Source organism: Lepisosteus platostomus, chromosome 7, assembly GCF_059453375.1.
Source record: "Lepisosteus platostomus isolate fLepPlt1 chromosome 7, fLepPlt1.hap1, whole genome shotgun sequence".
Taxonomy (NCBI): Eukaryota; Metazoa; Chordata; class Actinopteri; order Semionotiformes; family Lepisosteidae; genus Lepisosteus; species Lepisosteus platostomus.
This window is the reverse complement of record NC_142617.1, coordinates 43,414,369-43,484,242: the sequence shown is the minus strand read 5'-3', so window position 1 is coordinate 43,484,242 and position 69,874 is coordinate 43,414,369. Positions and strand designations below refer to the sequence as shown.

The following is a 69,874-nucleotide window of genomic DNA, read 5'->3' as shown; positions in this document are numbered from 1 at the left end:
ATCAACAGCAGAAAGCATTCTGACCGTGAGCCGTGTAACCGGCGAGGGCTGTCATGCGAGAGCGTCCCATTCCCCTTTTTATAACGGTGCGCCCCGAATCCTCGCGCTCCTGAAGTCCACGCTTGCGCTACGTCACAGAAGTGTGGACTTGGAGGAAGGGCTCAGGCCATAGTGAGCCTGCTGGCTACCTGTGGGACAGTGCAGTGACTGAACTCTGTTATTTCTCCCAAGAATCTTGGTGTCAGAAGGGTGACGATCTGGGGAAACGACTTCTCTGTGCCTCTTTTAGTCTCATCACCTCCTTCATTTCACTGACAAGCTAACATCCCACACAAGCAGCTTGACTGTTGCTCTACAAGCAGACGCAGAAAGAAAAATCATATCTAGCTGTTTGCTTGTTAGTTTCATCATTCATCAGCTTATACAAATAACCTATTGGTTTACCATTATTTATTATTTTATACCATTTATTTAGTGGTTCTTTCATTTCTGTTTCCACTTACGTTCTCATAAAGAAAGTCAAAAAGAAAACCGTGAGAGCGGGTGAGGGCGCCGGGTCATGTGAGTGGGAGTGGGAGTGGAGAGTTTGAAGAAGCAGGGCAGTGTGCTGGTGAGGCAGATGCATGATTACAGCAGTTTCACTTTAGTGTGTGGAGCCCCCCTCCTCTCGGCCTACCTTTATCTATCTATGTTTAGCAGGTGAGGTCATACCTGCTCAATCTAACGCCCCACCTAGTCAAGACTTCCAGGCAGTAGGCGGAGTCCTTCCAGTAAGCTACGTGCTCCGTTCAGATCCCTGGCCGCGCTCCAGCTGCACCTGTCAGACGAGTCTGTTGCCGCGGAGACCGCGCCGGGCGGGTGAAGGTGCTGCTGCCCTGCCGGTCCACAGCCTGCGCTCTGTCGCTAGGAGCACAGCATGGCCGGCACTGCAACGACACTGCTCCGTCTGCAGGCAGGCAGGCAGGCAGGGCTGTTATTCGAGACTGAGCTCCCTCCTTCATGCTCTGTGAACCTGGGAATGTAGGAGAGTCGGTGCTGGGGTGCAGTGTCACATTCTGGAAGCCAGAGAAAAAGCGACACCAGCAGCCATCACTCCTGGCTCCCCCTTACTCCAACTCCTGATTTAATTAAACCCATCTTGAATTATTCATCAGAGCCCTCTATCTGGCCCTGTCCTGCCCCTCTTTGGTTCCTCTGCTCTCTTTTCTTCATCTCATTTAATCAAAGCTGCTGAGCGCCTTGCAGTGTGTCTGACACTTGGCCTTCACTACCTAGTCAAGGTTTTTGAAGCTCTTTAGGACAGGCAGAAGAACGAGTCACCTGGTCTAAAGCTAGCCAGTCCATGCTGCCTGCAGGGCCCCTGTGATCCACTCTGGGGTCCCCAGAAAATCCAAGATCAGTTGTCACCCAAGACCAGTTGTACGCAGCAGTCTTTTAGAGACTGTAAAGCTTTGATAACAATATATTGTGGAACTGTGCACCTGCCTTTCTGCTTGTAGCACCTTGTTATTAACTGTAATAGTATCGATAACTGTGCACGTACAGGGGTGTTTCAGTAAGTAAGGTAACAAGGTCCCATGGTAATGTAATTATATGCTCATGGCCACATCCCTAGCCAGTGATAAGACAATAATGATAACGTCTCCAAACCTGTTCAGGCATGTGTCCACAGTGACAGCAAGGCACTGAATCCATTGGAGCTGAAATCCATACGGACCTCCTGGAGAACAGACTTCAGCGCCTGCTGCATGTCTGCGTTGGTTCACAGGACCGAAGTGCTGGAGATCTCTGGGTCAGGTCAGGAATGATCCAGCTCCCCTCACAAGGAGGCACAAGTGGTTGGCAGCACACAACCCTAGAGTGGAGGTTTGGGCTGTCTTTGATGTGACCAGTCCAGACAGCAATGGTGGGCTATCAGCATTTGACCACGGCTGCACAAGGCCAGCGCTCTTCAAACTGACGCTTGTGTGGGCTCCCAACAAAACTGTTACCATGCCCCCGTCTGCTCTAACCTGCTGGGGTAACTCTCTGTCTGCCCCAGGAGCTCCTGCTGCCTTATCTATCTAAGTACCCCTCATGTGTTCACATGGGACTTTCCTACTGGAGGGTATGAGTTAAACCAGGGCTGTTCCACCATCAATGTCCAGCAGTAGAAAGGATTGGAAGGGTCTCAAGCTGAGTAGCCTTAACTTGAACTCTTGCTTTGACAATTAAACCCCCTTGTGTTCTGTAGACCCTTGCTGTTTATCTTTGTCAAAAAGTCAGGGGGGACAGAAGGAGGCTGAAGCCCCTTCTGCAGCAGGGCTGGAGCTGTGGGCTCCGCAGCAGCGTGATCAGTGGCTTCTGGACACTGGAGAAGCTGGCTGGCAGGGGCAGCTGGAGTGACACCTCCTCTGAGGTAATGGGCTCTTGTGGCTTCTTCCGGCTCTGCGGTGCTCCGTGTCTGACACTCAGCCATGCTGTTACATAAGCTCCTCCACTCCAGCTCCTGTAAACTCATCCAAAAACACACACGGGCCAACACTGGGCGGGGGATCTTCCTGCCAGGAGTGCAGGAGGGTATGGAGATTGGAGGCTTATGAAACATTTAAACAATGTTGTAAGAATGTCAACAGTTCTTTTTGCATGAGTGTGGGTTGGTTTTTTGAAGCTACAGTAAAGTATTTACCCAGCTGTCTTCTCTCTCCCCTAGCTGAGACTGCCGTAATTAGTCAGGGGAGCCTGGTTTTTCCCATGGCTGTAGTAGCTGGAGATCTTTGGATCGCTTGGCTGCTGGAAGCAAGCCCAGCGACCGGCCGAACGTCTCCCCCTTCACCCCTCTTCTGTCCTTTCCTTCTGTCCCCCTCCCCAGCACCTCTGCACAGAGGAGACATTTTTTATTTTCCTCTGTCTCTATGGGTCCGTCAGAAACAAGTCTGGTAAAACAAAACCCAGACATCAGGAGCTTGTATTTGTGCCATGGACCCGCCACAGGAGCTGAAGCGTCCTTTTGATCCGGGGCTCAGCCGAACTGAACTATTGGTCACAGTTAACAGGCCCTGTCGGTAAATCCGACGGAATTGAGATCTTGCTGCCTTTCACCTGACGAGCAGAAAGCATCCCGATGTGTTAGTGTGCAATGATTCTCTGAGGACAGCCTCATCGCCCTCCTGTATTCCTCTCCACTGTTTGTACTCTGGGCAGAGGCATTGCCATTGTTCCAGGTGCTCCCATCCTGCATCCAGTTCACCTGCACTTGAAATCCAATCCTTCCTTGGAACAACATGTTAACGCAACAGTCTGACTAGTCCATGATTTCGTGGAATGTGTTTTCTGTGTGCCGAAACTATGTTAGAGGAAAATACTGAATTAGAAAGAGATCATGTTTAATCATCCTTTTACAACCGCCTGTTGTAGGTTTGCCTTACAGGACTGACTAAAGGACTGTCAGTGCATCCCTACACACAATCCTGATCCTAACCCCAAACTCTGAGGCACTGGCTCAAAGACCTGCCTCTACTCCTGACCTGACCTCTGACCCCTTGACTTCCACACCCAGGAGTGTACGTTCTTGTGGAGCAGCATAGACTCAACTGCACATGGACAATTTCAGTTGAATTGCAGTGTGACCATCTAGACTGCAGCACACACTCAAATCATGTGCAGATTTACAGGCTGTGCAGGTAAATGGTGAGATTGTGTGTCGCCCAGGTATTTTGTATGTGATGCAAGCCACAATGTTTATAAGCCAGAGTTCCCCTTTGAAAGTCGATAGTCATTGAATATCTTGGAGAGAGAGGAGGATGAAAACTAACAAATGACATCATGCAGGTCAAGGGAATGCTGGCAGAGGACAGAGGGGTGCTGCAGAATTGCACTGTAGGTTTGCTATGCAGCCCAGGGATAAACACCATGTGACCCATTGAAAGCTGAGAAATTCCTCACTGTTTTTTTCCAGCTGAGCACACTCCAGGCTGTGCAGCCTTGAACACTTGGAGGTCAGATCCTTTCCCTTGACTGGGAAAGCAGTGTTCCAGGACTGGTTTCCAAAGGAATAGAATAATGATAGAAAAAGTGAAGTGAAAAACAGGAATCTGGAACGTCTGATGTTTTTAATAGGCTGGTTCATCAGAGTCATGTCTGCATGTGCCCCTTGAGGGGTTTCATGGCCTTGAGCTATTGTGTCTCTCTCTGTTTGATTTGGCAAGAGCCACCATGGCCTTGATAAGTTAATACACCTTCAGTAGAAAAGCATTAAAAACGGCACTGTCTTTGTTTCAGACACAAGAGAATGTCACAACACAGTCTTTGTCCGATAGCCCTGCCTAATCATTAATAGCCCCCGTGAGATGGGTCAGGTCATGCTGGAAAAGTATTCTGCCGTAGCAGCAAAGTCACAGCTACTCCCAGCTGAATCTCCCAGGTCCTTCCCACTACCCAGGAAAAAAGATGAAAGCTATAAGCAAGACAAAACCACTGCCTACTTTCATGATATATAGAAGTAACTGTAGCAAATGTACTCATAATTAACATGTTTGTTGTAATCTAAATAGGGCATTTCTCCCTCCTGAAGTTTACTTCTCTAAACAGCTCTCAGAACAGTGAATTCTAGCAGCATTAAGCAGCCTTATAAAAGCGGGAAGTGGTAATTATGCTTAAAACAGTCCATGTGAAGTATGGAAGGATGTAATACAATGTAATCGTTCTGTTTTACCAAGGTATGCTGTGCGGAGGTAAAAGATGGGACTAAAGATGCTTTCTGGATAACATACTGTGCTTTGTGCTGTCATCGTTGCACAGTAAACAGAAACTTATCTGTAAGAATATTTCCCCTTTCTGACTGCAGAGAGTTTTGCGAACAAACAACACCATTCTCTCCAATACTTTCTCTTTTATTAAAAAAACAGCTTAGTTTTGTACAAAAGGTACATATACATTTCAAAACATCTTAAGATTTTCTTACATAACAAACGTATTTCTTGAAAAAATATTACCAGTCCAGCTGAATAAAACTTAAATCATTCTGTTGTTAAAAACTTGATTTACAAACATCTTTACTTATAAAATACACTGATAAAGAGGTATATACAGACATAAGGAATCGTGCTTCAGGAAGAAAAGATGGATACATTTACAAATTTCCCTACTTCATCTCGCCAAATAGGTAAAACCAAAGTGCTTTGTATCGTATAACTTTCCAATCTGGAAGTACCTGTGCCTTGGGCCAGGGAGGGAGTATGGTGTTTTTGAGGGGCTCTCTGTGGCTTTTCCTCTCAGAGCCTGGGAATGTGCTTCTTACAGTCCCAGCTAGCAAAGCCAGCTTTGCCTCTGCTAGCCCTCGCCTCCAGGACAGGCTGCAGCGCAGGTGAAAAACACCTGGACTGACGGGCTTGTCATCACTCCAGTCTAGAGTGGCGAGGAGGATGTGAATCAAAGTCATCGGTCAAAATATTGAGACAAAGCTTCAGAAAAACACCAGTACTGAGCTCTCTGGGCCATAAGACACAGGTGGGAGGAGGGATAACAAGCCCATCACCAGCACTCTCAACCGTGAAAATAACGAGAAAGCATGTTAAATAAGCACAGAGCAAGAGTAAAAAATAAAATTCACCAAGAATACAATATCATTTTCGGTTCATACAACCTACTTTAGCCAAAATGTTGGCTTACGTTTTTAGAGACGCCCCCACAATGAAAGGCGTTCACGCTTGGTGGCCCTGCAGATGGGCCGGATGTTTTTAACCAAATGTCAGGATTGCCAGTCCTTCACGTCTCTCAGACTTGCCCCCGGCTCGAACCGTGGACAGGTGCCCTAACCAGAGGCCACCAGTCTCCGCAGGATTTCCGCCGCCTTCCACCTTTCCTCTTCCCATGGCGTTCCCAAAAACCTCACATTCCCAGGCCCACTTCCCCCACCTTCCAGCCGCTGGAGTTCTTCCCGAACTTGTAAACTAGCCGCCGGCCGTCCACCCTCTCCAGGATCTCCCTCTTGTAGTAGTACCTGCAGAGGCAGACAGAGGGACAGAGAGCCGGTCAGCGCCACGCTCTGCAGGACAGCTGAGTGTCCCGACAGGCCCGCCTGCCTGCAGGCTCAGGGGTTTCTCCCTGGCGTTCCTGCTGCGCAGTCAGGGATCCTGTAGCTTTTCTGCTGCTGCACTGTCTATAGGTTCCAAAATCCTGCCCTGGTACTAAAAACATGGTGATGCACCGACTTTAAATTTTGTGGAATCATACAAGTAACTGTGCCAAGATGAAGACTGTGAAAAAGGAGCTGCTTTCTCAGGCCTGGGAATCCCCGGGGGGGCTGCAGACAGTTCCCCGTCTCTCTGCTCACCTCATGGCGCGGCTCAGCTTCTCGTACGTCATGCTGCTGTTCTTCTTCTTCTGCCCCCAGAGCTGCGCCACCGCCTCCGACTTGAGGAACTTGAAGACGCCCTCCCGCCGGTCCTCCCACTTCATCAGCCCGTTGTTCAGCTCCGGGTGGATCAGGATGTCCCGGATGAACTCCCACAGGTGCGTGCCGCGGGGCGCTGCGGGGAGACAGCACAGCCGCGGTCAGGCCCGGTCCCCACTCCCCCCCCACTGCCACCCAGCCCGTCCCTGCCGCTGGTAGGCTCTCGGTGCTCCAGAGCGAGGTGCTGCCAGTGCAGCTGTGCCAAGCTGCTCTGAGGAATACCAACAAGTCCTAAGAGGCTCAGCTGGCTGCTTCTTGCCCAGCACTTGTTCCACCAAGGGGAACGGAGCCCAACTACCCTGGATTGTACTGTTGTGGACTCCTTTGCCTTGTGAAGGTGCTCAACTCACCATGTTTGCTCTTCTTGGTGTCCATGCAGTCCTCAGCACCTCTGCTCAGCTTCCTGGGCCTCCCCCTTCCTCTCTTGCCAGGCTTGAGCTCCGCCCTGCCGGGCTCCTGGTAACTGTCTGTTAAGGGGAGAGCAGAAAGTCAGGACACAGGCACGGAGCTCTGTAATGGTGGTGCACAGCAGGAATCGAGCAACGAGACCCCAGCAAAACTGACCAAAGCCACAGAACTGCCTGCCAGCACATGCATTGCCCTGTGTGCTGTCCAGGAAGAGGAGGATGTGTTTGTGTCTTTTTCGCATGTTACAGGTGTCTCAGAGGCCAGGTGAGAGGACAGCGACTCACCTGTGGCACTGGGGAGCCTCATCTCGGAGAAGTCCAGCTCGGAGTCACTTCCACCGGAGTCTGGGGAGCTGGGGAAGTTCTGCATCCCTGCAGCACAGAAAAAGAGCACTTTTCAAAACACTGAGACCTTAAATCTGTATGTGTCATAGCTGAAACTGAAGGACTTTTCTAATTGAATGCCACAGCTTTTACTGGCAAAGCCATTCTATACGTTTTGGAATAAATCTATTTTAGGGGGCACCCGCACTGCTCCAGTCTGCAGCTATCCAAAGGCCACTAGGGGACTTCAGCTTCCTGAGTGAGTACTGAAGGAAGCAAACATTGACAGCCCCACACTAGACGAGATGTTGGTTTCCTTTCTCCCTGAACAGACCATTCGACACTCGCCTGCGCTGGAGCTGTCCAGGCTGTCCGGGGACGTGGGTCCAGACTCGTACCCGAGGTCGCTCCAGGACGGCAGCTCACCCATCATCTTCAGCTCACTCTGCACATCCCGGGAGGTTGGTTTGCTGAAGTCAGTGCCGCAGCCTGCAAAAACATAGCAGATAAGCTCTGTGAGCACAGAGGGACATGCAGCCAACACTCCCAGTGTCTGAGATCCCACCCGGATCCAGCGTATTCTAGTGTCCGCAAGGGACTCTGAGCTCTACTCAAAGTTACACTGTAGGCAAGAGCTTTGAAAACTGCGGAACAGGAGGCACTTCTTTACACAAAGGGTTGTGGGGATGTGGAGCAAGCAGCCCTGCCACACTGTCAAAGCCGATACCCTGGTTTCTTTTAGAAAACAGATTGACGAGAGCAGATGGGCTGAATGTCTCCTCTTGTGAGGAGTTTGTGTTCAACTGTTTGTGTTCAGTTGGTAGTCAACACTATTTCCAAGGCTGTGGGTCTCACTGGCTTGGTTTATAACAGCAATGAACTGTGGTCCATTTGCCTTTGACTATAAACAAACAAGGAGCGCCCTGAAAAGTTCTCCTAGTGACAGTTAACCTTGGCTTTATCTTTCAGTGTGACTGCAGTCAGAACTAAGACGTCTGGCTTGTCTCTGAACGGGTGATCGATTGACCAGAACAAAGTCCTCTCGTACCGGGTCCTGGAGCCACAACAACTGTAGGCAGGAGGTTGTAGGTGTCTTCGGCAAAGATTTCCGGGAGGTCAGTGAAGAGGGTGTTCAGAATGTCATTGGTGATGTCATCAACACCTGAAACAGCAGAAAGGCAGCGGTCAGAGACGGTCCCTCTTACTACAGAGCCTCTGCTGAGTCAGACACGCCCCACTCAAGCACTTTGTTTTGCTGGTGTGTGAGGCAGGCTGTCTTGTTGAGGTGATTGTTTCAAACCCGAAAGAAAAGACGTTTTGAGTAAAATTAGTCTGTTTTTTTTATAAAAAAGGTTTATTTCCCTGGAGCCGGGCTCCCTGTGGAGAGTTGCCCAGTTTGCACTGTGCTGTTCATGTGGACTTGAAAGGTCTCTGAGCTCTCTCTGATCCCTGAGGACACTTACTGTTTTTTGCCTTCAGGTCCTGCAGGCTGTGGTACAGTCGGTCCCCCAGTGGCCCAAACATGGAAAGCATCGTGTCCCGGGACATCTGGCACAGCACGGACCCCTCCAGGGTGCAGTAGGCCATGTTCAGGGTGCTGGCGTCGAACTTGGTCTCCTCCACATGGTAGCTGATCCACTCCAGCACGTTCTGCTTGCTCCAGAACTGCGGGTCAGTGTTGTACCACTTGCAGGGGCCTGAAAACCAAGCGCAGACAGGCCTCAGACTCCCTGTCTGAGCAGCTCGTGACCAGACACCTTCCCCCGAGCTCCGCAGCGATTTAAAACACTGGAAACACGGAGCGCTGTTATTTTCTTGTGCTATCAAACTGTCTTTAACAAAACAGCAGTACAGACTATTGCTGGACACAAACTACTTAGTAGTGAGATGCTGTGACATTGACAGAACACAAAGTAAAAAACTCATCATACATCACTGAGAGAACTATACCTTGTATGAAATTTAAAAACGAGTTAGGAAATGAACATTTCCAGAGCTCCGAAATCCATGTGTGTGGGCTTTAAATTCAGGTCAACAATTATTGGGGGGGATTAATTAATCGGGAAGATTCGATGAGCTTATGATGGCTCTGGGCGACACTTTGAACAGGAATGCTGTGTCACCAGCCTTGTGCGCGCCATCCCTAACGGCTCTGCACTCGGCTTTCCGGGCTCGATTCCAGGTGTCTTTTCCTGCTAATAAATCCCGCCCTCGTCCCCCCGTGGAGACTCAGGCGCGTTAATAGCTGCGCTTTATGGTTTCGATGAAAGGCAATTTACTGGCACGCGCTTATCGGGAGCCATTAACCTAGTTACTCAAGCTAACAGTCGCTGTGAGCAATCACGGTGGTCACGCTACCTGTGCGCTAATCACGTCTGCAAATAATGTTTGGGGTGCTAAATGTTGTTAAGAAAACAGTGTTTTTTTTCTCTCCCGCTCTTTGATTTTATCGCCAGGCGCCACTGTGATAAGCCTGTTGTTCAGTCTCTGTTGGCGTAGCCGTGTTTGGTGTCTTCACCCTGTCTTACCCAGGAGCTCTGCGGGCAGCTGCGCGCTGGTCAGCAGCTGCAGGGAGTCCTTGCTGTCGCCGAGGGACAGGCTGCCCGCGGGCTGCCCGGGGTCCGAGATCTGATACATGGCGTGGTTGGCTTTGGTGAGGATGCTGCTGAGCTCGCAAGTCGCCGACATCAGTTCTTCCTTCTGCAGTGCAGCCAGTAAGAAAATCAGTTATTACAAGAATTCATACTTCATACAGTCACCGTCTCCACACCAAAGCATTTACAATAACCACACACTAGGCGGCTGAAGTACTGTTAATACCACTTTACAACCGCTATTAATTTATTACTCCAGATATTAAAATTCGCTATCAAATTCAGCCTCAAGTTTGTTTTTTCCTTGACAGGGCTCCTTGACAGGCTTAAAGTTTCTGCTTAAAAATACACCGATTATAAATCTGTAAATCGTCTGAAAATTATGCTCGTGCCCTTTGATTAATTGTTTTTAATCAATTGATGTTGGCACTACAGAGCGGACGGAACGGGAATACGGTGAATTAATCTTTTATTTCGAGAAACGCATCCAGACACTGCAATGGGACTGAGATGTCCCGGAATCTCTGATGACACGGTGCATTTAGCAGCTAAAGGAATCGCCCAGGCAGACACTGCATCGTCTCCCATAGCTACTGACTTCGAACTTCATAAACCCGTCGCGTAATTATTTTAGATTGTTTACAAGGTTCTGCTTTCTGGCGCAGCGACACGGACAGTTCTAATTTACATTCTCATTCTCGGAATTCACGAGGATTACATGTGTCATGTATTTCATGACTATTATCAGATCACATTTACATTTCACATGTACTGTGAGATTATTATCTGATTTTGGGGGAAAAAAACGTTTGCAGACTACAACAATATATAACTAGTTATAAAGAGTTAATACGCGATAATTCCGCAATATTTGTCTATCCTACGTTGTAAATTTCACATAAAAGAGCTGCGATTTTTAATACCTTTGCCTGCGTAATTTTACTTACTATAATGGTGCTTTGTAGAGCTTACTCAATGTTGTTTAATTTTATAGGCAAGGCAAAACTGCTGGCTTGATTCATCTCTCCTCAAGGTAAAATCTTATTTTTTTAATATGTTATCTGGAGTAATTTACAATAAGCAGCCTGAAACTTTGTTTGCCAGATTTCCTTTCTGAATCCAATATCCTAGCAGTTTGAATCCCTCTAGGATCACGAGAAAGCTCAGTTCTGCTTTTTGTGCAAAAGCGGACACACAGCTGCTGTACTGGAGCATGAGCTGACTCGCATTTACACACACGCACAAGCAGCAGGCATTGGCATGGCAGAGGAAAAGAAACACTTCTCCATACCTGTTGAAACAGGACCAGGCGCCGGACACTAGATCAAACAGAGGGAGGTTAAAAAGCCGTTGAAGAGCGAGAGAAATAATCCAGTACAGGTGATCCCTGTGGCGGTGTTACTCCCAGATCGCTGCTTTGTTCACGGCCCTGAGTGCACCTGTTTCACCAATACCTGCGAGCTGCCAGCCTCGCTCGCTTTATAGCTCTTGCTGAGGGGGGTGGAGCTCCAGGTGAGCGGGGAATTCCACACCGGGCTGCTCTCCGCTGGAGAGAAGAGACATTTGCATGAAGAACAGGTGCCTGAATAGCTGTGCAGCCACACCTCCTGCACACCACAGGAAAGAAAGGGCAGGGGTAGGATTCAGGGTCTGATATCCCCCCCCTCCCTAGTCTGTAAAGATCTCCTCTCCCGCCAGAGACAGTGCCGAGTGCGGCCAGGGGACACGCATCTGGAAACAAAGCGGATCTGGTCCATTTCCTCTGCCAGGTTCCCACCCGGCCGCAGCAGCGCTTTCTCTTAATTATTATCCCGGCTGGCCTCTCCGTGTCAAGGCCCTCTGAGCTGCCTTCACCAGTTATTTCATTTCTGAGCCAGCTGCTTTCGCTGTCCTTTCTCACCTCCGCCAGCCCTCTACCACCTCTCTTGCCTCCTGCAGTTAAACTTCACAAGATGATGTCACCCTGTCAATAGAGAATGTTGATCAAGGTCCACCGGTCTGGCTGCTGTGCTGCACTGCGCTCCAGTAAGGGGGCCGTTAAAGGACTTTGATTCAGGGTGTGAAAGATGCACAACACATTGAGCACAGGGGGGATTTGGGGCTCAGACATACTGTACTTCTACTGTAAAGCAGAAATACATTTCTTATTTGTTTGCATTTGCCTTAGAAAAGCAATAACGAGACAGAAAACTGGAAGGGATGCTCTATCATTTGAGGCGTTCCTGAGAAGCAGATTCCATCAGCTGGTTCTCTTCTTTCACAGTGCAGATTTGTGTTCGAAGTGCCACTATGAAATGCCCAGCACAGCCCCAGGACATCAGTAGAGCAGGAAGGTGGTGGACATTGCCGACTAGCACTGAGGGAGTGTGTGTGTTTAATTTTAGTGCTGCCAAGGGGCTCTTTCTAACTGGTACGTAAATTCCTTATTATTTCCGGAGCGAATGTTGTTGTGGCTGAGGAGTGCATATGTCAGCTGTAATAGCAGTGTCAAATATTAATTAGCCCTAGTTTCTTTTCGCCTGCAGTGATTTGGAACGCACCAGTGTCTTCCAGTTTGATTCCCAACACAGAGTCTGCTGAGATCTTGTAAATGTTTATTCTAGTCTAATATGATACAAACACAGGAAAGATCTGCAATACACAGTGAATCACAGCCACAACAAACACCAAGCTTGGCCAGGCTTGAGAAACCAGAACACCACGAGAACCAGTCAGCACAACCTACTGGGGCACGTTTCCTTCGGGGCTTGGTTCTGAAGAATACACATCAGCCAGTCATATCTAAAAGGTATTTCTGAGTTCGCTGTCAGGGAATGGTAAAAATTTCCTTTGGCCGATGGGGCGAAGGCACAGAATCCTGAGGTGCAGTAAAAGTTGGGACACAACCGGCTAGTCTAGTCAGTACAGCGCAGTAACCAGAGAAACTCCAGGGGTTTTGTAAGCAGATTCCTAGTCAATGCATCTGATGTTTAACCAGCATTCAACCCTGAAGACCCCCTGGGAACAAGAGGGTCCATTGTGTGCATTGCGGGGGCAGCAGACAAAAAGACAAGTTTTTCCAGTTTCCGCAACACTGACTCAATGAGCCTGAACAATAAACAAGCAGCACTGGCTACAAACAAGCAGAGCTGGCTGCTCCGGCAGGCTACAGTACTCACCTTGCACTGCGTCTCCCCTGTCCCGACATGAGGAGACTGCAGGAGCGCGCTGATCTGGGCAGTGCAGGTCCTAGGAGGGACATGGGTGCTTGTGTGTGTATGTGTGGGAACAAACGTCTCATCATCACATTTTCACTTTTTTATAATTGTTTACAAATGAGTAATGTATTTGTGCTTTAAAGGTGAAGTTTGTTTTAGACCAGAATTATCATCAGTGTTGTTGAAGCCTGCTTTTTGCGAGCATTCACGATTAATCAAACAGCCAGCCACACAAGATAAAGAATGAATTTGTCTGATTCATGTATCCAGATTGCCTTACATTTAAACAGCTGGGGATTTTGCTGGAGCCGCCCGCCTGTGTCAATGACCTCACTCAAGGTGCAGAGGCAAGGTCCCACCTGGGGGTTGAAACCCATGGCCCTGCAGTTGGAAAACTCAGACCCCTGACCCTCCTCCATGCTTCAGCCTAAATATGGGCCCAATAGAGTAGTCACCTGTCTTGGGTTTGTCACCCCAAATCACAATCTCCCTGACATCACCAGTTAGTCCGACATCTGCCAGCGATGAAACCAGCCCCTCAGGAAGACTGTCCGTGAGAGGAGCGAGTGCAGAGCTCCTCTGATACTCACGCACACACTCAGTCTCCAGCACAGCGCCGCTGTGCCACAGCGGACATGACCACGGCAGTACTGTCCAACAGCCTGTTTTACAAAAATAGGCTGTTTGTGTAAGACGTTTGGTAGCCAGTACTGAGGGTTAGGGTTAAGCCTTGGCTTCAATTCCTGGGGTGCTCTCTGTGTGGAGTTTCTATGTTCTCCCTGTGTTTATGTTGTTTTTTTTACCCTGTGTTCACTTGGGTTTCCTCTGTGTGCTCTAGTTTCCTCCCACAGTCCAAAGACATGCTGGTAGGTTATTTAGTTTCTATTTAGTTTTGGCCCCGCTGTGAGTGTGAGCACGTGTGTGTTTGTGTCTGTCTGCCCTTTGATGGACTGGCGTCCTGTCCCGTCCTTCGGTTTCCCCACAACCCTGAAAGAGATGAAGAGGTTGGAAAAAAGAGGGATGGAGGAAAGTGGGTCTTCCATTCCAAATCCTCCTTGGCTTTCAAAAAGCGGAGGTATGGGTATTGGACCTCAGGGAAGGATTGGTAAGGTGCAGGAGTGCAGAGTGAGCTCATGGTAACACAGTGACATCGCTAGCCAGCCTGTCAGCCATTACAGCGATAACAAACAGTACGTTTTGTGTAGGATACAATGAAAACTGCAATTAAAAACCCATGCATTAAAATTATTATTAAACCTGAAGTAAATGTATAACAAAGCAAGAAATGAATACAATTATGATATGATCATATTAAATATCGTATCATTTTAAAACATTAAGCTTTGGTGAGTGACATAGCTGTCTCACAATGCGGTCACTTAAATTCAGAAAGATTCCAAATAAGGCACAGTCTAGATGGCATTATAGCTCAGGTTTCAGCTATAATTAAGGAACAATATAACTTGCCCGATTGCATTGTAGAGATAATCCTGTCTTTGTGACGTAAATTCTTAGAAGGTTTGCTTGAGACTTACAATAAACAGCACTTAGATTTTCTCATAAGACAAGAATGAGGTAACAGGTGTGTCGTGATCTTTGACCGGATTTGTGCTGCTATCTGGTGTTTGTAAGTAGTCCTGCAGCCATACTGAGGCGATGCATTGAGTTTGCACTTGAGCTAGCCCGGGGTAGATGTGCGGGTGTCTCGTTCTTCCATCTCTGCAGGCTGCACCCCAGTCTGCAGGGTTCAAGAGAAATGTCCTTGAGCAGTCCAGAATGGGTTTTGCAGACTGGTGCTCTTTGGTCTGTGTTCTGTGGAAGTTTGACATATTACAGTGAGCAGTTTGGTCTGTTTTCTGAGTGTGTATAAGTCTGTGTGTGGGGCCACAATGTGAGAATGTGCCCCTCGTGAAGACAGGAACTGCAGACAAACAGATAAATGCCCTTTTTATAATACAAACAGCATCTGCTTTTAAACCTTGAAAGTGTCAGAAATATCGGTTTCCGTGCCGGGAGCTGAGGTCAGTTCCAGGCTGAAAGGCAGTGTTTTGTCTGTAGCGCCTTCTTCAGGTGTGAGAGAGACAGCATGTACAAGGCATGAGGGAGCATGGGAAGATGGGCTTCCCCTCCTCACCCCTCATCACGCCCTGACAGTGGTGGATGGACTTTTCTGAGCAAACAGGCTCTTGCTGGGAATCTGGTTGGGCTGCAGCCCGTTTCTTTGGTTATGTTCACTTTACCTGGGCATTGTTCCCCTTTAATTGTTTTCAGACCATAAACATGTTGATTGCCTCTTATTTATTATGCAGAATGTAGCAATAATGGAACAGAGGGATGAAAGCTTCAGGTCATTCAAGCAGACTGTTGATTGCTAGCTGGTGCTACTTTGACTTTTGCTGATTAGACAAACTGATTAGACTTCTGTTTTACGATAACCAAATTGATCAGTAACTGCTGTAACCCTGTGGCTCCAGAGTTAAAGATGCATGTTCATGGAAGTTAGAGAAGGGGTCCCCAGTCTAAGCCTTGGGGACCCCCATGCCTGCTGGTGTCTGTTCCTCCTGAGCTCTCAGTACATCAGTGAACTGGTAATGGGGTTCATGCGAGCTTCTTAATTGTTTTTAGCTCATCATGTTGGAGGTTGTTCATCAAGTACTGCGTTTCATTCACTTGCAAGATCTCCAGCTTCTGAATAGATTTTTTTCTGCAAAGGTTCCGATCAAGAGACATGTTAATTCAGTTAATGATTCAATGAAGTAACGATCTTAGTGGGAGCAAACAGTAGACAGTGTGGGGATCCCAAGATCTGGTGTGGAGTACCTGAGTTAGGGAGCAAACACCCCAGGGACCCCTCTCACTCAGCACTGGGTTCATCACTGTTCCAGTAAGTGTTTTTATTAACTACAGAAGAAACTTTACCAACAAGAGAAGGCCGTTTTTATGATCTTATGTTTTGTAGTTCCTCAAAATTCTGTTCATGAAGAAGCTTATTTGGGTATGTGATTGATTTCTGTTAATTAGTACTGAGTGCTGCAGTGCAGAGCTGATTCCATAACCCTGGCGGTGCTCTTATAAGAAGATAGCATTCAGGCTGGAGCCCTAAAGCCTTTACAGACTCGTTACTCTGCTCAAACACTCTCCTCACCAGGATCCAGGCTTGTCTGGTCGTGTGACTGGAGCCATACCTCCTGCCCTGGCTTTTCTGACAACTGACTCTTCCATTCACTCTTTTTCTCCCAGATCCAGCTTTAGGGTCCCCTCACCCACACCACTCCGAGATGTCACAACCCTCCTGTTTCACACATAGCTCTATTGTCACAAGGCAGCAATTAGGAGCCCTGGAATGCGGTGCTGCCAGTTTGTATGCTAGAGGTTTTTTTGGCCCCTCTGGCATTTAGGAGATGAGACAACGCAGGGGAAATTTCCACGGTGTCATCAGCTACTCCTTTCTCTGCATAGCAAGCTGGGTTGGGCTAAGTTTCCATTACAAGCCTGGTAAAATGGGGGGAATCAGAGGACCTTCACACAGGTCAGAGGACCTAGACACTGGCCAAAGGGCCTGCAGACAGGTCAGAGGGCCTTCACACAGGTGAGAGGACCTGTACATGGGTCAGAGGACCAGCACACAGGTGAGAGGACCTGTACATGGGTCAGAGGACCAGCACACAGGTCAGAAGAGCAGCACACAGGTGAGAGGGCCTGCACACCGGTCAGAGGGCCTGCACTTGGGTCAAAGGACCAGCACACAGGTCAGAATAGCAGCACACAGGTGAGAGGACCTGGACACTGGTCAGAGGCCTGCGCACAGGGCAGAGGTGATCTCTCATGATCTGCACTGACACCTTCTGATTTTCTAATATGGATAGAGTTCTCTGGTGTCTGAAGCAATGTGTTCATCTTAATTGTTTTTATTCTGACATTTTCTGCTGGACTGTATACGCTGCCTGTATCCTCACTGTGAATTAGGACACTACAGCACACAGCGCCATCATCTGGTTCACTTTCAAATAGGAGCTAGGGCCAGATGATAATCTGCTGGAAATGGCTGGGGCTGAACTGCAAAGAGCTCGGCAGTCCATTCAGATGGCACAGTCCGGGCAGGATCTGCCCAGTCCTGCATACCCCGTCTGTGTTCTTCAGGCTTGTTTTCCTCGTCGGATCACCAGCAGCAAGTAGTAGGCGTGTTGTGAACCCTCAGGAATGACCAATAAAGCAAGGAGGCCTGAGAGGAAAACAACTGGAGGCCCCTGGCTAGTGACAGGACATTCCTGGGAGTTTTCAGCTCTTGTTTTCTCTCCCTTCCCTCATGCCCTTCACTCAAAGGGTCAGCAAGGGGTTTATTGCCAGTCTGTCTCCCCTCAGTGAGTTTTTAAGCCCACTCTGTTAAAGTTTAACTCTCTGGTGCCCTGGGTGAGTCACCACTGGGCAGGTGCCACTCAGTTTCAGGATAAAGACTGAAGACATTGCCGGCTCTGTAAAACATTACATTACATTCTGTCAATGTTTGGCCGAGGAGACTCCCAGTGGGGTCCGGAGCAAGAAGGTGTTTTCATGGGCTTGGCATCGGTGAGTGCCAGGCCTGCCAGTCACCCAGAGCCTGGAACAGCTGTGGACAAACAGGAGCAGCCCAGCAAGTTCCCACTGTTAGCAGTTGGACTGCCCTGGAGTATTTCCAGCTCACTGAGTTCCAGGGATTGATGTCAGAAATTTAAGCAGGTTTGTGGGGCTTGTGGTCACACAGTGCACAGGGTGTGTTTTTAAATGTTTTTACATAGATTCCCTCTCTTCCACCTTCTAGTGCCAGAACAAAAGCTCAATCTCAGAGAGGCGTTTACTTCTTTCAAAATCTATCAGGTTTAAAAACTGTAGGTAAAGAGCACACTTTGTATGTTTAATGAAATGGATAATGAATTCAATTAGGTAACTTGGACTTTGGAGGGTTTGAAAAGTCAGTAGCGGGGCTTTGGTAGTTCTGTGTTTTTTTTTTGTAGACAGAACAACTTGTGGGAGTTTTTCACTGAAGCACAGACATCTTGACAGTGAACTTTCTGGGTAGAGTCCCAGTCCAGGAGAGAGACAGGGTGACTCAGCTCTATAACTAAACTAAACCTTTTTGTCTTCACACCGAGGGGACCAGCAGAGACACCAGTAAAACTAAAGGATGAGGACTCTATTCTCAGGAAACTAGTGAGTTCTAAGGAAATGCACAAAATGGTGCAGTTTATGAATTAGGAGATCCCTTAACTGCACAGTACTATACTATGTTATCACTACACAATCCAGACAGGATGAATGAAAGTGACTCTTCTGCTCTTCCAGTGTAATGAAACCTGCACCAGCGCAATAACAAGTACCGAAGCAGTGGAAACAGAGCAGCGGCAGGTGGCTGAGGTCTGTTCTTATCTGATGCTGCCTGTGGTTTTGCGGACAGGGAGATTTGATCTGATAGGATTACCTGGGAACAGGTCAGGCAGTGTGCACAATTCAGGACACACCGGTTTGGTTATCACATTCATCTCTTCACCTTTTCTCTGCTGGCGTCTCAAGGAGTGTCAGGACGCTGTCCAATACACCCTAGTGGCTGGCCTGGCCCCGTGTGGCAGTCTGTCTTCTCCCCGGGTGTCTGGTGGATTTGTTCAACTCACTGCGTCCTGTTGAAATCACTTGTGTAGCAATTGCCCTGCAAAAAGAAAACCAGTTTTACACAGTTAGCAGAAATGGCGTTTGAACCTCCCGGGATGATCCCTGAAGCTTTGCCCCCGGCTCGAGAAGTCTCAGCTTGGAGCCAGACGAGGGTGGCAGTCAGGGGGGGCAGGAGACTCAGGGCATCACTGTGCTCTGTGGTAAAAGCAGAGCAGGGCCTTGATGGGAACAGCATGGAGAAGAAGTGTGGGGAGGCGGGACACAAACATGGGAGAGCATCCCCCAGGCACTGTAGGACTATACCGGGATGCAGGGCGGGTCAAACAATCGGACCACATTCTTCTGTGTGTTCTCGGCAGTCGCCACTCCCCTCCTCCTCTTGACACGGCAATTCCACATAATCTCCTGTGCATTAAGCGTAGCTCTCAGCTGCTCTTTTCCCCTTGGTGCTGCGAGGAATTATGAGATAATTTTATTTCCTTGTGGCATATTCTGGAAACGGTCTGAAAATAGCTGGCACGTCCTGCTGAGTGAGTAAGCAAACGTAAAAAAGAGCAATCAGGCCATCCCTCCTCCCTCAGACTGTAGTTCCAATGCTGTGCCTTTTAGTCGTGGCTTTCATGAGTATGACCAAAGCTATGAGCATTAAGATAATAAATGATAACTAGCTGTTACACATCACAGAATAGAAGAAAATGGAGGGAAGAATATGTGGTATTTAAATAATAGGAGAGGCAGAGTTTCTACTAACAAAAATCCATAATTTGCAGTAATATCTATAATAATAGTGTCTAACAGACAGTAATCTTTAACATTCGCTGTGAACCCCGGGGGTGTCTTTGTGCAGAGCTCTCTGTGTGTCCCAGGTGTGGGACAGGCTTTGTCACCCCGCCGTCTGTGAGGCCAGCCAGTGCTTTCCTGAAGATGCTCTTCCTGGTTCACCTCCTGCACGTTCTTGACCCTCTGGTCCGAATGCAAACAGAACTAGTGACGGCTTCATGCACGTTGATTGCTCTGACATCACCCAGTAGAGGAGTGTGTCTAACGCTTGCTGAAAGCAGTTAATATTTAAATATCTCAGTCTGACCTTGTTTTACGGAATAAATTATGGCTTACATGATTATGTGTCATACACAGACCCAACGCTGCTATAAATAGGAGTTTATAGCACTAAGCCATCTCGCCACCCAATCTCACACCCACGTATTTTCCACAGTGAGCAAAGTGCCCTCTCTGTGGCCAGGTTATGTGATCTGTATGCCCACAGCGGAAGCTGAAGAACCCTGTGTAGTAACTGTAGGGACAGTGGCACAGTGAAGTGACTATTTAACCAAATACAGACTGTTCTACTGTTCTGGGACTATAGCTCCTATTGTAACAGGACTGTTCTATGCTACTGGGACTGTAGCTCCTATTAATAACAAGACTGTTCTACTGCACTGGGATTGTAGTTCCCATTGTAACAGGACTGCTCTTATGTACTGTGACTGTAGCCCCTATTGTAATAGAGATGTTCCAAGTAACACTGATTAGGCTACTAATTGTGGATAACTATGATTTGTTAAAATCTATATTAATTAATAAACCGATGTCATTTAGACCACGTGCGGTGCTGAATCTCAGTAATTGAAGTGGTTTAAAATAAATTCTGATCAGATCAACAGAAGAATTCTGTATGACATGCAAACAAAGTTACCGCATTGCCACCTTGTGGTCACTCGGCCTGAGTCAGGTGTCTTTGAAGTGACCCTATTTCAGCCAACACATGCTCCCTGCAGTAATCCGTTTATACCACTAAGGGGCAGTGCTGCACTTTGATATTTCAGAAGGGGCAGGGAGATTTATTTCAATTCCAAATGAGCCGGAGTTTCTGCTGAAGTTTTGACACATGCACAAGCGGACAGAACATGTGTTTTCCTGGAATGTTTTATTTGCACTCTCCCCACAAGAGCCATTTTGTTTTTTGATGAAAAACAGCCCGGTGCTGAAGCAGGCTTAGGTGGAGATGAGAGAGTCCCATCAGTGGGAAGAAGAGGTCTGATTATCAATGTGGTTTTGATGTGATAGAAAAAAAAACATTTAAGTCAACGCAGGCATAATTCAGTGCTTGTGAATTGGAGTAGGGTGCCTGCTGTGTGTCCATGTGGCATTCTGAGCTTGCGACCTGGGCCGGGGGTGGCTGGAGACCCACTTAGCATCCTGACTGCCTGCGAGCTGCAATAGCTCTAGTCAGCCAGCGAGGAGAGGAGGAAACCGACTCGGACAGGAACCTCTATTATTAACAAAACAGAACAGGCATGCGTCCAGTCTTTAAAAATAGAGCAGGCTCTGGAATACGATAAGGAGTGCGGCCTTCCTGACGAGCTTGTGTGCCCTGTCTGATAACGGCTCGCTCCGCCAGACTGGAGCGGGCTGCGTCGGGCTGGGCTGAGTAGGAGGAAGTGTCCCCCCGCGCAGCAGGGTGAGAGTCCGGCCAGGCACCTGGGGGAGCTGTGAGTTTTCACTAGAGGAGTAGGAGACAGCACACCTACATAATCACAGGCCAGGCATCTGAGAGCAAGGGTGGAGTAGGAGTAGGAGTGGGGTCTGGGGGGTATTTGTAAGGGGAGAGTGGCAGTGGGGTCTGGGGGGTATTTGTAGGGCAGAGTGGCAGTGGAGTTGGGGGATATTTGTAAGGGGAGAGTGGCAGTGGGGTCTGGGGGGTGTTTGTAAGGGGAGAGTGGCAGTGGAGTTGGGGGGTATTTGTAAGGGCGGAGTAGGAGTGGGGTTTGGTGGGTATTTGTAAGGGGAGAGGGAGTGGGATCTGGTGGGTAGGTGTTGTAAGGGGAGAGTGGGAGAGGGGTCTGGTGCGTATTTGTAAGGAGACAGTAGGAGTGGGGTCTGGGGGGTATTTGTAAGGGGAGAGGGAGTGGGGTCTGGTGGGTAGGTGTTGTAAGGGGAGAGTGGGAGAGGGGTCTGGTGCGTATTTGTAAGGAGACAGTAGGAGTGGGGTCTGGGGGGTATTTGTAAGGGGAGAGGGAGTGGGGTCTAGTGGGTAGGTGTTGTAAGTGGAGAGTGGGAGTGGGGTCTATTGGGTAGGTGTTGTAAGTGGAGAGTGGGAGTGGGGTCTGGTGGGTATTTGTGAGGGCAGAGGGTGGGTACAGATAGGGATGATAGGGACTCACCCTGGGTCCTGGGTCCAGAAATTGATTCCCCTCGCCCTGTCACCTTGTGATTCCTGGGGAGGCCCAGTGCTTTATCCTGGTACTCAGAGCTCAATCACCCTTGGCATCAGCCCCACAGCACAGGGGCAAACTCCAGAGTGTCCCAGACAGATCCCTGTCCGATAATTCCCAAACCCCTGTCCTAATGGATCCTTCTGGACTTTGTTCTGACTGCATTCTCTAGTACTTAATTGAACTGATTATTGACATATTTAGATCTTTCCCATTGTCTTCAGCTATCAAATAGATTGATGCCACTGTATTAGTGAAAACAGTTTTCATGCAACCACCCAAAGGTTTTGGTAAGGTAATGGCTTTATGAGTCCTGTATCTGCGAGAGTCTGGGGACTTCCTTTTCCTGTCGTCAATATCTAAACAGCAGTCATGTCAAGTGCAGCAGGTAAGAGCAGTGACTGCACTCAGGCTAATCATTGCTCACACCCCCGCAGACACTACCCTCTGCTTCAGGGAGAAATCGTTGTTTACAAAGTGGGAAGTTTCAGGAATTTGCTTCTTATCAAGTCAATAAACTCCTGATGGGCTCCTTGGCCTGACTGTCTTTCACAATCCAGGCCGGCAGCAGTGAGACTTTGGAACACAAGTTAGTGAGTAAACACACTGATCTGAGTCCCACACAAGGGGCACCTCAAGGCGGGTTTCAAAGACAAGGCAAGCCAAAAGAAGAGATGAGCAGTAAGAGGGGTTATACAGGATACCTTGTGGGAAAGAAAGGGCTCCAAGAGGAAAACTGAACACTGATATAAAATGCCCTTACGTATAGCGATATTGTGTCAGAATGTGACGGGGTGAGCCCACTCACACCAGGAGGATTTCCTTTCCACAGCAGGTTCAAGCTCTGTGCTCCACTGAAGTCCCTTTTACGGCGTCTTCAGCGGTCACGGCTGCAGAGTACTTCAGCACTGACACTGTGCCAAATCGCCTTTTTTGGTGCCTCCACCAAAATGTTCCCGTGTAAGGCAGGGGGTGGAGGGGTAGCTGCTGTGACCCCACACCCTCCCGACCTCATTAGCTACCCCCGAGTGGAGCAGACCAGTGATCAGAAACAGACGAGGGAGTAATTGTGTAACTGGAAATCTGGAGCACCTGACGAAACGCTCCAATGAGCTGCGCAGCTGAAGCAGGAGGCCCTGTGCTGTGGGGGCACTGCGGCTCTTACTGCCCTTTCTGCCGGATCTCTGTGAGATACATGGCGGCCAGTATCCTTGGCTGTCCCCAGCCCCCTGTGCTTTCGGTCTGTGCTCTTTCCATTACACTGCAGTTTCTCAATGGTGCTTAAGCATTGCTCACATTTTCACAACAGTTAATATAAACATCAGAAATGCAGGGCACCAACTCAATTGTGTATTGTCAAGTGAACATGCAGCTAGATGGACTGTGAAGTTGCCTTGCCTGGACATGCTTTCACAAGGTACCTTGTCGTTTTTTTCTGGGCTGTGCCCTCTCGACATACAAACAATGGTGGAAATTCTTGCACTACATGCCTAGTAAAGAATGACGTTATCCCGAAAGACTCTAAATTAAGCTTCCATTCAGCAGTGAACACACTCCTGTTGCCAGCTGGGGGCGTTGCTCCACTTTGTAAACAAATACAGTAAAGTAAAATATTGATAGACAAAAGTACCTTCATGTACAGTGAGACAGTGAGGAAATGTGACGCATAATTACATGTCTGTTCATGCTCATGGCAGATGCCATAGAGGATCTGCTTATGTCTGTCTAGCCTCCAACTCTCACTCTCTCAGATCTGCTAGCTTTGCCAGGCCTGTGCAATGCTGACATTGTGCTGTGACTTTGCTGAGCTTTCACAGTTCTTTTGTGCTTTGCTCTGCTCTTGCTATGGTACAGCACAACATGGTACACTTTGAATAAACTCTGAGCTAAAAGAAGTACTTCTACTCACTCCAAGTGGCTGCCTCCATGACAGACTTTTTGCTACCACATGCTTTAGCTATTGAAACTGTGAGTGGGTATCTGCTCTGCTGTAACAAGCCCACTGCCAAGACAGTGAAATTGGACTGATTCCTCATCAGCTCTTCGCACCTCGGCCCCCACAGTGGGTTCCTCTGCAGCCAAGCTCTGCTCTTTCCCAGATTAACTCGGCGATCAGCGATCTCTCTTTTCACGCCTCAGCACCCTATCTCTCTCACTCGCTGCACTTTCAGGGAGCTTATCTCAGCCTAGCGTTCCTGTTATCTCTCCTGTTAGCTCTCCCCAGTGGGCACTGGAAAGACTAGCCGGGCCTGTTCCATGCCCTCAGTATGGCCTTGTGACTGGAGCCCTTCGCCTCTGCAGTGAGCTGTTCTTTACAGGAGATATATTAGTGAAGGCGAACTTAAAGCTTCCCAGTTATTTTGGCCAGTCCTGTTTCTAGAAATCACCCCCGTCACTGTGATGTACCCTCCCAGTCCCTCGGCTCGCCGCAGAAGCTCTTGTATCCATGCAAGTAGAATGAGGAAGTGAAGACTCCTGCCCTGTCTGCTGCTGAGCCACTCATTTCTGACAGATCAAAAGATCTGCAATGATGCACGAGGTTTAGCGCCACCTGGGGGAGAGGTGCTTTCCCTGCTGCTGTCGTCAGGTGTGGCTGAGTACCTAGGTGCAGCCATGTGTAATCCCTGGCCTGACCCCTGTGTTGGTGCTGGGGCTATTGAGCTTTGTCACCTGGAGAATCCTGGTCATGTGTGGTGACCCAGGCTGGATCTGCGTCGCTCGACAGCTCCAAAGACCTGGTGCTCTAGCACAGGAAGCCGCACAGTGCTGCCGCTGCTGCAAGCGTCATGCCTCCCTGACAGAGGAAACACCTGCAGACCTGAATCGGGTGCTAGCATGAGGCGCCCCCAGCCGGCGCTGAGGAGACCTCCCTGCTACTCTGACGTGAATGCACAAGGCAGGCGCTGGGCTCAGGCTTCAGGCCCTGCCTGGGCCCCTGGGACAGCCAGTGAAGGGAAAAGGAAATCCCATTATAGCGGCTGGCCAGAGGCTGACAGCAGATAAGGCCTGGGTCCTAACCCTTTGTGAAGTCTGGGAGCTTCCAGCTTCTGTGCACTTTATTCCCGCCTGTAGCACTAACACACCCCTCTCTGCCTACAAGCCTGTTAGGCATTTAAAGTGACCGCAGACTAATAAAGAGCTCTAGCTTATCACTCATTTGCATACATATGTTTCTGTTGATTCCTTCAGTCCCTAGAAACTAGGCTTTCCAATATGCAATATAATTAAAAACATTTGTCACGTCATTAACATGCTTTTTCCTTCTGCACTATAGAGTGGGTTCCTGTCTCATTCATAGCCTTGTAAAGAGCTCAAAAGGCAGCACCAATGATTCTTATTCTGATGGGATTATCATATAATGACATTTTAAGCGAGCTTGATCTCTTCAGCCCAGAACAAAGAGATTCAACTACATAAAACTGAGAGCATTATTTAAAATGTATTGGATTAAAAGAAATGTATTCACAAGCCTGTTTGTTTACAATATCAGAGGGCTGCTTCACATCACCACAAGTTTTGTTACCTTGTTCACAGACAATGATGGCAATACGGCTCTGTGAATACCTGGAAATGTAGTTTATTTTGTGATTGTAAATGGGAGGTTTTACATGTTGTTACCGTGTACATTTTACTTTCATAGTGGTTTGAATTGCTAATTCTTTCTAGCCCTGAAATATGTTTAAATATGTTGCACTCTCTAATTTGGGGACTAAAGAAAGAAGAACATCACCGCAAAACTCTCAGCTCATCCCAGGCACCCTCACACCCTGATGATAAGAAAGAGCAGCCTGTTGTGAGCTCGTCTGGGTACAGCCCTGCATGATGCATAAGGCCAACCTGTCAGATGTGTTCGTACTTGTACATTTGTGTGTCACAGCCCTTTATCTCTGCTCCATTACAGCTCGCTCCAGAGGAATTTCTGTATGTAGCACAACTCTGCTTATTCATAGCATAGATATCACAGCTTGCAAAAGCTTGGGAAGATCTTGATACATTTCAGAAGTGTGATTGATTATGTCTGATTGCACCCGGATGGTGGAATACAGCTCAGTCATCGTCATCTTTGGGTGTTATAGCACTGAAATAAATTAGCTCTAATATAGCATCAGCAGTTTTTTTAGGTCAATGAAAAACAGAACAAAAGCCATATTTGATTATTTTGCCAAAGCATCATGTAATTTGTTTCTCTGGTGACATGAGGCAGATGCAGGGCAAAATGTCATTTTTTCCATTTGAGAATGGATTTTCCCTCCCAGAAAACTCAAGGCAGCAGGGATCCAGATTACAAATTGAGAAACTGACATTACAACAACACCAGCAGCTCCTCACACACCAATGACTATTTCCTTCCACAGATAAAAAGCTGTGGCTCAGGAGCAGTGTAATCTCATTTACATTTGTCCCTTTCATGACATAGACAGGCTGTCCAGCGCAGTATGGGCTGCACCTCTGTGCTTGGCTCTTACTGTCCTCTCTGGGCTGGACAGCCTGGGAGGAGGAGACAGCTGATCCAGGCGTCTGATGGCAGCTTATTAAAAAACATGATAACTTCTTAAACATCTGCATTGTTCCTGTAACAAACCTGAGCCCTGCTGTCTGGAAAAGGCAGTGTGAACTAAGCACTTCATGTGACCTCAGCTAGGGTTTCATTGAAAAAACAAGGAAGCACTCGCACTCATGATGTGTGTGATTTTCTGGAATATTAATAATGCACTGAATTTCTAACCATAATCCTTGTGAAGTTATCTTGTGTGTGCATTCCTGCAGGTTATTTCTGTTAGGTCTTTTAATGACTGTAGGAGTGGGTTTCCACAACAGATTTAACAGACAGCAGCACCCACTAACACAGCAGCATATGGAAATCAGTTAAAATGTCTTCATTCCTGTGAAGACATGGACACCCTCTATAAAAGCATGCCACAGCAAAATTAGAGCAAATGTAACACTGCAAACTGCACAGAGGAATTTTGTTCAAACTCTTGTAAAACACATGGAGGTACAGAAAAGCCTGCTACAGACCATGAGGAACCAAGGAAGAAACAATCAAATACAGGGGACAATGCCAGAGACACCTTGCATCTTGACTTCATCACTGCACTCTCTTAAGGGATAACAGAACACAGGCAGTACGCGCAGCCTGCATCTCCTGCTCTCTTATACACTGCTGGCATGTGTGTGTGTGTCCACATTCATGTCGAATCACGCACAGAGCTAGGGAAAGTATCCAGATGTCTTCTACTGCAGTGAAAGTACTAGTAGATAAATTTAGCACCTTACAGTATTTTAGCAGAGAAGCTCAGAAGGCCCACAGAAACCACAGAGACACCCAGTCTTCCTGTTCCCTGGGGTGGGCAGGCTCTGGCAACACTGCTTTGCTCTCTTCTCACACTCTCATGCACTCAGACAGAGCACCACGCTCGCTACCTCAGAGCTGAGGCACATCGAGGAGCACAGATCTGGGCAGGCGATGCCAGGGGTGCTCACCCGTACATGGTGGGTGCTTGTGCAGGGTGGGCACCATGCCTTGCCCCAGGGTGGAGGTCTGAAGATGCCTCTGGAGCAGAGCAAAAGAATAGCCAGACAAAACCTCCCAGTACCCTGCTGGAATTGTGCTGTGCCTGGGAAGAGCTCGCAGCGTAGCCAGTCCAGATTGGTGTTCTTGCATGGCCCAGAGAGTGAGTATGAGTTACAGAGACATTCTGGGCCTCCTTCTCGGTATATATTGTATTTCCATTTTGCAATCTACAAACATCCCTGCTGATGTTTTCCTCTACTGCCGATCTTTTCTTTCTTTGTTTCGGCGCACTTAGATTCTGCTGTTAAAGAGCCTGGCCTCCTGCCCCCTCCTGTGCCAGGAGCAGGAATTCCAGGCTGCCGAAGCTCCAACCCTCAAGAGCAGCTGCTGTGGACAGAGCAGGCCAGGCCGGGCCTCTCTCTCTCCCTGCCGCACTCCAGCCCAGCCATGCAGGGCACCTTCTTCTTTACTCTGGCAGCAGTACAGAGGAATCTGGATGTGGGAAATTTCAGTCTCTGCCCCACTCAATAATTCAAAACCCAGCTGGATGTGCCTGGGCTGACAGATTGCTCTGAAAGTGTCACAGAAAAACTTTTTCTTAGCCCTTTTTTTTTGTTCTCCAGAGTAAATGTTTGCTCTAGATTTTTTAAAAGTGCAGCAACTTTCAGCAAACGTTCAGATGTAGTCAGACGTAACATGCAGTTCATGTGCAGAAGAGAAATCAGAGGGATGTCATTTCTGATCTCATGCTGTGACCTCTCTCCATGCCCAACACCAGTCTAGTAGAGGCGGCAGGCCTGGCTGTTCTCTTTAGTTCTCCTTCCTCCCAGAGCCTCACACACACTGGAGGTGCTTGTCTAAGATGCTCGTCTGTGGGATCGGATCTGAGAATCACCCTCTTCTCTTGGTGGGAATGAACAACAAACCTGATGATTAGCCAGCTGCCAACACTGGATTTTGTAATCAGAGGCAGTGCTGTTACACTTACAGCTGCCTCTACGAACTCCAGAATAGCAGAGCCCAATTTTAGTTCATCATTTTGCACATGACAGCCCTCAGTAAACAGCTATGCGCTCTTTATGTATAATTGATCTGAGAACTGTGCACAAACCAGTCGATGCCTTAATCCTCAGCGGGCCCAGATAAGCTCATGAAATTTTCTCTGCATGACATTTGCAAGCTCATATTGTACACACTTTCACAAAACACTCTCAGAATTACAACCACATAAACACATATTCTGTGGTAGAAACAGCTGTCCTGGATCACAAAATTGAATCTGCAGCAAAATCTACATCACAGATCTACAGCAAAATTGAAGAAAGTCTGCTGTAAAGTGACTCAAGTGAGGTGGGCTATGAAATATTTGATTGCTTGCTCTACCAAGATCATCTGCATCTACCAAGGGTTTGTATATAATGTGGGATTTACTGTATATAATTTAAACCATTCCCACAGGTCAGTCGTTGGGGCTCACAACGTCTTTTTCAAGGAAATATTTTGGATCACAGGAGACACAGCTGCACCCTGGGTCTTCAGTCTCTATGGCTGGTGCTGTGCAGAGCTGCAGTCCTGAATGATGGTTGTCAACCAGGACTTTTCTTCACTCTTCCTTGACTACCGGGCACAGTGACTGAAGGAAAAGCAATCCCAGTCTGCAAGCTGTTGGGATTCTGGCTGCTGGTATTCCTGGTCACTGAGGCACTACTTACAGATCAGCTCTTTTCTCTGGTATCTTCAGGTCTACCAGCTCCCAGAGTTAATTACCTTTCCATTAATTGTTCAGCAACACTAAAACCAGAAGCCATATCACCCGGCAACTCACAACTGGCAGCCCACTGAAGCTCAGCAGGTGTGAGCCTGGCCAGTACCTGCATGGGAGACCTCCTGGGAAAAACCACTGGAAGAAGTGTTAGTGGAGCCAGTAGGGGGCGCTCACCCTGCGGTCTGTGTGGGTCCTAATGCCACAGTATAGTGACGTCAGATGAGACGTTAAACTGAGGTCCTGACTCTCTGTGGTTAATAAAAATCCCAGGGTATTTCCCAAAAAGAGTAGGGGTATTACCCCAACGTCTTGGCCACATTTCCCATTGGCCTTTACCAATCTTGGCCTCCTAATAATCCCCATCTCTGAACTGGCTTTGTCACTCTGTTTTCCTCCCCACTGATAGCTGGTGTGTTGGGAGCGGACTGATACACTATGGCTGCTGTCACATCATACAGGTGGGGGTGCACGTTGGTGGTGGAGGAGTGTCCCCATTACCTGTAAAGTGCTTTGAGTGGAGTGTCCAGAAAAGCGCTATATAGTGTAAGGAATTATTATCATAACATTAAATTGCTAAGATTGCTACTTAGAAACTTAAGAGCCTACAATCGGGGAGCCAGAAAAGGACGTGATAAGCTATAACATCGTTTCGGGGTGTCAGGAGGGAGTGAGGCACGTGACAGGAGCATGTCACCCCCCCCCCTCCGCTCGCGAACTGCAAGATCGGCTCGCGTTAGCTCGAACAGCGCGCCACTTCACTTCCTTTTCTGTTTACATCCACTCTAGGTGCGAGCACAGACGTTCTCGACAGACAGTTCTCTAAAGACATCAAAGCTCCGTGTGGCAGTCAGCGCTGTGTAAGAATTTGCATGGAGTTTTTTCGACTGCACACTTCCGGCATCGCTTGCCATTGGTCCAGGTGCTCGCTACACAACCTGTGGCAGGACCTGCTGTCTGTGTTTCGCCCGGAGTAAGAGCTCTCTTCACGCCGTGTCCCATCTACGACTCTAGAGCTGCTGCTGTTCTGTTTTGCCCCCCCCTTCAAGAAAGCGTGTATTTTTGAACACCCAAGAGAAAAGCGAAAGTTATTTTCCTGTCTGCTTGAGCTGCATGAAGACGCACCAACACGCCCAGCGCGCAGAGGTTTGTTCAGGGGCTCGAGCGCACAGCTGCCAGGAAGGACTCTGGAGCCTCAGAAGTTGCTATGTGGAAGCGGCTGCTATCACAACAACCCAACTTACATGAACTGAGCTGAAGGGGAAGACTTTTCTTTATTAAAAAAAAAAACTTAGCTCTTTGCTCTGCGTGTCTTCGAAGCACAAGGATCCGAAGATGTCGGAAATGTCCAGCTTTCTGCACATTGGGGACATAGTGTCCCTGTACGCAGAGGGGTCTGTCAACGGCTTCATCAGCACACTGGGGTGAGTAAGTGGCTTGCATATGTGCAGTCCCGTTGTTTTAATTGTAACAAGGTGCTTCACAAGTTTATTTGCCTCGCTGGTTCGAACCCTGGAAAGTTTCTGAAGCTGTTTGTGCTTGGTGGTGTGCGACACGGTCGGATTCAGCTGGGAGGTGAAGGAAGAGAAATACACTGCTGAGGTATCCTTGTAGGAGTCGCCCTGGCTTGGCGAGCACTCGAATGGTTAACCACAAACTGGACTGGCGGTCTCCTAGTCTTGGAAGAAGGCTGAGGACCGTGGCTCTGCAGGGCCCGTTCTGGACGCGAGCCGAGCCGAGCCAAGCCGTATCCGAGCGGCGGACTAGCCTCTGCTCTGGGATGCTCTTCCACATTAAGAACTGTGGTGCTTAATATTAAAACAGCAATTCAATGTGTTTTTTTTTCTTCCAGAGGCAGTGAGAAGCAGTCACCTCACAATATAAGTTTACCATCAACTTGGCTTAGCGTTTAGGATATTGTATTTTCAGCTCGCTTTTGTAAGTGAAACAGTTCAGCTCGCCAATTTAAATTCCCTACCCTTACAAACGATTGCGTCTGCAATCGGATTATTATTTATTGACAGTTGTTACTCGGGACCTTCAAACACAGGCAAATCGAATGCAGATTTGGTGGCCTCAGTTTTAGCTGCGTTCTTTCCATTGAACAGGCAGAAGTCGGTCAGCATGTGCTGCCACTTCACTAGGAAGACTTTAGGTAATTATCACTGCCAAATGACCATGGTTTAACAGTATTTCAAACACTATAATGTACTAGAGAATAATCTGTGTGATATAAAGTGTGCTGATTATATAATTACATAATATAATTACATGTAATTATGCAAGTTTATAATGTAATTTACATATAATTACATGTAAAATGCAGTAACAGGGATTGTAAATTGGAGCTGTGGTTAGCATTACTGCCTTGCAACTCTGGGCCCTGGGTTCAATTCCTGTGGTGATATCTGCATGGAATTTGAATGTTCGTGTGGGGTTGCTCTGGGTGCTCAGGTTTCCACCCACAGTCCAAAGACATGCTGGTAGATTATTTGTCTTGTGGGAAAACTGGCCCTGATGAGAGTGTGCATTGGTGTTTGTGTTGATGTCTGCCCTCTGATGGACTGGCGTCCCATCCAGGATGTATCCTGCCTTTTGCCCATTGCTCGCTGGGATGGGTTCCGGCTCCTCTGTGTCTTTGTTCTGGATAAAGGGGTTAGAAAATGGGTGGAAGCGGTACCAGTGTCGTGATGTGTAACCCCCCTCTCTGCAAACTGACGGTAGGTTTGCAGAGAAACTCCTTCAAATCAGAAAGCATGTTAACACTGCAAAATATGATTTGGCTCCTCCCTAATTTCAATTGCTACTGTATCTATCCAAGGCATATATCTCAGGTATGATCACTATCGATCCCACCGCGAGTCTGTAATAATGCTGATTACTTGCATTTGCCCGAAGGACATCTTAGTGCTCCCCACACTGCAGGGGACCCACCCCATCTGCCCTCTGGGATGCCTGGCACACCTGGGCGTGCTGGCCTCTGTGCCCACAGAGTCTTCAGTGACTTCAGCAGCCTTGTGAGTCACAGGGGTTGCTGTGCGGAGGCCAACAGGTTCCTGAGGAAGGACAGAGCAGTCTTGTTTGTGTGAAGAATGTTATCGAGCTTCATTTGGCCCGACTTTGTGCCAACACAGAAGATACGTTGTCAGGTTTTAAAATATTTGCGGTGGGATATCTTTATCTTCTACTACCCCTTCTGTATTTCTGAGTTCAGAACGTGTGACTGAGCTGGCAGAAGTTCAGGTTCCAGCGTGCGGCTCTCTGCACAGCGAGGTGGCCACTGTTTGGGTAACAATGTTTATGTAGCATTCCTGTGTTATTGTGGCAAGACCAACAAGCATACCTTTTTAGAGTTTCCGTGTATATGCTTAGCAAATAGACACCTTTATGCAGGTGACTTACTACTGTACGTATCCACGAAATTCTTGACATCCAAGACACGGTTTGCTGTCATCATCACACAGTAAGCTAAAGCTAGGATGCGTTCCCACATCTCCAGGTGTCCGTATTTGACTATAGTGCCCAGAAGAAATGAAAAGAAAGAAATATTGTGTTGAGACAGCGAATTAAGTAGTGACTGTTTATTTACATTGCTCAGCCCACTACCAGTGAGAGGGTTCCAGGGAAGTGATGAGAATGGGCTAGGACTGATGTGACTCATTGATGTAAAGCAAACTGGGGTAGCCCAGATACAGCACTGCCGCAGTCTGATTTAATACTGTGTAATGCAGACCATTATGGTACCATCTAATAGGACAGGACATTAATGATCTTCCATGTCAATGGTGGCGGTGTAGCAGAATAAAAATGGGAACCAGCCTGTGTTTCATTCATACACACTGATACACAAATATGTTATTTGAAGAAAAAAATGGCTTGGTAACAACATCGTTACCCAGGTTATTCTCATTATCATCTTCAGATTTTAACTTTTTCTTTTTTTACACAACATCAGCTCATTTCATGCCATTGGGTGGAGGGGGGGATTCTTAAGAATCACACAGGATGACCGTTATATTCTACAAAGGGCTTGGTGTTTTTTTTTCCAGGAAAAGCAAATGAGCATTTAATAGCTATTGATATCAGCTTTCTGAGTGCCCGCAGAATGACTGATAAGACTCATGCATGTATCCAAAAGGAACTAAAAGAAACAATTGCATAGATCTGATTAGGAAGAATTAGAAAAACCCCTACATGCACGTCGGCAGTGTGGAGGAGTGGTCAGGGCTCTGGACTCCAGGGTCATGCATTCGAATCCTGAGTGGGTCAGTGCTGGTGTACTCTTGAGCAGTGTGCTTGGCTCCTGGTGTGGCCACCTGCAGTAGTGAGGAGGAGGCGATGACATAGGGTCCATGCTGTTACTGGGAGCTCCCAGGATGCCAGCCAGACACATGTCAAACATCACTCCTCTTGCTACAGCTGCATGGGAATGGGAAGTCAGTCATTCTGGCTCAGTGTGCTAGGAAGGGGTTAAAAGATATTGATCACTTCATAGAAAGATTCAGCCTCATTTTGAGTCATGAGTCAGACACCAGTGGAAACTAAGGGGAATAGCTTTGAAAGCTGAGAGCAGGTGACGCCTCTTTACACAAAGGGTTGTGGAAGTCTGGAACAATTCGCTGCAATCCTGGGGAGCCTGGAGGTCAGCTACATGTTACACACACTGGTGAAAATATTTAAAAATGACTCCAAATTTGCAGTGACAATTAAACCCTGAAAGTAAGGGAATATAAGTCAATTCTGCTCTCCTGCTAAGAGGAGGGTCACTGTGTTTTGTTTACTGTATGTCCATGCGGTCAAAAGCTGGCAGCTGTTTTTTTTTTGCTCTGGTGCATCAATCACCTCATTCTGTAAATCAAAGCTTCCTGCAGTTCCTGTGGACGCTGACCAATACTTTCGGTACCCAGTCAGATCGATGAGCCACACAAGCCAGATGGGCTGTCTGGCCTCCTCTCGCCTGCAGATGTTGTTGTGCACGACCATCCAGAGCTGCTGCCAGACTGCTCATGTTGCAGCTGCTGGTTTTAATAAGGCGCAGCGGACTGAGACGTGAAGTAGCCATTTTTATGTTTTTCTATTTAGGGTTTCGGCAGAGCTGCAGAGTCACTATTCTTGTTCAGCTTGCTAGTCAGAAAGTGACCTCTGAATGATGGGTCACAGCATCATTGCTTTGCATTGCCTTCCTGGCGTTGTGTCACACTGTTTAAAGAGCTGTGTCGCAAGAGACTCTGTGTAGTAATCTTTACCTTTCTGCATCTCTGTTGTGCATCAGTATCCCCTTCCGAGCTTCAGAAGTATCAACTTGACTAAAACACTCCTACACAGACTGCTGAAAATCTCTCAGAACCTGAGCAAGGAAGAGTCTGGGCACTGGCAGTAGCTGAAGCACGGCCCGGAGCTGAAAGGGAAAGGCCTAATACGGCCACTCGCATAAACGAAAGTAGCAGCATCATAAAGCATTAAGGCACATGGTGAAAGATCAGGGCTACCCAAGTTTTACAAAATGCCCTACAGAGGACATGGCATAAATATGAAATAGACAAATAGCTAAATCAGCATGCACTGCAGTAAGATAGCTGAGGGTTTGTAAGCAGCCCTCGTTCGGAGCATCAGCACTGCTCTGCAGCTGTGCAGTCAACTGTGACTTGATCCCGCTCAGCATTCGACCCGGGTCAATGTAGAACAGACTCAGGGCTGAGAAGAAAGTGCCTTTCATTTTCAGTTGTTCTTTTGTCTGTGCCAAGGATACAATGAGATGGGTGTTTAAGGGTACGTTACCTTGCAGGTTGAGGTGGTTTGTTGGTAACCCAGCACTCGCTCTCTGTACTGCAGTGCCCAGAGCGCTGAGTGTTGGCCTTGTTGGTAGGAGCACCAGGAGAGACCCGTGTCCCGGGGGGAGGCAGTTCTTCATGAACTGTGGTCGCCTGCCTGCTGCCTCGGATCAGCTGTCTGAGCTTGTTTGCATGGATCCAGCACAATATTCAAATGGAGAGCAAAGTGACTTGGTCTGGGGGAGTGCAGAGCTGCCACCAGGGATCTTTCACAGCAGCCACATCCCCGGGCAGCACTTGAGCTGTTAACCCTTCGCTGTCGCACATCGGACCTCACTGGCACTCCAGCTGACACTAATGAGCAGTCTGGCACCGGTGACTTTATCATGGTATTATTGTACCTTTACCATTGTTTTCTACACTTTGAGCATGCCTTTAGGTGCTGTGCTGAGTTATGAGGTATTCACTCAAAATCATAGTGAGCCACAGCCAACGAAAGCGTTGCAACCTTTCTGATGTTCTTATGTAGTTAAAGCACCAATGTGTGCACTGTTGTCAACTTTCTTGATGGCCATGATCGGGTTATATTATATATGGGAGTACTAGTGTCTAGTGTCACTAGTTGGGAGGCTTTTGACATGGCCTAGCTAGCAAGAGAGCTCAATGGGCCAGTGCCTTCACTGCCTGAGACATCCACAAGCCCTGTACACACGTTTTCAAGTTAAAAAGTACTAACGTTTTGGCAGATTCATTGTATCGTCAAGAAGAGCAGTGGACTCCATCCCTCACCCACTTATGTAGGAATCTACTGTAATTGTTTACTCCTTTAAAATGACCCAGTTGAGTGATTTTCCACTAGTAAGTAAGTTGTCACCATTACAAAAAGTACAGCAGAGCAAAAAGCGAAGCTGTTGTGGAAAAACAGAAATAGAACAATTTCGCCACTTAGCAACAGAAACAATGGAACATTTTTTACTGTGTTGCCAACGCTTTGAAAATGTGTTACTCTGTTAATGTGTCATATATGGAAAATCTGTGCAGTGAATCTCAGTGGCATTTGTTAGCATCAATGCAGCCCTCTCCCATTTCTGAAGCAGTTCAGTAGTTTCGTGCTCTCATGCCAAATACAGGATTAATAGAGAGAGACCCAGGGCATGTTACTGGATTCTTCCTGGAAGCCCATCCCATGCACCCTAATCGCGAATTTGAGAATGTGAGACAGGTATGTAAATGCAGGAAGAATACCCTTTTGTTCACCCTGCCAGTTTGCCCGCTGATGGGTGCTCAATCCCAAAATCTCTTCCAGCTGTTTCTTTAGAGACCCCAGATAGTCAGCACCTACACTACAACTGTGCGCTATACTGTATTCCAGACACCCAAAACTCTCTGTGCAAAGGACTGCCTCCTCCTCCTGCTTACAGATCCTGGTGCTCCTGCTCTGAAATTTTCAGTACCTGCTTGGGATATCAGTAGTTGCCATTTAGTATTATGAAACATTAAATCAGGAGTGCATTAAATCAGTCCAATCCTGGAGGGTCACAGCATCAGCAGGTGTCATTGCACCTGAGCTCTTATCTGCCTGGTCAATGTAATTACTGACTTAATGGGACCTGCTTAATGCCAGTAACTGCCAGAGATCTGCAGAGTCCTCCGGGACTGGAGATGAGCATCTCTGCCTTAAATCAGATTTCCTCTGTTCTAAATTAGAGAAGTCTAGTTCTTTTAATTTGTGTGCGGGGCACTTCCTTTCAGACTGGGAATGACTCTCGTCGTGCTTCTTTCAATGTTTTCCATGGCAGGTGTCTGTTTTGAAAGATTGTGGTTGCCCTAGCTGAAGGTAGCGTTCGCGAAGAGTATATGCAATATTTCTCCAATTGGAAAGTGGGTCACCTGGCCTTTGTGCATCCTTGAAAAAGGGCCAAATGTCCTAATAAAAAAACATCAGGATGGCCGGGACAAGCAATCAATAAAGCGAAACCAGGACGTGTGGTGTGGCCCTGCAGATCTGGCAGGGTGATGTCAGAGTGTGATGATGTGTGGTTCTTACACTGTTTGTATGAGATGCCCAGTGTTTTAGTCCTCTTGCCCGGGCGTGTGGACAATATTAGTTGCCCACAAGCTCATCTGTTCTGAGTGTTGCAGCTATGGAAAACATCATAGCTGGGCTGACGTGTGGGAAAGTGTCCAGTCCTGCAGGTGGAGTTGGAGGCAGCTGCCGTGTTTGGAGAGCCCCTTGGCCCTGGGGTGTGAGCAGTGCTGCAGAGATCCTGCTCTGGCAGCCTGTGTTTGGACAGCAGCAGGAACATCCTGGCTGTGTGACAACACTCCACGGGCTCCCGCCAGCGGCTACTAAAGCCTTTTCATTGGCCGCTCAGTCTGGCAGGCGGGATTCTTGTGCTTCTTCAGGCTTTGGCTGTGTGTTTCTACTTTTCTTTAAGAAAGGAGACTTCTCCACGTGGGTTCTGTAGTACAGTTTTGCAGGGGAATGTTAGCTTGTGATCTGAGAAAACGTTGTGAAAGTGAAAATGAAATACACTTCAGCAGCCTTGGAATTGAACAGATGCCCTTTGTTAAGTCACACATCCTGGTCAGTATATCAGGTCTGAAATACCCTGTTTTTCAAGTGTAGTGCATGCTGGGAAATGAGTGCTGTTTCATCTCCTTCACTCTTTGTCCGGACCGTGAAAGTGCTGCAGAGCCTTTGCATAATGCTGTGCTGTTCACTGAGGGTGGTAGGACTTGTGAGAGCACGGAGTTCCATGCAGTGTGGGTGCAAAGGTAGAGAGGCTGATGTGGGTAGGTTACAGAGGCTACCCACTGTTGTGGCATACTGTGCTGAAAGCAAAGAGAAGCAGAGTAAAAAAAAAAGCACAGTGAAGTTGTGGGAGAAGCATGAAGTGGAGTACAAAACTGTGGGAAGGTGTGGTAAAGCAAAGAGAACCATTCCTGGCTTATGAGAAAGGAGTCATATCAGGGGAAGTTAAGGGGCGCTCTCTCCTGCCCAAGCCACTTGTGTTTGCAAGTATTTTTTGAAGCGGAAGACACTTTATTATTTTAGGTTACCCCAAATAATTTCTTATGGGAGCACACAGATATAGCCTTATGTACCCACCCCCAGACTGGAACAGCTGCAAGGTCTGTTACTGTGGGAAGGGAAGAGAGCCCCTCACACAACCTTTGCCTCCCTGATAAAACCTTGAGCAAACAGATTGTCTGCTGTGTTTTGTCTCAGGCTTGTGGATGACCGATGTGTGGTGGAGCCTGTTGCTGGGGACCTGGACAACCCTCCAAAGAAATTCCGGGGTGAGCAAGGAATCCTCTGTCGCTCTTCTTCAGGGACAGCCTTTGGGATGCCTGGGGTGAAGGCAAAACAATGAACTGGGATGTTATCATGGTACAATAAAGAGGCGGGGTGAAGCCTAGGGAGTCAGTGGTGTAGCAGAGGAAACAGGTGGTCTGCGATGGTGATATTAATCTCAAATTAGTACAATACAGTGTACATTTCAGTAGGGCCTTAATGAGCTTGTTTTCACCCATGAACAAACTGACCTATTAGTTTATTTCTTGTGGAATGAGCATTTTACCCATAACATAATCACAACAGAAACAGAGTTTCTTAACCTTTGTGCACCTCCGTTTTGCATAAAAGCCTGGAGTCACGTCAGTTTCTTTGACACTTTCCATCCTGCTTCTTTTTTTAAAGAGTACAGGGGATCTTTCAAAGTAAATGGCCTTTATTGACTTTCTCCCTGATAATGGCTCTGATTACAGGGTCTGTAGTCACTTCAGATAAGAGGGTTCAAACAGGAAACCATGGCTCTCAGAGGGAGAGTACTGAGTCAATATTGACTCCGTCCCTGATTGGAAAACGCTGAGAATCATGAATTGACTGTGTAGGACAGGTGTCCAGCCCTCTGTGGGCTGGTGCCACCCACAGACTATTCTTTTCACAGGACTCCTAGTTAGTCTTTTTCTTCAAAATGTTCTGAGCAGCGTTTATTCAATAAAAAATAAAATAAAAAAACTGGGACAGGACATTAACATGATAGGACAGATGTTTTGGGATGCAGAGATGGTCACAACTGTAGAGTGTAATTAGAGCTGAAAAGAAGAGGTATTTCTTTCCGCAAGGAATTGTGGTTGTCTGGAACAAACTGCCCAATTGCTGCTCATGAGGTGCCTCGGGAAAAGTCTGGGAGAGATTCTGGACAGATTAGATGCTGAGGAACTGAGCAAGTAAGGATGTGCCTGGTGGAGCTCCTGTCACCTAGACCCTTTCTGACCGTTCCTACACAAATCCTGTAGGTTAAATTCTGCTGCGTCTGCTGAGCTATCAGGAAAACTCTTTGTTTCCGTGATGCCCTGGTGTACATTCCCCTCCTTTACTCCCCATCTCCAGATTGCCTCTTCAAGGTGTATCCAATGAACCGCTACTCTGCTCAGAAACAGTTCTGGAAAGCCAAGCAGGCCAAGCATGAGAAAGACAAGATCGCAGATGTCGTGCTCCTGCAGAAACTACAGGTGAGTCGCTTGAAAACACAGCATTCTAAGAACGCTCTGGCTGCCTGGGAAAGGCAGAGCGGAGTGCAGTGAAGATGGGGGTTCGAGGATGCTCCCGGCTGACATGTCGCTCTCACCTTTGCCCTCCTCCAGCATGCGGCCAACCTGGAGCAGAAGCAGAACGAGACGGAGAACAGGAAGGTCCTCGGAGAGGTGGTGAAATACGGGAGTGTCATTCAGGTGAGAGTGGGAGTCAGCAGGTATGGGCTCACCTGAGGACCCCCTGGACCTGAAATGCATGTACGTTCTTAAACATGGATTTTCCAAAGTGGGGGAAAATGTTGACGAATGAGCAATTTTTCTCTGAATTGTTCACATTCCACACATGAATATGGGAGGAAAACTAAATAATAATAATATTAATTATCTTTGTGTTTAGACTATGGAACACTGGAGAATAGCGTGTTTCTAAGAACTCCGAAACTCCAGGTTCGACTTCCGTGTCAAATATTTGCTAACCTTCTTAATCTGAGAGCAAACACGGGTCAAGCAGGGAATGAGAGCCAGACATGTTAGACAGGAGATTTAGACTGAGTATTAGAGCCAGACCTGCTCTGCAAGGTGTGTCACATGAGTCACTGACAGCTTTACACCCCATCAGGTCAAGACATTCATGTTATACCTTGAAAAAACAATGCCTGAGTAATTTGTTTAGGGTGAGTTATATCCTGGTCATAGCTTTAAGAACAGTTACAAAGAATGAGGTCCTCGCTGAGGGGCTGCAGTGTTAAGCCCTGAGGCCCAGTGAATGTGTTCTTCAATGGCTCAGAAGGACGTATGGTCTGGGGTTTGGGAGACACATGGGAAAAACCGTGACCCAGTTGTGCTGAGCTGCTTTACAGGAGGCAGGGTGACCTTGTGGTTAGAGATGGCCCATTTTTAACACTCAAGTTTGTTTAGCAAGATGGGGTGGGGATGGGGTGGTGGGGAGACCAGGGTGGTTGTTTAGCTGACAATGCCTCTGCTCTGTTGTGTGGTGTGTGTTGGGGGAGATGGAGGGGATCAATGAATGACTCGCTTGGCAGCCTTTCAGTGTGACTGGATGAGCTCCTGTTCTCGCTGCGCTGTACTGCTACTCTGTTGGGATATCTTCTCCAAGCACAGGCTCCTATTCTGCCTCTGCAGCTCCTGCACATGAAGAGCAACAAGTACCTGACGGTGAACAAGAGGCTGCCGGCGCTGCTGGAGAAGAACGCCATGAGGGTGACGCTGGACAGCACGGGCAACGAGGGCTCCTGGCTCTTCATCCAGCCCTTCTGGAAGCTGCGCGCCAACGGGGACAACGTGAGAGACCCTTGGCACTCGCATGTGCACAAGCATGAGCACACACTTGTTACACTGAAGTTGGTCAGATTGATTAAAGTGGATTGAAGAATTTAAAATGAGTCCATTTCATAGAAAGTGTATGTGATGTTTGGACATGGAAACTGGAGATTCTAGATAAAAAAACACTTGCTCACTTCTTTTAAGTCTAAGTTTTCCCTATGAGTCTAGCATGTCATCAGTCAGTTTTCTTCTTTTGCATGAGGCTCAGAGCTTTCTGAATTAACTTTGTACCAGTACACAAACACACAGTGAATGTGGGTGAAAGTCCCGTCTCAGATTAACACACCCTATACACGCCCACAGTTGTTCTGTGCAGCTACACACCTTCAACACAAAGACCAATACACCTGGAATAATACCACACATACGCACACCTATATTCAGCTCAAAGATAGAGAGCAACTGGACTAATACTTTAAGCACACAGGCTGTATACACACGTTCACGACACCTGAGACACCTGAAATACTTAACCCACTACCTCTATCACTGAATGTGTCAAAACCCCTGCAAGCCCACCGCATAAACACAGACACACTCTTCTGCACAGTGCTCAGCCCCATGTAAGAATGATCCTCATGTGCTTGGACTGTTCTTGACAGGCATGTCAGTGGTGTGGCTGTTTGCATTCCAGGTGGTGGTTGGAGACAAGGTGATCTTAAACCCAGCGAATGCAGGACAGCCACTCCACGCCAGCAACTATGAGCTTTCTGACCATCCTGGCTCTAAAGAGGTGAGAGTCTTAAATCCCCCATTTCACACTGGACAGACCAGCATGTTCGGCAGCAAAAAGGAACAGTAGTTCACACCCACAGAGCAGTTTTGAACACTGCCAGACTCCAAGACATTTCCCAAGAAAGCTTCTGGGTGAAATAAGCCTTGAACAATGAAAAGCATCACCCTTATATGATGGTGCCACCACCCTCATAAAAGATTACTGCTACATGTAAAGTACATGGTAATGCACAGAGTGAGAAATCCTTGCAGTACAGCATAAATGTTTAATACAGATACATTGAAATGGTGAAATTATCATGCAGATGTGCCATCATAAACTTTCATGCAGGGTGGTGAAGAAATATGGTCTCTGCTGAAGGAGATCTGTGTGACCCCTGATGAAAGATGCTCCTGCATTTGTGTTTTTTCCCCTTAATGCAAAATAATGCATTTGAGTGTGCCTCACCTTGTGCAGGTGAACTCCGTGAACTGCAACACCAGCTGGAAGATCAACCTGTTCATGATGTTCAGTGACCACAAGGACGAGGTGCTGAAAGGGGTGAGTGATGTAGCTGTAATAGGGCAGGAGCCCTGAATCCTTCAAGACACAAGCCTATGGCTCTTCACTGTCATCTGGTTAGTGCATGTGTTCTACATTAGCATATTGTCCAGTCTTTAGAAAGACAGTGTAAGAAAGGCCAAAGTAATGTTATTTAAGTGAAGGAGTTTCAAATACAGAAATCAAGAATAGGTGGATGTGGAGAAAAGGAAGAGTGCAGGTCAATGTGGGGTCCCCCGTGTGCAGGGTGTTGGTGGCTTAGTGGCTGTGTTTCTGTTTGTTGTCTCCATGTACCAGGGGGACGTGGTGCGTCTGTTCCACGCAGAGCAGGAGAAGTTCCTGACATGTGACGAGTACAAGGGCAAGCTGCATGTATTTCTGCGCACCACACTGCGCCAGTCCGCCACCTCTGCCACCAGCTCCAATGCCCTCTGGGAGGTTGAGGTGGGTCCTACTGCATGCTCGCACCTGTGCAGCTCTGATTTGCTCCGGCATTGTCTTTGTCCAGAGCTGACTGGACAACGGCTCACACCCCAGTGACCGAGTCGGCGTGCTGCTTGTCCCTCTGTGCTGTGTGGAGCGCGTGGCCGTGACTGACAGGCTCTGGGTTTTTCGGCAGGTGGTTCATCACGACCCATGCCGTGGCGGGGCAGGCCACTGGAACAGCCTGTACCGGTTCAAGCATCTGGCCACGGGGAACTACCTGGCGGCTGAGGTAAGAGGAACAGCACTGGAGTCCAGACTGCCTGAGACGCAGGTTAGCACATGCACTCCTCCCAGGGCTCTACGGGCAGGCGAGGGCACTCCTGTAACCGCGGGTACCGCAGAGATGATCCTTCATCAAACAGAGAGAGAGCCGGGGCCTTCGATATAAATGTCCAGCCATGCATCACTTCTTGACGACACCAGAAACTGCAGTCCTTTCTGTCTAAATTGCGGCCACTTATTTGCTGGTTCTCTGGAAATCTTGCTGTATATTTTTGGGCACACTCTGTTTACTGTGCACCTCCTGCACACCCCTAAATAAAAAGATCCAGATCTCCACTGGACCTGCTGAGTTAGTGATGGCCAGCTCTTATTAATTTCTGTGGTGATGCAAACAAGAGAAAAGCATGGTTAAACATGATTCCACATTTGGAAAACCATGACAAAGTACATGCATGATTAAAAGCTGCAGTATCACACCCCAGATGTGTGGTGGTCAGCTTGCTTAAGGAACATTGATATAGGGAATCGAAACTACGAAGTATGCATGGGCAGAATCGGCAGCACCACTCGAACCCGAGCTTTCGATCTTCTTGGGCTGTGGCCCTCCGGAGGAGTCTCTGCGGTGCCCATGCCCAGCCATTGTGCTCCTGTATGTTCTGAAAACCAGTCAGCACTCCCATTGGGTTTTATTTCTCCACAATCATCCTCAGGCTCTCTCTGGTCGTGATTTCATGGTCTCTGTCTGTTTCTTCCTCTCTTGGCCTGTGCCCTGTGCAAGCCTGCGCGAGCTATTCTCTGCTAATGCCCAGGCTGCGAAGGGCATCTGGTGTTTTGTCTCACAATCAAAACAGGGTGATTGAATATGTTTACTGTGACCAAATCAATCACTGCGAGGGGCTAGAATACTTGTTCATAAAATCCAAATTCTCCATTTTCTTCAGTAAGAATCTGGTCTTTCAGCCACGGAGCCCTCAGATTTGATTCTGCCAGTTTAATACTTATTTAGGTGGTACAGAAGGCTTGGGGTGTCTTTGAATGAGACCCACCTCTTGATGAAAACGTAATAAAACAATTTCTGTTTTTCATATTCTGCTTCCAGCCAGCAGCTACTGTATATCACCCTGCAGCTCTCATCTGGCTACCCACTGAAGCTAAGCAGGGTTGAGCCTGGTCAGTACCTGGATGGGAGACCTCCTGGGAAGCTATGGTTGCTGCTGGAAGTGGTCTTAGTGGGGACCAGCGGGGGGCGCCCACCCTGCGGTCTGTGTGGGTCCTAATGCCCCAGTATAGTGACGGGGACACTATACTGTAGTGGGCGCTGTCTTTTGGATGAGATGTTAAACTGAGGTCCTGACTCTCAGTGGTTATTAAAGATCCCCAGGCATTTCTCGATAAGAGTAGGGAGTTATCCCAGTGTCGTGGCCAAATTGCCCCCCTTGGCCTTTACCGTGGCCTCAATATTGTCCCCATGTCTGATTGGCTTGCACTTGCACCTGCGATGGACTGGTGTCCTGTCCAGGGTGTACCCTGCCGTGTGCGCGTTGCTTGCTGGGTAGGCTCAAGCTTCCCACAACACCGTATGGTATAAAGTGTTTTGGCAAATGACATGGCTCATTCTCCTTCCATAAATTTATTTTTTAAATTGATTACCTACTGATGTCTGAAGCATGATGTATGGATTTGATAACCAAACAGTCATTGTCATATTTTACTTATTAATTTTTCTAATCATGGATTTATCTTATTTTGTTTTTGATTACAACCAAAATAAGATGATGCTTGTGATGTGCATATATATATAGCCAATATATATATGCGCTATAATGCATGTAAAGTCACATCATGCTATATGATATATTTATATCATAAAACAGCCAGCAGTACAGGACAAAGCTGCAGTGTGTTCAGCACTGTGACAGTTTGTGCTTGAATTGCAGGAAAACCCATCTTACAAGGGAGACAATGTGGAGACCAGATCAGTGGTGAGTATGTTTTCATCAGGCTGTATGTCGAGGGATTAGTGAGGTGTCTAAGGGAATGAGCAGACTCACCTGTGGGACAGCAATAAAAACATTTTTTTTTTAAATCTGGCTATACTAACATAAATTTAAAATCAATTGAAACGTGAAAGAAATAATAAGGATAGTATCTACAGTATATATTGTGATGTGTATAATGATTGATAAAAATAAATATAGGATCTTTTTTAAGTGGATGTAAGCACATTACTTTTTGTAGATAGGTGCAGTATGTTAGGCACTATAAAGAAAATACATTATGAATGTAGACTCTCGATCATCCTCTTGAGTGACTAGGCACTGGAGCTGCCATGGTTGGTAGTTGGGCAGAGGCTGAGGGATGCAGGACAGCTTGTCCAGTTCAGTGGCCAGAGCTGTGGTCACCCTTGCTGAACCCTGATGAATTTTCCACCTCGGCATCAGTCAGACACAGGTCGCAGCAGCAAGAGGAACATGGGCGAGAAGGTGAAGTACAAGCTGGTTGCTGTGCCTCATGGGAATGACATCGCCTCTCTGTTTGAGCTGGATCCCACCACCCTGCAGAAAACCGACTCCTTCGTGCCCAGGTACAGACTTGCCTCCTGAACACGCTGCAGCAATTCTGAGACGGCACTCTTGATCACTGCAGCAAGGTAGAGGTAGTGCTTTGTTCTAGGACACAGCATAGGGAGCTGTAAATCTTGCCATAGAGCACAGCGCTACTCTTCATTCTTTTTTATGGTCCTGGTATAAGATTCAAAATTTTACATACATTTTGTAAGGTTAAAATCAGTAAACAAATCTGTCTGCATCCAAGACTGTGGGGGATAGGAGGGAATCAGTTTATTTAGTTTTTTTTTTAGTTGTGCATCAAAATAAAAGTTGAAATTCTTTAACCCAAGGAACTCCTATGTCCGACTGCGTCACCTCTGCACCAACACCTGGATTCAGAGCACCAATGTGCCCATCGACATTGATGAGGAGCGTCCCATTAGGCTCATGGTAAGAGAACCAGTTCTTAAACTACAACTCTGAAGCCTTTTTACAAACCTAGCCACAGTCTTAACTGCCGTCCCAGCATTAAACTAGTAAACTGAGGCTTATTCAGTCTTGCCAGCTATCATTCTTGCACATCTTTGCTGCATTTTAGTGCTGTAGTTGAACACTTGTTTCCACAGATTGGTGTAGAAAGTTTCTCTCTGTCTCCTCTCACCCAGCTGGGAACGTGTCCCACTAAGGAGGATAAAGAGGCGTTCGCCATTGTGTCTGTGCCCGTGTCTGAGATCCGGGACCTGGACTTCGCCAACGATGCCAGCTTCATGTTGGCCACTGTAGTGGACAAACTGAATGAGGGCTTCATCAGCCAGAATGACAGGAGGTACAGAGATGGGGAAGGCGACCTCTGACTCGCATTCCTTTTGTGAAACACAGGGAGGGGTTAGAGTTGAGCTTGATTTTTGTTCTACCTAATGAGATAAAAAACTAGAAAAATCGTAACATTTGAGCTTGTTTTTGTTCTACCTAATGAGATTAAAAACTAGAAAAATCATAACATTCTGTATCACCATAAAAGCTTCCATCCGATGTAGCTGAATATATATTCTGAAAAAGTGAATTTGTATTGAAAATTGATATTGCGTCTTTAGTGCAGATCTAATTGTTTTTCCATTGATTGAAACTCACCTCAAGGCGCTAACAAACATCTGTGGATTTAGACCCAGTTCATGGAGCCCATCAGAGGAAATGTGCTGGATGCTGAGCTGATGTGCACTGCCACACTTAAAAGGCATTATCTGACGACTGCATGTGGTGTGATCTTGTAAGAGGGGCGTGTTGCGAGTCTGTGTATATTGACAGTGCAAGTGTGTTAATAACCAGAGACACTTCTAATTTCATGCTGTCCAAGCAGCACCTATGCCAGGTGAGACACAGAGGGTTATGTCCTACAAAGCACTACTGTCCTGCTCTCCTCTCATTGGTTATTCCATCTGGTTGACAGCATGACTGACTGGAGCACTTCCATTTGTCTTTAACATGCTGTGTTAAAACATTTCTGTGCAATTACAGCAGACAGAGCTGTACTGGTTGGTGTAGTGGTATTTAATTGTCAGTATTCACTCTGAACTTGTGGTTTTAACTTTTTCACTGCACACCCTGGTCTCTCTCTCACACCTTTCTCCATCTCTCACTCCATTGTCATCCTTTCTCTCGTTTTCGTGGTCTCTCTTCCTCCACTTAGTCCTCTACCTGTTGTCCCTTAGATTTGCCATCAAGCTTTTGGAGGACCTGGTATTCTTTGTGGTGGACACACCCAACACTGGCCAGTCCGTGCTGGATGTGGTGATGACCAAAGCCAACCGGGAGAGACAGAAACTCATGAGGGAGCAGAACATCCTCAAACAGGTAGGGGTGCTTCTGCAGGGCAGGACAGAAAGGGTCTGACAATGCCTTGTCTTTGGTATCAGTTTCCCCCAGTGTGTGGTCATATCCCCTGTCTCTTGAGGACACAGATCTTATGAAACTCAGTTTCAAGCAACAATGCCATCTTAAGTATAGTTAGCCACAGTCGATTTGTCCTTTGGTTTTGTTAGTTTCCCATAGTTTACCCATGTTTGTCTCATTAATTTACTTTGTTTTACCAAATTTCTGCATTGATGTCCTATGCTTTAACATATGTTTCCCTTGAAGCTTCCTGATTATTTTTTTTCTTTGCTTGGAAAAAAACTACAGGTTTTCTTTGCTTAGAGAAAACTACGGAGTCAGAAAGAAAGAATTAAGAGGATCAGGGACAAAGAGAGTGTCCTGCTCAGCATTCTCAACTGCTTATGTATGACCTGCTAACAGGGAAGAACCTGCTCTAACTATGGCGTAGTAAATGTTAATAGGGCAGTAAGACAGGTAGACATGGTCTGCTACAGACCATATAGACCAGAGCTGAAGTTGTAGGCTCCCACCAGCCAAGCTCTGCAGTAGTTGAAAATTAGCGTTCATCCAGTTCTGCATCTCTGCTTTATCTATCCCTGTGCACTTCTCCTGCACCAGATATTCGGGATTCTGAAGGCTCCCTTTAAGGATAAAGGTGCAGAAGGACCCCTCCTGCGCCTTGAGGAGCTGGCAGACCAGAAGAATGCACCCTACCAATACATGTTCCGGCTGTGTTACCGTGTCCTGCGCCACTCCCAGGAGGAATACCGCAAAAACCAGGTAGGGTTCTTGTTTGCCAGGCCCAAGAACCAGCTCCTACAGCCAGCTGACGACTGGGGAGACTCGAACATTCTGCCAGGACACGTTTGCAGGTTTTGCATGCTCTTTTACTGAAGTACTGTGTAAATTTGACAGAAATCATAATATGTTTAATTAAAAGGGTTTCATTCAAATGCTGCACATTGACATCTCACAACCATTTAGTTCTAGGGGAGCTAGATGAGATGGATGGGGATCAACTTTAATTAAATAGGGGGCTTTAAAGGTGACTTAGTCATGTGGACATTTCTTTAGAGCTGTCAGTCCTTCACTCCAAGTTGTATTTTTCTAAAGAGATACGGATGAGACAGTGGTGTTAATCAGCTTCTTGCAGCATAAGACAGCACCGCAGTCTCACCTTCTTCACTAGCCTGCAGAGCTCTTCACTTGGGCGTGGTTGCAAGTGCCTTGCTCAACATGTGTTATGAAAAGGTATTGAGGACATGACTCCACCCTTCCCCTTCCATCACCACAACAGGAGCACATTGCCAAGCAGTTTGGCGTGATGCAGTCCCAGATTGGCTATGACATTCTGGCTGAGGACACCATCACCGCACTGCTGCACAACAACCGCAAGCTGCTGGAGAAGCACATCACCAAGACTGAGGTGGAGACCTTCGTCAGTCTGGTGCGCAAGAACCGGGAGCCAAGGTAGGAAGAACTGATAGGAAGGGCATCAGACTGCTGTGGAATTGTTTTCCAGAGTGCTCATGGAATATCCTTCCTTTTTGGCCAGGTTCCTGGACTACTTGTCAGACCTGTGTGTATCCAATCATGTGGCCATCCCTGTCACTCAGGAGCTGATCTGCAAGTGTGTGTTGGACCCCAAGAACCAGGACATCCTCATCAAGACAGAGTGAGTGAGGCTTTACCCCATGTCTTCCCTCCTCAGGGCTCGTGTACTGCAGGAGCTCTGTGTCCAGGAGTGCAGTATGTGTACGTGGTACATATATTCCATCCCATTTTGGGATGGAATCCCAATCTAAATTATTTTGGGAATATGTTTCCTTTTGTGAAGAGATTCACTGTTTAATTGTCACAGGAGCTCCAAACATATTCACATCTTGAGCGACAGTGAGATGTGGAGTTTCTCATGAAACAGTGATTGCAGACATGTCATGCCAATGTACGCATGTGTGTGCAGGCGCCGCGTGCCCAAGGAGATGCCTCAGACCACAGAGTACAGTATATCCCTGGAGGAGTATGGTGATGAGGACGAGGTATGGCTGGTGTGGACAGATAAGAACAACGAGAAGCAAGAGAAGAGCATCAGGCAACTTGCGCAGGAGGCCCGGCAGGGGAATGCACATGATGAGAATGTGCTCACTTACTACAGGTATTCCTAGCACAGATGCGTGTGCATAATAATGTACAGAGAAGTTTGTTCTACCACTTATGTAGCTCAGGCTCATTGAATCACTAACCTACACAGAAAGCTACCCTGCTGCTTACCTGGAACAGGTACACCTGCCTCAGTCATCACATGGCACAGCTGGGCTACTCTCTTGGCAACTGTACTTTGACTAACATTCTGCTGCAGATGCATCTGTCCCATCACTCCTCAGCTCTTCTAGGTGCACTCTGGTCCCTCTACAACAAAGAGCAAAGCTTGTTAAGAGCAGACCTTGTTTTCAGCAGCCTGTAATTTGGATTTTACACAAGGACAGATGGCTGTCAATACTAAAAAGCCATTAGTTGCAATGGTTAAAAAACACCTGGGCATGCTTTGAGTTTAATGTCCATATGAGTGGCTGACACACCCAGTATTCCCGATGTCTCAGGTACCAGCTCAAGCTGTTTGCGCGGATGTGCCTGGACCGGCAGTACCTTGCTATCGATGAGATCTCCAAGCAGCTGGATGTAGAGCTGATCTTCCTGTGCATGATGGATGAGGCACTGCCCTACGATCTGCGTGCCTCCTTCTGTCGCCTTATGCTGCACACCCATGTGGACCGCGACCCCCAGGAGCTGGTCACACCCGTCAAGTTTGCACGCCTGTGGACTGAAATCCCCACTTCCATCACCATCAAAGAGTGAGGAACCTAAGGCGGTACTTTCAGTTTACCTCTCTTTTATTTTCAGCCATTTTAAGACCAGTGTGGTTTTCCAAGAGCTACATTATGATTGTTACCCCAGGGGCATGTACAACCCAGCATAGTGCAGTATTAACCAGAACTGTATAATCCCACTGACCACAATGTACATTGCATCTTAGTACAGGACTGCAATAAATTCTAACCCAGTGTTGAAACACTTCTCTCCATAAATATTAATCCATTGCTGGAATGCTCTTGTCTTCTGCTTCCCAGCTATGATTCCAACATGGATGACTCTCGGGACAACAAGAAGAACAAGTTCGCCAACACCATGGCTTTTATGGAGGAGTACCTGAACAATGTGCTGAATGATGACCTGCCTTTTTCCAATGATGAGAAGAACAAGCTCACCTATGAGGTGGGTGTACCGCCCCACCACCTCCAGGACAAAGACACAGGCAGTCATTCCCCTTCTCTGTACCTGTCTGTGCTTTAAACTTCGCCAGGCATATCCCCTATACACAGCCATATTCACATGATCCACATGATCCACTCTTTAGAGAGCCAGGCTCTTTGAGGATTTCTTTGAGGAAATCCTGACTTTTTAAGAGCCACATCTGCAAAGGTAACTACGATAAGTTTGTCTGCTGTTACTTTTTAGGTTTGTGTTAGAACTCATCATTAGATGATAAAATCAGTTTAACACTGACCACTTTCAAGCAATGACAGCAGCCAGTAGGTGGCTGTCGTGTTTTCATTAAAAGATCTGTGCTCATCTCTCTAGGTTGTGAGCCTAGCCCGGCACCTCATCTACTTTGGCTTCTACAGCTTCTTTGAGCTGCTGCGACTGACACGCACCCTGCTGGGCATTATCGACTGCATCCCCAATCCTGCCCTCATGCACAACATGTTCCAGGATGATGTTGCTGGTGAGCAGAGCCTCCAGGGCTGGAGATGTGGGGTGGGTCAGGGAGATAAGGATGGAATTAAGGACTGGCAGTAGTGCAGAGTGAAAATGGAGAGGAGGGCAGTTCAAAGCGATCACAGGAGGAATAGTGGAGTCAGAAGGCTGAGCAGGAAAGACGCAGATGGAGATGAGTCAGAGAAAACTATGGACTTGGAAAGAAAGAATAAGAGGATCAGGGAGGATGGAGAGTAGATAACAGAGGGACAAAGAGAGTGTCTTCAACATTCTCACCTGCTTTACAGGGAAGAACCTGAAGCGCTCTATCCATGGAGTGGGTCACATGATGACCACTATGGTCCTGAGCAGGAAGCAGTCCATCTTCGGCGGTCCAGGACGTTCCAGCGTCAGTGTTGACCCTCAGGCCCGCAGCAAGGACAGCATCGACAAGCAGGATGTGACTGTCATGGACACCAAGCTGAAGATTCTGGAGATCATGCAGGTTTGCCTTCAGCAAGTGCACAGTGGAGACCTGTTGAAAAAGTGCAAAATGAACAACTGAATTAAACCAGGGAATCTTGTTTAGAATGGGAAAGCACTATGTTTACTGGGGAAAATGCAGTGCGTTTTCAGTCTTCAAGGCCTGCAAGCCTTCTGGGTCTCACCACCTCTCAGTTAGTTAAGTGATTGTTCGTTAAATTGAGCCAATTTAATCCTTTCCTTAGGGATAAAGCAGGCTATGATAAGCATAGTCCTGTGAGTGCTGAGAAATGCATTCTGTCATCGCAGGAGGCACTTTGCTCCTCCATGTCTTTCCATGACTCTGCCAGGGATGAACAATGCTGTGAAAGATGGATTGGAACATCCACTAGGGATGATCCGGCTGGGGAACTACGTTACATAAGGAATTTTCTTAACTCGCAGCGGTTACTGACATTGATGTTTCAGAACTGTGAGTCTTTCTCTATTCTGACCTTATTCTTCTTTCTTCTCACCCTCCCCAGTTCATTCTCAATGTGCGTCTGGACTATCGTATCTCTTTCCTGCTCTCCGTCTTCAAGAAGGAGTTTGTGGAGGTGTACCCCATGGAAGATGCAGACGCCACTGCTGCCATTGAGCATACAGGTGACCCTCTGATATGTGTCCTGCAGGAAACTAAGCATTAATTCTCCTTTTCCTTCTACTTCATAATCTGTATCTTTATATTTTCTGCACCAGCTACCATTAACCTGCAGCGCATTGGAGAGCAAGCAGAAGCCATGTTCGGAGTTGGGTAAGTCATATTTTTGATGTTTGTTCCTTGATGCCCATTCTTTCTATCAGCGGTCTGTTCCTGTAGTTCTTTAGGATGTGAATCACTGGCTAATTGTAACAATTTTAGCCAGAAACTGACACTGTTATGTAATTGAAGATGAAACCCAAAAGACTTGCAGACCAGTGTTATCGGGAGAGAGACCTTGCAAGTTCTAGCTGAAGATGATGATAATATGCTGAGTTCACTTCATACGGTGTCTCACAGAAATGTATTTGTGAATGTGTGCATTGTGCTGATCCAGCCTTCTCTCCAACCCAGGAAGAATAACAGCATCCTGGAAGTGGACGATGAGGGGGGTCGCATGTTCCTGCGGGTTTTGATCCACCTCACCATGCATGACTACCCCCCACTCATATCGGGCGCATTGCAGCTGCTCTTCAAACACTTTAGCCAGAGACAGGAGGTCTTGCACACCTTCAAACAGGTAACTGGCCTTCTGACCATATTCAGTGCAGATAGCTCACCTTCTGACAGGTAACCACATTCAAGATGGGTAGTGTATCTGACCTTCTGACAGGTGACCACATTCAGGGCAGGTAGCTCACCTTCTGACTGGTAAGCTATCACTTTCAGGCAGGCAGTATTCAACTTTTGAATGTTTAACACATGTTCAGAATATCAAATGTTAGTTTAAAGACCAGTGTAACTGTGTGTGAATTGTAGTAGTTTAAGCTTCCCTCCGTCTCTTTCTCCATTTCCCTCTCCTCTCTCCTACTCGCTTCTTTCCCTTCCTCTCTCTCTCCATTTCCTGTCTCTCTCTTAGGTCCAGCTGCTGATCTCGGCGCAGGACGTCGACAACTACAAGCTTATCAAGAGCGACCTGGACCGGCTGCGCACCATGGTGGAGAAGTCAGAGCTGTGGGTGGACAAGAAAAGCAGCAGCGCAGGGGGAGGGGAGGGGAAGATGGACAAGAAGGAGAAAGAGGTTAGGGCTGCATAGTCACAGGGGCGGTTCGCTGGGCAGTTTGTAGGGAGTGGGAGTCACAACGGATCCTGGGCTTCCCAGGTCAATCCTCAAATTTGAAGTCATGTCTGTAGCAATTACAAGTAAAAACTGTATTAAATGCACTACCTGAGAGCCATAGTTCAGCGTTCTTCTTGAAGAGCCTGGTTTTAGGAGAGCAGATCACATATTTTCAATAACAAATTCCATTTTTATTTCTGTCCTAATGAAATAAAGCTTACTGCACTGAGGTGTGGTTAGTTTTATCGGAGACCCCTAGGGTTGTGTCAGTGCAAGCTGGGAAACCAATGTCCCTTCCCTTTCCTAGGCTGTTCCTGAAGCCCCCGAGCCGAAGAAGGAGAAGTCGGAGAAGAGCAACGAGAACTATCAGATCGTCAAGGAGGTTGTTGTGCTGCCTTGGCATACTCTGGGGATGGTCTAGAAGCAAATGAGTTTGTACAGGGCAGGGTGGTTATATAAGAAGGGCTGAGTAATAACTTATGTTGACCTGTGTGTTCAGATATGTTTGTTTTTTCTGCTTGATAAGCACCCCTTGAGCTTCCATATACATTAACCAGTTCCTGATCCCACCTTTGACTCACCTGTAATTTCTCTCGGACTCCTCCTGAACTTTCATGACATCCCCTGACCTCTGTCTGAGACCTCTCTGTGACCCCTGTTCCCCGGCAGATCCTGGAGCGGCTCAATAAGATGTGCAGCTCTGGGGTGTGGAAGAAGCAGCAGCGTCTCTTGAAGAACATGGGCGCCCACAAGGTGATGCTGGATCTGCTGCAGGTCTCCTATGACAAGGTGAGTGAGTGTTGGGCACTGTGCTGGGCTGTGACCCCAAGGGGACTTCACACGCAGGGTCAGATCCATCCCAGTTAACCGGGAAACCACACTGTCATCGTCCAGGCTCCTCTAGCACCCAGTACTCCCTCTGGTGCTCTGCGATTGTGTTCGGTCCGACCTCAGCCTGCCGCAGACATGGTGTTAGAAGTTGCCCTCATATTAGCATTAAAACTGATAATAATAAGCAGTGGCAAACATTGGCATTTCTTAAATGGCATTGCCTATAACTAGACATTAGATGCTGACAAATCAAATCTGTGATGTGAGTGACCAAGTATTGTAGCATTTGCTAAAATGCTGTGTCTTGGCTGTTTGAGTCTATTCAGCATGGATTATGAATGTTGTGATGGTCTTTTTTGCCTCTTCCCCTTCTCAGAGCGATATGAAAATGCAAGAAATCATAAAGTACACTCACCAGTTCCTCCAGAAGTTCTGCATGGGCAATCCTGAGAACCAGGCCCTGCTTCACAAAAACCTCAGCCTCTTCCTCAACCCAGGGGTAAGTGATGGATCTACAGCCTATTTTTCAACCATCCCTAAGACTTGCAGGCCTCTGATGTCTTAGCTGCTCTTTTGCGATATTCTGTCACTTAGAGTATAAGAGGATGTTAAGCCATCAATTCAAACTGAATAGTTTATACTACCCATATGTGCTCTGAAATTGGTACCCCAATGCTTTGTAAGGTCATGGAGTTGTTTTTCGTATTCTCTCACATCTGTCACTCTGTCCTTATTTCCCTTCTGTACACCAGCTCCTGGAAGCAGAAACAGTGCAGTACATCTTCGCTAACAACTACCAGCTGTGCTCCGAGATCAGTGAGACGGTCCTGCAGCACTTCATCCACTGCCTGGCCACGCATGGCCGCCATGTGCAGTATCTCAACTTCCTGCACACCATCATCAAGGCCGAGGGAAAATACGTCAAGAAGTGCCAGGACATGATCATGACCGAGGTAAGAGAGCTCCACTCTGGAGCCTCTTTGTTAATTTTGTGCTGAGCATGGCATTGCAATAGGTTTATTATGCTGAAGCCAAGGCAGCTGTCCAGTGTCCAATCCCCCCCCCCACCCTCTCTTTCCTCTCTCCTTGAACATGCAGCTGACAAACGCAGGGGAAGACGTGGTTGTGTTCTACAACGACAAGACGTCCTTTGCCATAATGCTGGAGCTGATGGCGGAGTCGCGGGAGGGCGTCCAGGAGAACAGCCCGCTGCGCTACCACATCTCTCTGGTGGAGCTGCTGGCCGCCTGCGCCGAGGGCAAGAATGTCTACACCGAGATCAAGTGCACTTCGCTGCTGCCCCTGGAGGACGTGGTGCGCGTCGTCACCCATGAGGACTGCATCACTGAGGTATCACAACGGGACAGCTGGCACTTTGGGTCAAGAGTCCCTCAAAAGTGTAAAGTTGTCCACAGTGCTTCTCTCACTCTACAAAGGGGTTTGACATAGAGGGACTTGGCAGAGGTCAGAAGAACCGGATAAACTAAGTTTTTTTTTTTGATCAAACAATGACCAGCAGTTCCTTAGGGTGTGCTGTAGCTGATTAAACATCCTGAATGGAAGAAGGGTGATATCTAGGTGTGGAGTCTGTTACTTTTCAGTATACGTTGCTATCGCCCTCTGCAGGTGAAGATTGCCTACGTCAACTTTGTGAACCACTGCTATGTGGACACGGAGGTGGAGATGAAGGAGATCTACACTAGCAATCACATCTGGAAGATGTTTGAAAACTTCACTGTGGACATGGCCAGGGTATGGACCATAAATTCTGTAATACCTTTGCTGAAGCTGGGATACTTGACCGGACCACACTCTCATATACCGGGTATATTTAACAGGGAACAGTGTTATGTTAACAAAAAAAATGTTTAAATTTTCACCCAGTTTCTCTCTCTGCACCCCTTCGCCTCCCTCTCCAGGTGTGTAATAAGAGAGAGAAGCGGTTCCAAGACCCCACTCTGGAGCGCTATGTTATCACAGTTGTCCTAGACACCATCAATGCTTTCTTCAGCTCACCCTTCTCTGAGAACAGCACTGCGCTGCAAGTGAGTACCAGAATGGCACTACCTGCCCTTGTTCCCTTCCATGCTGACATCACCACTTCTGCTGCATTTGTACCTTTTATGTCTTGCAATTATCTGAAAATAGGAAGAATTGTGTACTTTTCGAAGAGGCTTTGATTTTCATCACCCCCATAGAGGACTCATGCCTTTGGTCTCCGGCACCAGAGGCACTTGCTGTACTTCTGCTACAAAGGACATCTGAAGTGTGTGTTGTCACTGTCTGTGCACAATGATCCTGCCAGGGTCAGAAGAACGTAAGAAAGGTTACAGATGATAGGAGGCCATTCGATCCACCTGGTACAGTTGTTTGTTAGTTGCTTATCCAAGGATCTCTTCCAGTGTTGAAGGAAGCCAAGGCATAGATCTTCAACCTGACATTGTTCTTTCAGTCTAAAAGTATAGGACATTTCAGTCACAGAACATATCTGGATCTTGTCTTGAGTGTTTGCAAAGACGAGATCCGTTGGGCCGTCAGCTGCAATGGCCCTTTGCCAGGACCAGTGCTGTGCAGTGATGGTGATGGGGCCCCATGTTTCCTCTCCCCCCCGCAGACCCATCAGACCATTGTGATCCAGCTCCTGCAGTCCACAGTGCGGCTCCTGGATTGCCCCTGGCTGCAGCAGCAGCACCGCGCACTGGTGGAGGCCTGTATCCGCACCCTCGCCATGACCGGTGAGACTGGGGAAGGGAGTTGTGCAGCTGCATGGCAGTGAGGAGGGGATAGGGGGTGACAGAATAAGCATGTGCATGTGGATGTGTTAAGGGGGGTCAGCCAGGGGCATGACTTGGGACAGAGCCGTGAATGGAGTGCTGGAAATATCTTGGGTTTATGGGTCTGAGAATGGCACAGTGATGTACAGCGGGAGTATGATAGTTCTATTCATGTGTGTCTTGTGCAGCAAAGGGGCGCTCCATTGTATTGCCAGTGGAACTAGATACCCAGATTAGCACCATGCTGAGCAGCAGTGTGCTGGGCTCTCTCTCTCGCAACAACCCCAACTACAAAAGCCTGACCCGGTCCAACCGGCCTCCCGCCCCCAACAACCCCTGGGACTACAAGAACATCATCGAGAAGCTGCAGGTCAGAGCTCTCGCCATCTTACACAGTACCCCCTTTCCATCGACAGCCACGATGAGCAGTCATACAGTATGCAGTGCAGTAAGCCATTCTCTCTCTCCCAGGACATTATCAACACCCTGGAGGAGAGGCTGAAGCCCCTGGTAGAGGCAGAGCTCTCTGTGCTGGTGGATGTCCTGCACCATCCAGAGCTGCTGTTTATAGAGGGCACTGAAGCCCGATCACGCTGCGAGACTGGTGGCTTCATTTCCAAGTTAGTTTGGCACAAGCTGTTCTATGTGTGGTGCTTCTGCATTGGACTGTACTGTAGTAGTTGTATGTGGGCTCCAAGTACTAGACAACACACTATGTTGTTTGCTTTGACTCTGTGTGTTAAATTGTGTGCAGTGGTCTTTGTGGATTAAGCAGTGCTTTGTGCAAGAAGCACTGCAATGTGTTGTATGCTGTCAGCTCTGTATTAAGAGGTGCTCTGCATGAAGCCGTGCACTTTGCTGTGGGCTCTGTGCATTAAGTGGTGTTCTGTGCCATCTCGTCCATAGGCTGATCCAACACACCAAAACACTGATGACCTCGGAGGAGAAGTTGTGCATCAAGGTGCTGCGCACTCTGCAGGAAATGCTCATCAGAAAGTATGATTTTGACGAGAAGGTGAGAGCATCTGGGTCAGAACGGGCTGCTGGAGTTCTGGAGGTTAAGTGGACATTGCTGTTTACTCTGGAGGATTGGAGTGTTGGTTAACAAGACTCCAGGTAGAATTACACGCAGTCTTTCTCTATATTACATTGAAGAGCCATGACGCATTGCTGTTTGTCACTACAATACAGCAGCTGCAGAATATTTGCAGGAATGTATAAGCCCCATTTCCCAAAAGATATTGAGCATATTTACAGTATGGGGTACAGTGCTGTTATGTTCCTGTCCAAAAGAAGGGTGCTGGTGTAACCATGCCGAGACAGTGTGCATGGCCTCACTTCGGTCTCTCTTTTAGAGCATCTCTCTGAGGAAGGTGCTGCTGCAGAACTACCTCTACAACAAGAAGAGTGGTGGAAGGGGAGAACTGCCGGAGCTGACCTTGGGGGGTAAGAACAGCTCCAGAGGAGACAGGTGTCTGTATCAGCAGTGTTTAAACCATTATTTTTCTACTTATTTTACAACAAATGTTGAACTTTAGAACATTTGCAGCCCAGAGGAGACTTCCATATGGTTCATCCAACCCTTTTCTTGAAAAATCCTAGAATTTGCTAAGATAATCCATAGTAATACAGTACATTGATGCTGTTGTGTAAGGTGTGCTGAGGTCTGGAGCCACAGTTGGGAGTGCTTTCTGCAGTTTCAGCTTTGGTTATTTCTGGCATCCCTCCCTATAGCAACAGCTGTTCTCCTGTGCTGTTTCCGGAATTTTCCCTGTCGCTTGTTGGTTTTATTTGATGGTAGCTTTCTGGATTTTGTTCAGCACTATTGATAAGCCTCTTAGAGCACCCCAGGAATTAAACTTAATGGCCCCGCCACTGTGAGGTAGCAATGCTAACAACTGTGCCACCAAGCTGTAACTTATTTTTAGCCTTGGAAATAGTAATTTGAGAGAGTAAAAGTTATGCTTTTTGATGAAGATGAGACCATAGCCTAGTCTGTGTGCTTCAGGTCTAGAGATGGACAGGGACTGGGCCACAGTAGCGGCAGTGCAGTGTCGGCTGGACAGGGAGGGTGGGACCAAGCTCGTCACTGACCTCATCATGAGCAGCAAGAACGACAAGATCTTCTTTGAGAGCATCCAGCTGGCCATCTCACTGCTGGAGGGGGGCAACACCGAGATCCAGGTGGGAGAGACATACAGACATAAGTGTCAGCTCACATAATAAAACATTTTGTTACTGCACTGGTTACTGATTATTTTGTCAGAAGAGTGACGGTATTAACAGTATTGCCCTGTCTTCTGTTGAAGAACTCATTCTACAAGTTGATGATGGGGGACAACAAGTCAGAGAAGTTCTTCAAAGTTCTTCATGACCGCATGAGGAGCGCGCAGCAAGACATCAAAGCTACCGTGTCAGTCAATGTGGGCGAGATGAGCAATAAGGCCAGAGACTCCAAGGAGATAGACAGCAGTGAGTCTTAGGCTCTCTCCCTCTTTTCCTCTTTCTTCCTCTCTGTCCCGCCCCCTACATGATCACTGGACTTCACAAACAGATCCTAATTTTACACACGCTGTGACTATGATTTGTAGGTGGGCCGGCCCATTTCGCGATGGCGGACTCCACAGGGAAGCTTCATGCTGGCCGTGCAGCTGTCTCTGAGCAGCCGGAGACTGAGGCAGAGATGGGTCCTGCAGTCATGATCATGAAGCCCATCCTGCGCTTCCTACAGCTGTTGTGTGAGAATCACAACCAAGATCTGCAGGTCAGGAGCAAACCAGTCTATATGCCTGTGCACACAGATCACACACTTTCATTTACACCTGTACACACAACTATATTTACTCTTCTGATTTTTTCTACCCTCCTCTTCATTCTCCATATAAAGAGTACAAAAATAAGTCAGTGGAATTGGCTTCTGTTCTTGAGAGCTCTCTTCAGTACTAAACATTCCCAGATGTAATTCAAGATCAGATTCTTCCCTCCATGTGCTTTTTGGGTATAGACTCAGGAACTGCTATCACAACAGGAAAACCTGTCCAGCTGCCCATCTTGTTATTCTAATTCCAGTTAAATGTAACTGTTGCTCTCCATCTTGCTCAGAATTTCCTGCGCAATCAGAACAACAAGACCAACTACAACCTAGTGTGCGAGACTCTGCAGTTCCTGGACATCATGTGTGGCAGCACTACAGGCGGGCTGGGCCTGCTGGGTCTCTACATCAACGAGAATAACGTGGGGCTCATCACTCAGACACTGGAGACCCTGACTGAGTACTGCCAGGGGCCCTGTCAGGAGAACCAGGTCAGAACAGGTCATAGACCAGTAGGGCTGCATTAAACAGCCCATCTACAAAAAGTTAAAAAGCTGCTCCAGCTGTTGAAGTAATGTACCTCTTATTTTTCTTTCCATTCTCCAACCCCCCACGAGTTCTTTAGAGTCAAGAGCAACTTGTTGATTGCCATCACTTTCAAGACATCAGCTTGCTTCTGCTGCAGCAGGAAGTGTCCTCCAGGCTGTCTGTCACCTTCCACTGACCAGGCTTCTTTAGAGCACGTTTCTCTTCCTGTGTTCCAGACCTGCATCGTCACCCACGAGTCCAACGGTATTGACATCATCACTGCGCTCATCCTCAATGACATCAGCCCGCTGTGCCGCTACCGCATGGAGATGGTGCTTCAGCTGAAGGTTGGAAACTTCCCCTGCCCTCTCTCTCCTCTTTCCTGTTTTTCCCTCTTTCCCCTATGCCTTAATGTTACCGAAAGTTTCAAACCTTTTCAACCATTTTTCGTAAGTCGGTAATTCATGCAGTGTGTTTTCACCGGTGTGTTTTGTTTTTAATTTTGCCTGGACACAGGACAATGCCTCCAAGCTGCTCTTGGCCCTGATGGAGAGTCGCCATGACAGCGAGAATGCCGAACGGATCCTGTTCAACCTGCGGCCCCAGGAGCTGGTAGGACAGAGTCCTCTGTGTCTCTGTGCACTGCCAGGCTCACAGTCAGGCCAGCGCAGTGGAGCTCTGCTATGCAACCTCAATTATGGACGTTTTACATGGACAGTTTGCCCAGAGTGTTCTTAGTTTGCCTTTGTCAGACATTTCCCTTTGCTGTGGTTTCTGTTGTGTCCATGCCTTCCTAGATTTTACCACACTTCTGTCATGATTTCAGTGCATTTTAACCACAGTACATGCTAGAAAACTTCTGTAAGAGCTGCAACTTTGCATTCAAAGCACCTTTTTAATCTTGAAACTTAATCTTAAACCCAGATAACCTGAATAAATTAGGTTTATTCAAGTACCCAGCAACTTGAATAAAAAATTTAGTTGGAATGAGATCGGAAGATTCTACAGATTTTTATGGACTGAGCTCCTGCAACACTTGGTGTCGGTGCAAACTGACAGGTCATTATTTTACCAGCTAAAGAGAGGGACCTCTGGGGTTGTTCTACAGAGTTCAAAACTATAATCTGTCTCTGTTGCATAATTCTTTATCTCAGTATTTTACTAAAATTGGTGAGTGCAGGGTTTCACGAAGCCTGTCTGCTGGTGACCCAAGTGTTGCCCAGTGGAGAGAATGCCAGTGTGAGGCGCTGTTTGTCTTTTCCCACACCAACACGCTGTCCAAGCTCTCCATGCCTGCCTGTGTCCCCGTGCTGCACAGGTGGAGGTGATCAAGAAGGCGTACCACCAGGAGGATGAGTGCGAGGGGGGGGAGGTGTCGCCGCGTGAAGTTGGACACAACATCTACATCTTGGCCCTGCAGGTACCGCCCACACGCATACACCCCTGGCACCCGGCGCCCCTCTGCGAGTGCTGGAGAAAGTGGCATGTTCAGTCCAGGCAGCAGGGCAGCCACAGCTAACAGCTCCGTTCCTTCTCTAGGACACTGTCTGTTGGCTTAAGAAGTGGCTGCTGTTATAGCTGATCTGCCACTACAAGCTGCCAGATTGCCTGTTATAGTGGTAAATGCACAGAGTGGGTAATAATCTGATAATTGATTAGCCTGTTGTTGAATTGGTGTTTGTGCTTGTTCTCACATGGATTTAATAAGGATTTTTGTTAAAGGACTTGCTTGGTGCTAGTGGTAGCTGGATTTGTTTGAAACATTTTTTTGGTTGGAAGCTTGCAATCAAGTCTCAAGCACTTGCTTCGATTGGTCACGGTGGAGGTGTTATGTGTGCAGATGCCTGGGACTGTCCTCAGTAAGGGTGGTAATCTGTATCCTGAAGCAGAATTTTACATAAGGTAGAAGTTGTGAAATATAAGACATACATTAAGACTATCAGTCTGACTCTAAACTCTTATCTGATTGCCACTCTTGAAAAGGAAGGATATCTACTTGCTGAGTTAGTCAAAATACCCATTTTCCCCTACAGGCCTATATCAGCCCTGTAGCTGAAAGATCCCTATCAATGCTGCAGGCCTCTTGTTAGCTGGAAGAGTGTGATCATCGCTTTGCAGAACCCACATACACACACTGTCACTGTGACAGTGAAACTCCACTCTCACTTGTGCAGGGTTGGAATATGAACAGTAACTGTAAACCTGAAATTTCATACATAAGACCTCTGACCCCTGACCTCTCTTTGCAGCTAGCCAGACACAACAAGAATCTGATACACCTGCTGAAGCCACTGAAACGCACACAGGAGGAAGATGAGGAGGGCATCTCATCCATGGTAAGAGTCTTGCACCTCTAATTACAGTAAATCTGTATCGCCTGAGCGTGTCTTCATTCAGCAGTGTTGACTGGATTCTCTCTCTTGCCGTCCCCAGCTCAACCTCAATAACAGGCAACTGTCAAAAATGCTGAAGTCCTCTGCTCCAGAAGGAGAAAAGAAGGAAGACCCCCTAGAGTACTACGAACAACACACGGCGCAGATTGAGGTACGGGGTCACCTGGATGAGAAAAAAGGAGAAACTAATGGCTTTGCTGTAATCAGGCTTCACATTTAACCTCCCAGCTTCTCCTTACCTTCCTCCCTCAACCTCAGTTGGGTATCTCTCTCCACTTCATCTCTCTCACCCTTTTCTCCTCTGTGTGTCTGCAGATTGTGCGAGAGGACCGCAGCATGGAGCAGATCGTGTTCCCAGTCCACAGCATCTGCGAGTTCCTGATGGAGGAGTCCAAGCACCGTGTCTTCACCACCACCGAGCAGGACGAGCAGGGCAGCAAAGTCAGCGACTTCTTCGAGCAGACCTCCTTCCTGCACAACGAGATGGAGTGGCAGAAGAAGCTGCGCAGTATGTAGCTTACTTCTGTCTTCCTCAGAACCCTCTCCCCTGTCCCCTTCTTCTCCGTCCTCTGCTCTGAGCCCATCATTCAAGTCAAGGTGTGTAGCGTGTTGATCTCATGTCCTTGGCATGTGCAGGCATGCCCGTGCTCTACTGGTTCTCTCGCCGGATGACGTTGTGGGGCAGCATTTCCTTCAACCTGGCCGTCTTCATCAACCTCCTCATTGCTGTCTTTTACCCCTACAGCACAGGTGAGCTAGGGTGGGAGGATGGGGTATTTTGGGTTTGGGGTCTCAGCCTAGGGGATGTTTATTTGCCAAATTATTTCTGCCACCCAGCCCCCTCTTTCTCAGTTTTAAACTCTCTCTCCTTCTCCTTCTTACTGCTTTGTCCTCTGATCCACCCATCTCCCCCTGTCCAGAGCCAGTGGAGTCCCCGATCGTGCCCATGCTGTTCTGGGTGATGGCGGGGCTGTCTGTGATGGGGTTGTTCTCCCAGAGATACGGGCTGCGGCCCCTCACTGTGGCCCTCATCCTGCGCTCCATCTACTACTTCGGCATCGGCCCCACTCTGATCCTCCTGGGCACGCTCAATGTAAGCCGGCGCTGCTGTGGGAAAGTGCAGACCAGCTCAGTTGGGAAATGCAGTGTTTAAGGGGAGAGTTTATTTGTGATCTGTCCACAAGAGGGCACCAGACAGTCACACTTTCACACAGTCACAGAGGAGGTCAGCTACCTCATATGTTTCTAATACCTGATTTGTCAGAGCAGCAAAGATTTTACTGTTTTTACTGTAACAGGTCACTGACATAGTCAAATCAAAGGGCAAAACACAGCTAACCCTGTTCCGGATTTCATGGTTGAGAAGCAAACTAATGTGTAGCAGCAGCTGTTGTCAGTTTGTGTGTATAACTGTCAGCTCAGAACTGAGTGTACAGTTCTGTGCTGAAGTTCAGAGGCCACTCTTGTTCAGCGTCTCTCTCTCCTCCAACTTGCTCTCTCCTGTTCTCCACCCTCCTTCCCTCTCTCCTTTTTTCTGCTCTCCCTCCCTCTCTCCTCTCTGCAGCTCATCAATAAGATTGTGTTTGTGGTGAGCTTTGTTGGCAACCGTGGGACTTTTATCCGTGGGTATAAGGCCATGATCATGGACATGGAGTTCCTGTACCATGTGGGCTATGTGTTGACCAGCACCCTGGGGCTGTGTGTCCACGAGCTCTTCTACAGTATCCTCGTAAGTCACACCCCTCTCCCACTCCTCCTCAAATCCGATTTCTCCCTCTTCATTCCTTAGACTAACCTACACGATGAACAGCCAGCTCCATTTTGTAGTACTGGAGGAAAGGGGGCACTATAACCTTAGACTGTCCCCAGTGTCAGAGTGTACCAGATGTGATCCAGATGTTACCCATAGCCTTGCATCCTTCCAGCTGTTCGATCTGATCTACCGAGAGGAGACTCTGTTCAACGTGATCAAGAGCGTGACACGGAACGGCCGCTCCATCCTGCTGACTGCGCTGCTCGCGCTCATCCTCGTCTACCTCTTCTCCATTGTGGGCTTCCTCTTCCTCAAGAATGACTTCATCATGGAGGTGGACCACCTGTCCCAGGCCAAGGACACAGGTATGAAGGAGAAAGGTAGGGTCAGGGAAGGATAATCTGAAAGCTCAGCGCCACTACAGAAGCCTAGTTTATTATATAATGTTAAAAGCAGCACAGTCCAATAGCACAATGAAATGAATTTGTGGTAATAATATGTTACAATATAGAGACGCACAACATTACGGAAATGGAGGAAAAACTGAGCAGGGGGAACACATACAATCATGAGAAGACGTCAGAAAACATTACAGCTGTCTTTCGGAGCGGAGTATGTCCCTGGAGACCTCTGACCTCTGACCTCTGACTGCCCTCTCTCAGACATAGCCAGTGGTTACGGAGAGGCTGCCAAGGACTTCCTGAACTCCTGCAGTGGAGATGGCGTGAGCTGCACCACCGAAGACAACACGCCGGCCGTCCCTGAGGGTGAGAGAGTGAGCAGTGAGAATTTTAACAGCACCATTTCTACTGCTGCCGCTAGCAATCATCACCATGTGTTCAAAGCTCTTGTACTGCATTGATAGGAAGCAATATCAGGAAAATAATGATGGTTCTGAATCAATTGCTTATACCTAAGAAAAACAAAATTGCTCTAATGGTAAAAGAAAGCAGAATTTTTTATGTGTATAATTTGTACGCCAAGGCAAACAGTCTGGAACTGAATGAGGGGGGTGTGTTCTTCCCTGTGCAGAGGAGGACGATGGGACGGAGCGCGCTTGTGACACCCTGCTGATGTGCATCGTGACGGTGCTGAACCATGGGCTGCGGAATGGCGGGGGGGTCGGAGATGTGCTACGCAAGCCTTCTAAGGACGTAAGAGCAGCCTCCTCCCCTCTTGATGTGCTTGCCTCTCACAAAGCAATCGCAGACATTTGTGCTTACAGATATGCCTCCCCTTATCAAGGCCCTTGTGGACTGTCCCTCTTTGGCATGCCAAACAAAGGCATGCTTTTCATTAACATGTATACTGTACTTACAGATATACCACCTGCCACTGCGGGGCTGTAGCCCAGCATCATTACACACAGAGTCAATACTGTACATACAGTATACAGTAAATCACTGCAGTGCACCTTTCACATGTTTCTACTCTATACTGCTCACAAATGGTTACCGAGCCAGTTTACTCCTGCTGTGCTATGCGTGGTGTGAAATGTTCAGATTAGTTTCATAACACACACGTTTTTCAGGTCTGCACTCATTAGCTGTTAAAAGCTCCTTATTTGGTAAGACTCATGCACACCCCTAATCCTTCATTGTGTAAACACAGCGAGCTTGCCTGCCTTGGGGAGGGGGAAATGGTGATGGAACTGGGGAAAGAGTCAATATCCTTCTCTCACAGTGGAAATGCTGCTAACTCATCCCAATCTGACAGTCTCGTCTGTGTTTGTGTCTCCTACACAGGAGGCTCTATTTCCAGCACGTGTGGTCTATGATCTGCTCTTCTACTTTATTGTTATCATCATCGTCCTCAACCTCATCTTTGGGGTTATCATCGACACCTTTGCCGATCTGCGCAGCGAGAAACAGAAGAAAGAGGAGATTCTGAAGACCACCTGCTTCATTTGTGGTGTGTTAAAGGGAGAGGGAGGGATAGGGGTGCAGGGAGTGAGAGGGAGGCCAGCACTCTACCTGTGCAGAGAAGGGGTACACCGAAGAGGAGGTGCTCATGGCTGAGCAATTTGACAGTGTCAAGGGCTCCCTAGTTTCAAGCACTAACTCCAGGCTCCCTTTGGTTTCTCCAGGTCTAGAGAGGGACAAGTTTGACAATAAGACTGTCTCGTTCGAGGAGCATATCAAGATAGAACACAACATATGGAACTACCTCTACTTCATCGTACTGGTGCGAGAGAAGAACAAGACAGACTACACAGGTCCTGAGAGCTACGTAGCCATGATGATCAAGGTACAACCAGAACTACTTCACTATCTACGCTTGTTATTGTAGTGGCAGGAAATTGTCTTCCTGGACCAATATCTACCTCTTTTTTGTTTTTTTCAGATAATTTAAATAATGCGGTTGAGCAAGGCTTACTTTTATAATGGAAAACCCCTTTGGCTTTGGTTAGAAAGGCAGATCAAAGCACAATATCTATGGAGTGTTCATGTAGCAAAATTGTGTCACTTCATGTAGGGATTGAGCCACCTGACTCTTTGGCAACTATAAGATTCTTGCGATTTTCCCTTAGTAGGAGTGGGTTCTGTGTGTGCATGGGTGGGTTCTAAGAATGCAGCCGTGTATCTCTGAGTGATGGGGATCTTCTTTTTTCGCAACCTGCAGAACAAGAACCTGGACTGGTTCCCACGGATGCAGGCCATGTCACTCGTGGTCACCGACACAGACGGGGAGCAGAACGAGATGAGGAACTTGCAGGACAAGCTGAACTCCACCATGAAGCTGGTCACTCACCTGACCACACAGCTGACTGAACTGAAAGAACAGGTGACTAATCTCGTCTGAATACACAGTTGCCTTGAGATGTATGTACAGGTAACTGCACTCTGACCTCGCCACACAGATGATTAATGAACAGGTAATAAATGCACCTGAGGCCACAGATCATCCGAGGTGAAAGAACACGTAAAAGTCTCACCACAGATGCATCGACAAAGTGTGATCTTCACACCAGGTCCAGTTAATTTAAACACCTAAATGAAAAAAGACCTGGTAATTTTGAATTAAGCCCAGTAAAGTCGATAAAAATGCAGTAAGTCATTAAGAGCCTAGATGGAATGACACTCAGGGACCCTGGTATCTTTCAGGGGCTAGGGAAGAGGCTCATTGCAGACTGTGTGTCCTGCTCAGCCCTAATGCTTTCTAGGATCTTGTGAGTGTCCTCTCTTTGTGCCCTAGATGACAGAGCAGAGGAAACGGCGCCAGCGCATGGGCTTCGTGGACGTGCAGGGCTCCTCATCTGCCACGCCCACTGGAGCAGGAGCAGGAGGCAACCACCAGATCGTCAAGACGTAGCTCCACTTCATCCTCAGTCCCATGCCCTGTAAGGCAGGCCCCCTCAGCTGTGACAACATGGTTCCTTCCAGAGCTCACATGTACAGTCACCTGGTCTCAGGGCCAGACCACTCCACCAAGACAGAGGCTTTATCAGTGCTGGGTCAGCTCATCTTCTTGATGAAAACTTTACCAGCACTGTGCTCCGGAAACCTCTGAACCTCCTGCATCAGCCTCCCTTCTTTAATCTGTTTGTTGTGTTGTTGGTTATGTTTGTTTGTAATGGTGCATTTCATGACTGTGAAGAACATGTCTCTCTTACAGTGGTCACGTACTATGGTCACGTACTTGATGTCCTTGTACACTTCTGTACTTTATTATTGTTGTTGTCCTTATTGTCCTTTGTGTTTCTCTTTTTTCCTTTCAAGTTTTTCGTGATCATGCTTTGTAGCTGGTGTTTTCCAGGAGGGGATGGAGGCTGATGTGACCTCCACTGTCTCACTGTGTCAGTGTGACAGAGAGTGCCATTCCACTACATTACAATTCAACTTACTGAGTTACCACATACTATCTCTACAGTTTTTCTGAGGGAGAACTGGATGGAGGGGGAGGGGTGAGAGGGGCTGTGTGAAGTTCGGTATCCCCAGCAGAGCCTGGAATAAAGATTCAGCAGCCCTGACACCACCTTGGCAAACATTTTCACAATAACACTCATAGTCTCAGGACCAGGGGAGATACTGCTGTGCGGTCCTTTCGGAAACACTCTATTGTGAAACGGTTCTGAGCCAGCTTATGCAACAAAATGACAGGAGAACTGATTGAGCGACACAGTTGTTCATATAGTCCTGGGAAACCGGCAGGTCGCTTGTGTGATCGTGTACATTTCTACACAGAATTGTCAACATGCAACAAAATATGCAACATGCCTGCTACTCAAAGTTGCTTATTCACCCTTTTAGTAGGTATATTGTTAAACTATATTTAACATTTAGTTTTCAAATCCTCATCACATATTCTTGTGGATTGAGCCATGTAAAATACAGAAAGTTAATACTGTGTTCTACAGATACAGTATGTGTGTGTACGCCTGTCTGTACTGCATGCAGGAGCCAGATCTGGACCACAGCTGTAGTGCAAATATAGAGAGCTGGAGAGCATTTATTTAAACTGTTGAAGTATGGTGCGCTGTACAGCAAGTCCAGCTCACCCTTTCTGTATATTTGTTTTAGAAATGTTTTTTAAATGAGTGACAAACCTGCAGCACTCCGAGAATAATTCTGTAGTTATTATTAAAATGGAAGCATCATTATCAAAACTGATTTCCGCTGGTGGTGTTGCTGTGTTTTTCAAGACTTGAGAAAGGGTTGTCTCTGCCTTGACCATGGGAACACTCTGAGCTCTGAGACTCACCTGCAGGAGTGCTTAGTGCCTTCTAGTTAGTGTTCCACAGCTGCTTCAGCTATTGAACTGCACATCTGCAAATTGTACACCTGGCACCCAGGTGTTTCATATGCAACTGTATCTTTAGTAAAGTGAATCTTTTTAGCATTCAACTGTAAAAGACATTTAAAAAATTCCCGTATCTATTCGTATAAGAAAATAATCAATTTAATTTGATTAATTGGTTGGAACACAATGCAAAAGGCACTCTGCCCTCCCAGAAGAGCCCAGGGGTAATGGCTTGTTCTAGAATCTGCTGTGTACATGTAGTTCTAGCACGTGAGATAAATGACTGAATAAAGCTGTTACCCTGGTTTATATATACCTGTCTGTTGATCTTTTTTTCATTATGTTTATATTATATACATTATATAAGATTCTCATGGTGAGAAGCATTCAAAGAACCAATGTCCAGAAGGGTTTTTGACAAAGATGACTCAATTCGATTTACTTTACCACTGAAAGAAAAAAAGTGGGTTTTAGGTTTTCAGAATAGAGACTAGGAAGCGTATCTTTACATAAAGAGTTGTGAGGTTGTGGTGCTTGTAAGACATTACTGTACTGTTAAGGCCAACAGCTCTCAAGGATGTTTCATCCTGGATGTTGTAGCAGACAGCAAAGGCAACAAGAGAGGAGAGATGAATGGCCTCTTTTTCGTGTTCCTTTCTATGTTTAATCAAGTTGGCCGTTTTTTTACATTGTTACAGTGCAATGCCTTCTTTAGCACAAACTTTGATATTTCTTATCATGCATATAGGAATATTTTCTGTTCACCCCCACTGACACTGAAGCAGCACCGTCTTGCAGATTAGGGACCTGGCAGCTTGTTTGTCTCCGTTTCTCCTTCTAGATGAGGTGCTGC

The 69,874-nt window shown here is 47.4% G+C and overlaps 2 protein-coding genes and 1 long non-coding RNA gene across 5 annotated transcripts; 2 read left to right on the top strand and 1 right to left on the bottom strand.

The window, feature by feature from the left end:
• Nucleotides 1-4,850: 4,850 nt before the first annotated feature.
• Nucleotides 4,851-11,227, bottom strand: elf3 (E74-like factor 3 (ets domain transcription factor, epithelial-specific)). Its single transcript, XM_088640573.1, has 9 exons — nt 11,050-11,227; nt 9,693-9,864; nt 8,628-8,861; nt 8,213-8,326; nt 7,513-7,653; nt 7,126-7,212; nt 6,784-6,900; nt 6,314-6,509; nt 4,851-5,980 (listed from the first exon to the last, which is right to left on the bottom strand). Exons 2-9 carry the CDS (start codon nt 9,850-9,852, stop codon nt 5,869-5,871), a joined length of 1,161 nt encoding a protein of 386 aa, XP_088496699.1. The 5' UTR covers nt 9,853-9,864; nt 11,050-11,227; the 3' UTR covers nt 4,851-5,868.
• Nucleotides 10,752-14,222, top strand: LOC148658866 (uncharacterized). The gene is made up of 3 exons (XR_015940227.1): nt 10,752-10,791; nt 12,022-12,168; nt 12,284-14,222. It is a non-coding gene; the product is annotated as an uncharacterized LOC148658866 (long non-coding RNA).
• A 15,613-nt stretch (nt 14,223-29,835) lies between these two features.
• On the top strand, nt 29,836-69,336 carry itpr3 (inositol 1,4,5-trisphosphate receptor, type 3). 3 transcript variants are annotated; one of them, XM_088640571.1, is made up of 58 exons: nt 29,836-30,514; nt 38,094-38,164; nt 39,261-39,382; nt 39,515-39,601; nt 40,547-40,705; nt 41,382-41,480; nt 41,940-42,023; nt 42,321-42,467; nt 42,643-42,738; nt 44,669-44,713; nt 45,173-45,315; nt 45,631-45,730; nt 45,946-46,106; nt 46,990-47,131; nt 47,771-47,932; nt 48,450-48,622; nt 48,708-48,827; nt 49,116-49,307; nt 49,753-50,004; nt 50,281-50,425; nt 50,792-50,936; nt 51,217-51,413; nt 51,916-52,036; nt 52,130-52,184; nt 52,485-52,650; nt 52,990-53,151; nt 53,498-53,572; nt 53,860-53,979; nt 54,398-54,520; nt 54,774-54,974; nt 55,120-55,371; nt 55,648-55,773; nt 55,941-56,066; nt 56,636-56,756; nt 56,984-57,165; nt 57,267-57,415; nt 57,702-57,810; nt 58,151-58,241; nt 58,804-58,979; nt 59,105-59,267; nt 59,387-59,559; nt 59,898-60,098; nt 60,372-60,482; nt 60,652-60,747; nt 61,454-61,555; nt 62,385-62,471; nt 62,569-62,679; nt 62,844-63,036; nt 63,165-63,278; nt 63,449-63,621; nt 64,093-64,257; nt 64,454-64,646; nt 64,944-65,048; nt 65,314-65,435; nt 66,027-66,192; nt 66,368-66,528; nt 66,904-67,065; nt 67,477-69,336. In XM_088640571.1, exons 1-58 carry the CDS (start codon nt 30,426-30,428, stop codon nt 67,591-67,593), a joined length of 8,001 nt encoding a protein of 2,666 aa, XP_088496697.1. In that variant the 5' UTR covers nt 29,836-30,425; the 3' UTR covers nt 67,594-69,336. The 3 variants fall into 3 exon arrangements, with proteins under 3 accessions (XP_088496697.1, XP_088496696.1, XP_088496698.1); XM_088640570.1 differs by having other exon boundaries at nt 42,643-42,780; XM_088640572.1 differs by lacking the exons at nt 29,836-30,514; nt 38,094-38,164; nt 39,261-39,382; ... (8 more) ...; nt 45,631-45,730; nt 45,946-46,106 and adding an exon at nt 46,505-46,649.
• The last annotated feature ends 538 nt before the right edge of the window (nt 69,337-69,874 follow it).

Bases quoted from the DNA above. Each gene is read 5' to 3' on its own strand.
- elf3 (XM_088640573.1), bottom strand. From the start codon at position 9,852: ATGTCGGCGACTTGCGAGCTCAGCAGCATCCTCACCAAAGCCAACCAC. The intron at 8,862-9,692 runs GTAAGACAGGGT...CTTGGTTTTCAG, and splicing joins GCTGCCCGCAGAGCTCCTGG to GCCCCTGCAAGTGGTACAAC. The intron at 5,981-6,313 runs GTGAGCAGAGAG...CTGCCTCTGCAG, and splicing joins AAGCTGAGCCGCGCCATGAG to GTACTACTACAAGAGGGAGA.
- itpr3 (XM_088640570.1), top strand. From the start codon at position 30,426: ATGTCGGAAATGTCCAGCTTTCTGCACATTGGGGACATAGTGTCCCTG. The intron at 39,383-39,514 runs GTGAGTCGCTTG...GCCCTCCTCCAG, and splicing joins TGCTCCTGCAGAAACTACAG to CATGCGGCCAACCTGGAGCA. The intron at 42,468-42,642 runs GTGGGTCCTACT...GTTTTTCGGCAG, and splicing joins ATGCCCTCTGGGAGGTTGAG to GTGGTTCATCACGACCCATG.